The 71,040-nt window shown below is 48.7% G+C and overlaps 2 protein-coding genes across 2 annotated transcripts; one reads left to right on the plus strand and one right to left on the minus strand.

Annotated features, from left to right (window-relative positions):
• The first annotated feature begins 2,956 nt into the window (after positions 1-2,956).
• LOC135882673 (2-5A-dependent ribonuclease-like) lies at positions 2,957-22,835 on the plus strand. The gene is made up of 7 exons (XM_065409656.1): positions 2,957-4,507; positions 5,634-5,725; positions 8,099-8,310; positions 8,491-8,623; positions 11,628-11,743; positions 16,162-16,259; positions 22,555-22,835. Exons 1-7 carry the CDS (start codon positions 3,025-3,027, stop codon positions 22,605-22,607), a joined length of 2,187 nt encoding a protein of 728 aa, XP_065265728.1. The 5' UTR covers positions 2,957-3,024; the 3' UTR covers positions 22,608-22,835.
• A 3,045-nt stretch (positions 22,836-25,880) lies between these two features.
• RGSL1 (regulator of G protein signaling like 1) lies at positions 25,881-56,153 on the minus strand. Its single transcript, XM_065409922.1, has 18 exons — positions 56,141-56,153; positions 51,487-51,569; positions 48,648-48,722; positions 47,639-47,768; positions 44,766-44,870; positions 44,353-44,514; positions 41,460-42,460; positions 39,980-40,042; positions 37,181-37,412; positions 35,641-35,748; positions 35,061-35,169; positions 33,611-33,804; positions 32,357-32,474; positions 30,603-30,699; positions 29,928-30,057; positions 28,745-28,925; positions 26,736-26,874; positions 25,881-26,009 (listed from the first exon to the last, which is right to left on the minus strand). Exons 1-18 carry the CDS (start codon positions 56,151-56,153, stop codon positions 25,881-25,883), a joined length of 3,069 nt encoding a protein of 1,022 aa, XP_065265994.1.
• Between the last annotated feature and the right edge of the window lie 14,887 nt (positions 56,154-71,040).

Consider the following 71,040-nt stretch of genomic DNA (forward strand, 5'->3'; position numbering starts at 1 on the left):
GAGGGAGCAGATGTGGCTTCTAGGGAGCCTTTGAAAGATCCTGGCCCAGCCCCCGAGTGGACCGATGCCTTGCAGTTAGGGGAGGCAGACAAGGCCCCCGAGGAGCTGCCAGCGGCCGAGTACTTGGAGGAGACAAGGATCTTTGGACCACGGGGCCCTGCACCCAGACTGTGGTAGGAAGTAGCCTGGGGGACCAGACTCTAATCCCATTCTGCTGCCAGAGTGAGAGTCAGCGTGTTGTGGGCGGACCCTCGCTGACCCAGTGGCACACCCATCCACCAGTTAGCCCCTTGGGCTTGGAGCCGGTGGAGTAGGGTGGGCTCAGGACTCTTTACCTCCTGCTGCCAACCCCACCCCTGGGCCTGTGTGTTGCTTGTGGTCTGTCCCAGACAGGAGTCTGCGGGCTCCAGACTGTTTTCTTGCAGGCTGCTTTAGCCAGGAGGCCTTGGCAGAAGTCTGCTCACTGCTCTGAGCCATCCTGCCCAGAGCCCTTTGAGCAGGAGTAGTCAATTATTTTTTGTCAAGGTCCAAATTTCTTGGTCAAGGAATAGTCAGGGTCCACTCCAGACCCTCCAGGGTCCACTCCAAGGATGCTTGCTGCATCCTTGCTCCTCCCCCTCTCCCCCAGAGCCTCCTGTACGCTGCGAAACAGCTGATCATGGCAGGCGGGAGGTGCTGGGAAGGAGGGGGAGGTGTTGATCCGCGGGGCCCGCCGGTGGTCAGGAGGCGCTGGGGGTGGGGGAGGTGCTGATAGAGGGGCTGCTGGTGGGTGCTCAGCACCCACCATTTTTTCCCCATGGGTGCTCCAGCCCTGAAGTACCCACGGAATCGGCGCCTATGGCGGGGATAGCTCAGGGGTGCGAGAACAGGGTAGGTGGGCAGGCTCCAGGGACTGCTCGTGGGTGGGGGGCACGAGGCTGAGGTGGGACAGGTCGACTCCGGGGACCACTCAGAGCACAAGCATGGATCCACATGCTCCAGCCCCAGCTCAGCTTCAGCCTGCATGCAGAGGCGGCATTAGCTGTGGCTAGTGTGTGAGTGGGGGGCACAGATGAAAGGTTCTGGAGGGTCATGTGACCCCCCACCCCCACCGCAGTGTGACTATATTTCCAAAAGGAAAAAGGGAACACTGCGCATGGTGCTGGTCCGTGCCCTGTTCCCCCCCCCCCTTCTGAGGGGTTGGCCCATGCACTGTCCCCACTCCGATCTCTGCGCCAGGGGCTGGCCCGTGCCCTGTTCCCTCTCCCTCCCCTCCCCTCTTGAGAGGTGTCCCCCCCTCCCCACACACACTGGTCTGGATGGTTTGTGAAGTAGACAGCAGTGCTGGAGCTCCAGCTGCAGGAAAGAGGAAGCAGCCCCATATGGGGCGGGGGGGAGAGGAGGAGCTCAGCCAGCTGCCATGCTCCCTCCCCACGCTGCACTGACACACTGAGAGCACAGCTGCCAGAGGTGTCTGGAGAAATGTGCGGGGGGGAGGGCGTATGACCCTTCGTGCCCTGCCCACAGGTCACCTCTGCCCCCAGTGTCCACTGAAAAGTATCTGGCTGTCCAGATTTGGACTGTGGTCTGCCTACTGACTACCCCTGCCTTAGAGACTGTGTTTTCTGGCTGCCTTAGCCAGGAGGCTTAGGTAAAAGCATGCTCCCTGCTCTGCCCACCCAGCAGTGTTCCCTCTAATTTTTCCTACACGTGTGCGGAATGAATTTTGTTATGTGCACCAATATGGAGGTGATGTGTGACACATCACCTCCATATTGGTGCACATAACAAAATTCATGTGGTGGGGGTGGGGCCAAGGGGTTCGGAGTGTGGGAGGAGGCTCAGGGCTGGGACAGAGGGTTGGGGTGCAGGGGTGTGAGGGCTCCGGCTGGGGGTGCAAGCTCTGGCATGGGGCTGGGGATGAGGGGCTCAGGGCTGGGATAGGGGATTGGGATGAGGGCTCTTGGGTGGAGCTGGGCATGAGGGGCTTCAGGCTGGGGCAGAGGGTTGGGGTGCAGGGGCTGAGGGCTCCAGCTGGGGTTGTGGGCTCTGGGGTGGGGCCAGGGATGAGGGGTTTGGGGTGCAGCAGGGAGAGGGGCTGGGGATAAGTGCCCCTTCCCCAGTCACAGCAGGTCCGGGGCTGAGATGGGGCCAGGGGAAGGGCGTCCCAGCTGCTGCAAGTCCAGGCCAGGGCTGGTTCCCTGAGTACCTGCACGGTGCTAAATAGGCTACTGTGCGGCCGCGCAGTTTACAGGGAACTTAGCCACCCAGCTGGCCAGAGCTCCTTCGTAGACTGTTACTTCCTGTCTGCCCCGGACAGAAGGTGCTGGGCTAAGGACTGTTTGTGGCTCTGCCCTGCCCACCACAGGGCCAGAGCTCCTCCTCCCCCAGACTGTTCCTTGTTGTCGGCCCCAGCCAGGCAACTGCAGGCTAAAGACTGGCTGTGGCTCTGCCCTGCCCAGAGGTCCAGAGTATAAACTTGCCGTCTGCCTGTAGTGAGGCGGAGTGGCCTCCCTCCCCACTCAAGAGCAAGGGACAACGCCACACTCCCTCTGAATGTATTGATCTATCCATTTAGGGGGTTACATAATACAGCATTTTAGTGCACAGAAGATTTTCACCTCTTGGGATTTGGGCACTAATCCAGGATTAAGAAAATGAGTTTAATAGTATTCATCTTAGTCCCTTAGAAAACATGATCTCCCACTCTGTTCCCATGAATTCATTATAATTATAAGTTGGAGTACAGGGGAGGGGAGTAGAGTGGGGATGGCTCAAAAGAACACTTATTGCAACTGTAAACTCTGGGATTAAATTAACAGGAGATGCTACTTTTTCTGTTAACCAGGTGAAATAGCTGAAAAAAACTCCTGAGGGAATCTTCAGGACTGTACAGTGAAGCACTGTGTGCTGCTCTCATCAAAGGCAGATGTAGATCCACGCCCTTCTTCCCAGCTCGATTGTATGGGAAATAAATTTTGTTCTAAAAACTGCTCATGAAAGGGACAAAGAGGCGCAAAGGGCACAGCCACTGATTTAGCCTTCATGGAGGCCACAGGCAACAGCCAGCCGGCGGCACCAAACGGCTGCAGAAATGGAACAGCAGCAGCCACAGCATCTCAGTTACATGATGCTATCAAAAAAGGTTCAGTAAAGACAGTCCGGCAGCTGTTGGAGGAAGGTGCAGATGTCAATTCCAAGGTAGAAGGTGGTTGGACACCTCTGCACAATGCTGTACAGGCTGATCAGGAAGAGATCGTTAACCTTCTGCTGGAGCAGGGTGCTGATCCACGTGCCAGAAAGGACAATGGTGCCACGCCCTTTATTATAGCTGGCATAGTGGGGAATGTGAGCCTTTTGGAGCTCTTCCTTTCTAAGGGGTCAGAAATAAATGAGAAGGATAACAACGGCTTCACGGCCTTTATGGAGGCTGCTTGGTATGGGAAGGAGAAGGCCTTGAAATTCTTGTATGAGAATTTCTCGGATGAGAAAGAGATGGATGTGAATTTGGGCCGGATGGTCAGTACACAACAAAGACAAGTGTACAAAGGCGGAGAAACAGCCCTGATGGATGCTGCCAGGAATGGCCACCTCTCAGCTGTGAAAACCCTCGTGAAAGAGATGAGAGCCAGTGTGCATGCCTGTGATAACTTTGGCAGGAACGCTTTGATCCATGCATTACGGCTGCCTCTGAAGAGGAACACCATACGTAGACAAAACAAGAATATAGAACAAATAGTCTCCTTTCTGCTGGACTGTGGCGCTGATGTTACTGGAAGAGATGAAAATGGGAAGACTTCGCTCATCCTGGCAGCAGAGAGGCAAAGTCAGGATTTGGTGGAATTGTTACTGAAGACAGGCAAAGTTGACATTAACGCCATGGGCAATGATGGCAAAACAGCACTGAAGATAGCGGTGGAGTATGACCATGAGGAAATAGCCAAGCTGTTATGTGAGAACGGAGCCAGGGCTGATTGTAATGACATTTCTGCGGCCAACGAGAACTACAACAATGAAATGGTGGCGCTGCTGCTCAAATACGGTGCTACGGCTACTAATAATCAGCCTCCTAGAGAGTGGGAACCCACCAGCAAACGCTGGGGAGAGCAACTATGGCGTCTTCACAGTATAAATTCCCCTCAGATCGGAAAACTCAACATCATATTTGATGAGTATTACTGCATTGAGAGCACCTCTGAAGGTGGCATCTACCTGGGATTCCATGCAGGGAAAGAGGTGGCTGTGAAGAGATTCCTTCTTGGCAGTGATAAGGCTAAACGAGAATCCATGTGTCTCAGTCACTGCCATAGCAACAGGCATATGGTAAAACTTTTTGGGACTGAGACTCATGGCAACTGCCAGCTCTTCTGCCTCTCTCTCTGTGAGAGCAACCTTGAGGATCATCTGAGCAAATCTGCACAGGCAGTCAGTAATCATAACATCCTCAAGACACTCTTGGAAGCAGTGAGAGATCTGCACTCTTTGGAATTAGGCCATGGGGACCTGCACCCACATAACATTTTGATAGGTTTGTGTGTTTTACATTCGGTTCCATTTAATCTTGCAGCCTGGCTGGGTGAGAAATTCTAGAAAGCAGGGTTGTAAAGGTGCGGGACTCACCCCTGTGGCGCCTCCTGCTGGTGTCTTGGGAATTAGCTTGTTTCCAGCCTTGGAGCGCCCTCTGCAGGCAGGTGTCCCACTGCCGCTTGGCCCCCGTGTCCCTCCCAGGGCCTGGTGCCTCATTACCTGGGGTGCTGCCCCTGGCCATACACCCCTCAGTCTCAGGGTCTCCCCACCCAGGGGAACCCCCAACCCTCTATCCTCACCTTGCCTCAGTCATGGGCTACTGCCAGTCACTAACTAGCCCCCGTTCCCTGGGGCAGACTGCAGTATATGCCACTCATCACTGACAAGGAGGGTTTGGACCTGCTGCCTCTGCCTACCTGTGGGATGCCCTCTGCAACCCCCAGTACCTCTTGGCCTTAGACTAGGCCACAGCCTGGGGTTTTCCAGGCCGGAGCTCCCCAGCTCCCTTGGCCTTCCCCCAGCCCTGTTCCACACAGGTACCCTGTCTCTAGCTCCCTGCAGCCAGGCCCATCTCCCTCTACAGCTAGAGAGAGAGACTGCTTGGGCTCCTGGCTCAAAGCCTCCTATATAGGGCCAGCTGAGGCCTGATTGGGGCGCGGTCCAGCTGCAGCTGCTTCCCCAATCAGCCTATTAGCTGTTTTCCCTGCCACAGCCCTCTCCCAGGGCTGTTTTAAGCCCTTCAGGGCAGGAGCGGGGTAACCACCCTGCTATAAGGGTATTATATAAGATTCAAACCCAGTGACTTGCACGGTGTGTGTGTTTTCACAACAAGGATGTTATGCATGTGTACAAGGATGCTTTAGTATGTATATGTGTGCGAGACAAAGTATATTGTGTGTGTCAGAGACAGACAGACAGACAGACAGACAGAAGGGGAAAGGAAACCTGATCGCAGCAGCAACAAAGCCTGTAGTTCAGCAGCTTTACCATCATATGGACGGATCAGGGCATCCCTCTGAGTAACCCTGCTCCAGGGAACAAAGGGTTAATTCAGCCATACACTAGAAAGGTGGAACACCGCACAGGAGCCATTAATTTACTATTAACAAATCATGTTGCTTTGCTAGATGCGGATGATAAAGTTCTCCTTGCAGATTTTGATAAGAGTAGCAGTTTTGCTGAAGGTCAAAGGGAACTTATAATCAAAGAAGACTTGGAGGTACTTTTTCCTTAATACCAATATTGTGTTTACAGTTTTTCAACTTTCTACCCTTTTCTGATTCTTTTCCTAGTCTCTCTTTCTTTTAATTTCCTGGTGGGAGAGATCTTAGCCCTCTCTGCTCATACAAGAATAACATGCGGTTATGCCTTTTGAGCCAAGTGATTAGCTAACATTTGGAATCTTGTGGGTTGATTCTGTTAGGAAAAGAAATAAATTATGGAGCCAGGTATTTCTTTGATGCAATCCTGCTTATTTACAAAGAATGCACATAAAGTCCAGTTTCCCTGAACACAAAAGAAATCAAACAGCAGGCGACAGTTTCTTTGCTCACAGTCCCAAGCCTTTTGCCCAGCCAGCACTCTACCCAAAAGTGCTGTCTCTTAGCTTTTGTCAGCATCAGGCTGCAAGCGCATCTTTGGCTGTGCCTTTGTTGCCTTCTCTGTCTGCCTCTGTGCGTTTCTGCCCCCCGCCACAAGTCCATCTCCAACAAACAATATACCTCAAAACCTCTCTTCCCATGTAGCTCAGTTTCTGACCTGATCTGCATGGCTGGTGTTTTGAGTGGTGGCCTCTATTGTTTCAGCTATCTATTCCATAAAGGAGCTTGATTATTTCTTACATTTATATTGAAGGAAGGGCAGTGGTTAACCCAACCCCCAACATAACAATACAGTTGTTGGTCTCTGCAGAATCAAACATAGAAATAGACAATGCAGAAGGTCAGAGTATTGTTCAAAGCAACAAAGAGTCCTGTAGCACCTTATAGACTAACAGATGTATTGGAGCAAAAGCTTTCGTGGGTGAATACCCACTAAGTCAGACGCATGTGAGTATTGTTGATAGGAAATCAATTTGGCATCAGCCAATCAGATGGCTTGATTTTTTGGACATTCCAATGCTGCTAAAAAAAAATACAAATTGCAGGTGCATGTGATAGAAATAGTGGATTATTCCGTCACTTCTGATAAGGGACCTACTTGATACTGTAATTTCGACATGCTAATATAATGATGTGTCAGAAACAGCCAAGAAAGCAAAGGGTTGCAGCCCTGTTATGGGTCTGCAATCTATTCTTTAGACAGAGCCAACTCTCCCTGGCTAGATCTACTTCTTTTCTACCTATACTGTTTTCATTGCTATACTAGTCCATTGGAGATGCGCAGGCAAGGAGCTTTGGAGAAAGGGGGCTGCCAAGTGCCAGATCTATTGTTAGGAAGTTGCTTTGCCTGTGGGGTAGGAGATGAAACGGAACTCCATCAGTGAAACAACGTATGTGAAAATTTTACAAACCAAAGTTCTGTCCCTTTGCTTTACACACAGATGGAGACAATCTGGCCCATAGTCTTTTCTATGTATCTTGCTTTCAGTTTATTTTAAACTTGATATAAAAATACAATGGTCATGACACCTACAGCACAATGCAGCATATAGGCAATTTGACCAGGAGCTGGTCAGCTTCTTGCAGTAGATCATAAGAAGTTGACATAGCTCCTAGGAAAATGGAATTTTTAATAGAAAAGGGTATTTTCCCCACTTTCATGACTCCCTGGGGTTGCAACCTACCCATTGAGAAAAGATAAATAAAAACTGTTGAAGGACAAGTCATTTCCTTATATTACATGCACAGTAAAGGGAGGGTAACATACCTAAAATAGGCCTTAGGCCCCAATCCAATTGACTTCAGTGGCATCACTCACTGTGTGTGAAGTTAAGCAGACGCGTTAACCTTTGCAGGATTTAGGCCTATGGGAATACAGCAGAGGCAAAGCAGTTCATCCACTGGTTCAATTGTTCATCCAACTCCCAAAGAGAAAAAAACATTTCATTTAAAAAAACGGTGCAGGTTGCTAAGTATCAACAATTTATTTAACTACCACATCATTTACAAAACCCAAACCTTTAACAGCAAGGAAATGAATAGTTAAAACATCATAACATCTTACAGCCATGTAATAAACGTAAGCATGTTATTCTTTCTTAGTCTAAAGAAATATATATTTCATTACAACACAACAACCTTAACCTTGATCCACGGATTCCATTATTTTACATGCAGCATTTTTTTAAAAAGCCCAACAACCTTGATTTCAGTATCAAAACAGCTTCTTTTAAGGGATCGTGTTAAGTGGGAGATATTATCAATTCATATATCTATTTTTGGTAAAGATCCTGTACCTGCTGTTTCTTGAGAATAGCAGAACAAAGAGAATTTGGCCCATAAGATGAATATATAACTGAAACTTTGCAGATTATGGGCTCAGTTCTGCTCCTTCTGGAATCAAGGGGAGCAGGAGCAAACCCTGTATGTTCTCTCTGCTGGAGGTTTTGGCTCTGGAAGTGAAATATTCTGATGCTTGTTCTCCTGCTCAGGCACTTGGGAGGTTGGTCCTATATGTTGTAACAAGGGGTGAGGTCCCTTTTGATGGACCTGATGGAGAGGATGTGTCTGCAAGATGTCCAACAGATTTGCAGGGTCACTTGGAGATTGAAGATCTCATAAGAAGTTTGGTCTCCCCCCATGGAGGAAACTCAGTTCAGTTAGGAGACTTGATCCACCACCCCTTTTTCTGGACCTGTGAGAGGTAAGTGTCATTAACAATAGTTCTAAGATCTCAAACAATAGATACAAAAGATGCAATGCTCCTGCCAAAACCTCCCCACTCTGGGATAATAAATGTGCCATGACGACCCTGACTCACCTTCAACTCTATAGCAGGTACATATTCTTGAAGGCCATCCCTTCCTCTCTTTCAATTCCACAGCAGGTTTGAGTTTCTTGTGGATGTTGGGAATAATCCAGACATCGAAAAATACAATGCTGGGAGCCAGATTGTGAAAGCTTTGAATTGCAATAAGGCAACAACTGAGAAGCACTTCCACCAGTGGACTAGGAAGGTAAGCTTTAATCAGCTAATTATATATTAAGAATAATCCTCCAAATAGGCTTCCCACTGTGTCCTGTTTTCTCTGTATCTTTGTTGTATAGTGCAAATGTTCCAGGGCTAGGACCATTGTCAGTTAGTGTCTTATACAGCACCCAGCACGCTGCTGGCATTTAAATCATAAAATAAATAACAATAGGCAGCTTGTACTAGGAAAGGTGTCCCTGAAGACTTATAGGCCCTAAGGTTTTCTGTATGTGGGCCACAGATGTCTCAGCCCAGATTCCTTACTGTGGATCAAGATTAATTTCCTTTTCTCTCTTCTTGGTAGCATCATCATAGTCCTTTCTGCTTGATGGTTGGTTGGACTACTGCCTGTATTCAGCCTTTTCTCAGTCTGCTCATGTTCTGTGTCCACCGTGTCTTCAAAGACAGGATACCTGTTGCTGGTGGCAAGGCTGAAGGATCCATAAATGCTTTTTATTACTCAACCTGTCCATTGCAAAGTGAAATGGAGGCCCTCTTGCCAAAGCCTATTTGATTTAGTGATCAAAAGCAGCTAATGGCCAACCAAGGGATTTGGCAGAATTATGACACATAATCAAGGCATCATCCAATATACATATTTTTCCAGTGCACTGATACTAAATAACTTCATTATCAGTGGATTCCTGTACAAAATGGAATCTGAATTGGTTTGCCAAATTGCTAATATACATTTGATATTTAAAATATACTTTAGATATTTTCTTCTTAAGAAAATGCATTGTTTTTTCCTATATTGCCATTTCATATTTTAAATATCTGAAAACTTCATCAGTTTTGTACCTTTTCAAGTATATTTTTTTGCCGTTTTTTCATTCCAAATCCCCTCCCCCACATACTATCATGCAGGTTGCACACTTAAGCACTCAGAAATCAGGAAATGACAAAATTATGGTTACACATGTAATGCTAATTATTATTTATTTTTGTATTAAAGTAGTACCTAGCAGCACGTACCAAGATCAAGGCCCCATCATGTTAGGTGCTGCATGAACATATAGTAAGAGATAATCCCTGCCCTCAGGAACTCACAATCTAAATACACGAGAGAGAAGGTGGGAGAAAGAAAGTATAATTTTCATTTTACAAATGGAGAATGGAGGCACAGAGAAATTCAGAGGGAGTCTGTCACACAGGGAGTCTGCTGGAAACTTGAATCCAGAGCCAGATCTCCTGAGTCCCACTCCAGTGCTTTAACCATAAAACCATTGTTCCGCTAACTCGTCCCCCTTGTACATACCTGAAGATATGTAGTGAATGGGCTCCACAGGGCCTGATCCAATGCCCGTTGACGTCAATGGGAGCCTTTCCATAGGTGTCAGGGATCAAGCCCTCACTGCACATCTTACAAGATGCGCCTTTCAAGGTTCTAGGGGAAAAAACCTGTGTTGTGTTGTATTATTTGAGAAATAGTATATAACATAATTAGAGTCTCTGAGCCAAATTCTGAACTCTGTTACATGAATTTGGTCCTGAATACTATGCATTATGTGTAAGGGGAGTTAAGGTTGCATATACAGTCTTAACTGTGGCACTTCCTGACTTTTGATGGGATTCCTATGGCTTGAAAGGAAAAAAAAATTCCATAACTTAGAACGGATTGGATCCACCAGAATTCTCTGTATCAGGTGTGCAGTGACTGTGCACTTTAGTCAGTAAAGCAAAAGGTTCTGTGGAGCCCTACCTGTTGGAACGAATACTTTTGGTGTGCAGTAAAAGTACACTCACTGAGGCCTTTGTGCAGCGGTGGCTCTAGCTTTTTTGCCGCCCCAAGCACGGCTGGCAGGCTGCCTTCGGCGGCCTGCCTGCAGGAGGTCCGCCAGTCCCACGGCTTCGGCGTACCCGCTGCCAAATTGCCGCCAAATCCGTGGGACTGGCGAACCTCCCGCAGGCATGCCGCCGAAGGCTGCCTGACTGCTGCCCTCGCAGGGACCGGTAGGGCGCCCCCCGTGGCTTGCCGCCCCAGGCACGCACTTGGAGCGCTGGTGCCTGGAGCCGCCGCTGCCTTTGTGTAAATTGCTCTGTGTGGGTAGCCCCCTATGATACTTCAGTGAGTCTCTGTACAGATATAATGGTCTCCCTGCATGAAGGAGCTTGCAGGATTGGGGCCTCAATGGGTAACATAGCTGTGCATGCTCACAGTGCATCTAGGCTAGCCATGCACATGTGCAGTGCTGCATGCCTGCATTTAGAACTCTGCTAAGAGTGGCTAAAAAACCCCTGTACTTGTACAAAGCACTGTGCATGTGCAAACTGTGATTTCAAGACCCTGCAAACTGCCAGGGCTGCCCAGAGGGGGGAGCAAGTGGGGCAATTTGCCCCAGGCCCTGGGCCCCACAGGGGCCCCCACAAGAATGTAGTATTCTATAGTATTGCAACTTTTTTTTATGGAAGGGGCCCCCAAAATTGCTTTGCCCCAGGCCCCCTGAATCCTCTGGGTGGCCCTGCAAACTGCAGAAACAAAGCCACAAGTCACCAGAGATATTTCTCTTTACATTGGTCTATTTTCTCCCAGCTAAATTTCAACTTTCTTTGATCTAGTCCTTTTGGCTGTCAGGGGTTGCAAGGCTGGGTGGTTGTTTTGTTTATAATAGGGAAGGTTCTTAATTTTTTTTTTACATGTTCTTAACAGCTGGATTGTTTTAGCTCATACTTTGTGAAAAAACAAAAACAGCCCAATTCATCCCCAGACAGACACTGAACCTGGAAAATTTCAGCCTGAGACGTGAAAAGTTTTGGAGAGCTCTGAGTGACTGACAGTAGGGGGTTACGATGGAAACAATTATACAGCCTTAACTATCACTGTAGCTATAAAATAGGTGGGTCAGTTCTGTTGAAAATATAAGAAATAATGGGATAGTGACTATGTTTCCAGTGTGGGAGATCTCAGTAGCCAGGAGGGAAGGAGGAGAGTATTTTCTATGGTATGGGAACCTCATGGAGTGACCGATCTCTTATGGGTCATTTTTCAGATTGATCAAGATGTTCTGAAAAATATGGAAAAGAGACGCCCCTATAAAGATACTGTCACTGACCTGTTGAGGTTAATCAGAAATGTGGGGGCGCACTATGGTGCAAAACCACAATGGTAAGTGGTCATATCAGTATTGATGTCCCAGATGAAGATAGTTTCGGGGGGCTGCGAGAGGAGTTGGGTGGGAGGGGGTCCTTTTTTCACTTCCAGCATAGTAGTATACGGCTCGATAGCATTCATCACCATGCAATTTTGACAGGTCTGTATGCCCAATTAGGGCCCATTTAGGGCTTATGTCCCGCCTTCCCATCCCATTTCTGGTGGCGCCAAAGTTTGGCACCGTCGGCCATTTTGAAAAATTGTGTGTGTGTGTGTGTTGGAGTAGGGGTAGTGTTGTGTTTGTTTGTGCTTGGGTACATGGAGAGAAAAAGGTTGAAAGAAGAGAGTGAGAGAGTGTAAAGATGAAAAAAGAAAGTTTGAGTAAAGTTTAGAGAAAAAAAGGAAAGAAAGGTTTTTTGGGGAGGTTGAGTCAGGAGAGAGGCTGGTAAAGACAGGTTATTCAAGAATAGAAAAAGAGGAAAAAATAAAGCAGTAAGAGAGTCTGTGTTACTGAACACATGCAGAGCGAAACATCCTAGCCCAGCGACTGTTGATAGTGAAATGATAGCTGTTCTGGGTGACGAGCCTAGGGAGCTAGCCCCACCTTTTGGTGAACCAATCAGAGGTTGTTTTACAGCTAGGTCACAAAATGCACTTGTTAAACCAATCCTGTAGTCCCAAGATTTTAAACAAGAACCTTTTAGAAATGAACTATTGCATGGTGGGTTATTTGAAAAACTCTAACCAATAAGCATTTGGCCCTGTGTATAAAAACACGTATTTTTGCGAGTGGGCCTTTAAAACTGGGAGCCTGGACACAAAGACATGTCCATGTACAAGACACCTACTGAAGCCAAGAAACCGGAATTGCCCCTGGGTGCACCAGTACGTGTTCAGAAGAGAAGGCCTCTTTACGCTTATTTTGCTAACGAGGCAGGACCATTGCGGAACCCCGTGTTTCATCCTGAAATTGAACCGAAGAAAGAGGAAGACTTTATGGAGCCACAGCCATTTGTAAAAGAGAAAAAGGATAAAGTGCGAAAAAAATTGTTGTCGGATTTGGAGAAAGCTGACTCGAAGGCAGAGGTAAGACCCTTTTTATAACAAATTAATGAAAAATTACAAATGTTTTATAAAAATCAATGGTTAAATATTATTTCATTTACGCCCTTAAAAATGATTTTTTTGTATTTTTGGACAGATAACCAAGCCAGGTCCGTACAAGATTACTGCCCTGGTGTGTGATGAGTGGTCGACAGGTGCAGAACCAGAAACACATGAGGAGGTAAAAACAGCTTAAATTATTTGAAAGAAAAAAAATATATATATATATATGTAAGCCACTGGTTAAATATTACTATACGGTTGTGCTTAATAATAGGTTGCCGAAACGATGATCGACGATGTCAACCAAATCCGCCTGCCATTGCGCGTCCACATCAGACACAACCGTTCTATTTCTTTTAAATTTAAGCCTTGCCGGTTTATATAAAGTGTAAGCCTCTTGATCAGCAAACCAAGTGGCAACCTGCTTTCTGCTTAAAGTTTTACGATGTCTTTTAGTGGCCTGAAATAAGGGTGTTACACCCCCAAAACTCCCAACTTCTCCGGGAGAGTAATAAATTTTCTTTAGCAACCTCGCCATGTCTAACCCGTCTTGCTTTAAAACAAACGTATACACAAGAGCCCGTTTTTGCTTTTGTTTTTATTTAATACACAAGCGTCTATACACATCTTACTTTTTTTTTTAAAAAAAGACAAGCTTTTAATGCCGCAGCAAAGTAATATATGGTACAACTATACACATTTATTTAATGCATAAGCAGAGTAATATAGAAAACGGTTATACAAACTTTTTTAAAATTTATTTTACAATACATCTTAATCAATATTTTTTTTTGAGCCTTTAGGGTCAGAAGCTGGCATGTAAGAAGTTTTATAATCCATTTTACGAACCCTGCTACACACAGATCGGCCAATGTTGGCTGCCAACTCGTTTGACAGGTCTACCAGCAAGGCCACCGGGTCAGATGTCTTTGCAACCTCCCTAATCATTTTTACAACTTCGGTTATAGTTTCAGTGGTTATGTTAAGCTTTTTCAGTTTGTAGCCTTCGGCTATAATTATATTTAGAAGCTGGGCCACATTCAGTTTAGAAGAAATACGTCTAATCTGATGAAATACTTTTGAGCGACCCCAAAAGATACAATGGTGACTAAAAGGGTTGGGCTCATTTACCGCACAGGTCTGCACAGTTTTCCAAAAGTTGTTTTTTCAAACAGTGGTAAATGGCTTTTACTACAACGGCCCTAATAATATCGGCCATAACGTCATCTTCACAGCTCTTCTGGTCGCCCTCCTTACTTTTTACAGACTTTTTTTTAAAATCTTGCTTCACGCAAAAACAACAGGTGCATATCACGGTTATTCTGCTTAAAGGCCCGCCTCTCTTTATCCTCTTCATCCTCTGAAGATGTCTGTCAAAAACAAAGTAAAAATATGTTTTAAATTCTTTGTTGCAAACCTTTAAAAATAAAAAAACCCTACAGTTTATTCGTGCTACCTCAATCGTACCCTCGTCTGATTCTGAATCATCATCATCATCATCCCCGACTGATGCACCGTTGGGCCTTGTGGCACCTTCCTGTTATTAAACACAAACATATAGCCTTGTTTAACCTCCCCTTATATATGTTTATATTTATATTTCTTTTAAGATTTTCTAAGTAACTTTTACCTCATCATGTTCTTTTGGTTCTACAGTTGACAACCGCTCGCTGCACCCGCTGTTTGTGTAGTTTGTTTCTGAATCACCACTGGCGGGAGCTCCGTCGATCATCGTTTTGGCAACCTATTATTAAGCACAACCGTATAGTAATGTTTAACCAGTGGCTTACACATATATATATATATATATATATATATATATATATATATATTTTTTTTTTTTTTCTTTCAAATAATTTAAGCTGTTTTTACCTCCTCATGTGTTTCTGGTTCTGCACCTGTCGACCACTCGTCACACACCAGGGCAGTAATCTTGTACGGACCCGGCTTGGTTATCTGTCCAAAAATACAAAAAAATCATTTTTTAAGGGCGTAAATGAAATAATATTTAACCATTGATATTTATAAAACATTTGTAATTTTTCATTAATTTGTTATAAAAAGGGTCTTACCTCTGCCTTCAAGTCAGCTTTCTCCAAATCCGACAACAATTTTTTTCGCACTTTATCCTTTTTCTCTTTTACAAATGGCTGTGGCTCCATAAAGTCTTCCTCTTTCTTCGGTTCAATTTCAGGATGAAACACGGGGTTCCGCAATGGTCCTGCCTCGTTAGCAAAATAAGCGTAAAGAGGCCTTCTCTTCTGAACACGTACTGGTGCACCCAGGGGCAATTCCGGTTTCTTGGCTTCAGTAGGTGTCTTGTACATGAACATGTCTTTGTGTCCAGGCTCCCAGTTTTAAAGGCCCACTCGCAAAAATACGTGTTTTTATACACAGGGCCAAATGCTTATTGGTTAGAGTTTTTCAAATAACCCACCATGCAATAGTTCATTTCTAAAAGGTTCTTGTTTAAAATCTTGGGACTACAGGATTGGTTTAACAAGTGCATTTTGTGACCTAGCTGTAAAGCAACCTCTGATTGGTTCACCAAAAGGTGGGGCTAGCTCCCTAGGCTCGTCACCCAGAACAGCTATCATTTCACTATCAACAGTCGCTGGGGTAGGATGTTTCGCTCTGCATGTGTTCAGTAACACAGACTCTCTTACTGCTTTATTTTTTCCTCTTTTTCTATTCTTGAATAACCTGTCTTTACCAGCCTCTCTCCTGACTCAACCTCCCCAAAAAACCTTTCTTTCCTTTTTTTCTCTAAACCTTACTCAAACTTTCTTTTTTTGTCTTTACACTCTCTCACTCTCTTCTTTCAACTTTTTCTCTCCATGTACCCAAGCACAAACACACACAACCCTACCCCTGCTCAAACACACACACACACACACAATTTTTCAAAATGGCCGACGGTGCCAAACTTTGGCGCCACCGGAAATGGGATGGGAAGGCGGGGACATAAGCCCTAAATGGGCCCTAATTGGGCATACAGACCTGTCAAAATTGCATGGTGATGAATGCTATCGAGCCATATACTACTCAGCATTATAAAAAAACAAAAAACAACTTTAAGTGCATTTTTCAATCAGATTTTGAAAACTAGTGGCCAAAATCCCCACCACCACCAGTGAAGTGATTTTTTTTAATCCCCAGGCAGGGGAGAAAGGAAGAAGCCACAGATGCAAAGCAGGGAGAGCATGGACCTTAGTTTGTTTCCAGGAAATTCTCTCAAGGCTGGTGAAAAGTGGGAAAACCTACTTCTTTGATACTTCTCAATGAATTGGGATGCCCCACGTAAAATCGTCTGTTTTCTATTCTAGGTTCAAGGAAATAATCCAGAACCCATCACAGTATTTTGTTGACCGGTTTCCAGATCTGACATTTTATGTCTATGAGCATTTGCGCCGTGTGGACAGAGGTTGGTGGGATTTAATTACCTATTTGGTAAATACCTCCAGTTTGGGAATTCAAATTAATCAGTTTATTTTCACAACTGAATAACAAAAGCACGCTCTGCCAGTCTTAATCAGAATGGAGAGAAGGCCTTCATTGGCCCCAAGGCCGATGTATCTTTATGAAAGCTCTCGATTCCTTGCATCATCTCTTCTCTCTTCACAGTTCTAGACGCACTCCCCATAAACAACTTGGGAGGCTGAACTGGAGACCTCCAGAGCTAAATTCATGGGCTGCTACAGCTTGAGCTAAAGTTCTCTAGGTGGGGTTGTAACAGACTCTTATCCTCTGTGTATCAAGCCCAGAAGAGGACCTGCACCACTAGTTGGTTACACCTGCCCCACAGAGGCCGGGGGCGACATGATCAAGCAATCCCTGGCCTCCTCATAGAGTAACCCTCATGTAGCCAGGCCAAGGGGCATTGGGAACTTCTTGTTCACTCCTGTGTGAGGCCTGTTTACAACCAAGGTCTAAGCCAGCGGTTCTCAAACTTTAGCAATCCAAGGACCCCCATTTTGATTTAAAAAAATTTAGGGACCCCAAGCCCCCCCACTCAGCCCTTGCCCCACCCCTTCTCTGAGGCCCTGCCCCCTCTCAGGGCCATCCCCCCCTTTCCTCCCTCGCTCGCTCTCCTCCACCCTCGCTCACTCTCACCAGGCTGGGGCAGGGGGTTGGGGTGCAGGAGGGGGTGCAGGCTCTGGGAAGGAGTTTGGGTGCGGGCTCTGGGAGGAAGTTGGGGTGCAGAGTGCAGGAGGGGGTGCAGGGTGCGGGCTCTGGGAGGGAGTTTGGGTGCCAGCTCTGGGCTGGGGCAGGGGGTTGGGGTGCAGGAGCGAGTGAGAGGGGCGGCGCTTACCTCAGGCGGCTCCAGACAGGCACATCCCTCTGGCAGCAGCTCCTGGGGGGTGAGGGGGGCAGAGGGTCTCAGTGTGCTGCCCCTGCCTGCAGGCACCACTCCCGCAGCTCCCATTGGCCGCAGTTCCCGGCCAATGGGAGCTACACAGTCAGTGCTTGGAGCGGGGCAACGTGTGGAGACTCGTCCCGTGCCCCCCCCCCCAGGGGCTGCAGAGACATTGCCGGCTGCTTCCGGGAGCAGCTCAGAGCCAAGGTCCCCACTCCTCCCCCTCTCTCCCAGCGCCTCCTTCACGTCGGGGAACAGCTGTTCCCCGGCATGAAGGAGGTGCTGGGAGGGAGGGGGAGGAGTTTCTCAGCGGGACCCGTGGACCCACTGGAGTATCCTCAGGAACCCCCAGGGGTCCGCGGACCCCAGTTTGAGAAACACTGGTCTAAGCTACCAGGGTGTAAATGCCCCGGGCCCAGAAGTTCTCTAGCATCTCCAAAAAGGTGATCAGAGTGAGAACAGGAGATGGATTCAGAGGCTCATGTGGTGTGTTTGAGTCTGAAGGGACAGGAATTCACCGTGGAGGTTGCTCTGCTATTTTTATTTAGAGGCAGACAGAAGGGCACTAGGAACACATCTAGCGAATAAAACCTTTTATTCTCTGCACTTGCTAGCATCTGAGCAGAAAGTTTCTCTGTGCATGTGCATGTTGCTTGAAACTCAGAACTTTTTTCAGCCATTGCAGCGTCCACTAATAACATCAGAGCACTAGGCTTCCCGCTGTCTCTGTGGAGGGGGAAAACACTTTACATCACAGGCTGCAATGACCTCTGGGCAGTTAGCAAGCGAGAAGGATAGTGGGGGACGGATACAGCTCCCTTAGGCCTTGTTTAGCACTGGGGATTTCAGCCAGCGCGGTAGCTGCACTAGTGTAGGCAGGCAAAGAGGCTTTAAACTGCGGTTAGCAACGATGCAGCTTGCCCCGGCTTCAAACAGTGTCAAGCTCCCCCAGCGCAAATTGCAGCTTGCAGAGCATTTGCCTGCCCACACTAGGGGTTTGCACTGGTGCAGCTACCTGGGTGGCTGGCGACTGGTGGCTGTAACTGGGGCATATCCCCAGGGTAGACAAGGCCTTACAGAGAGACCAGATTCTCCTGCAATGTTGCTTCAAAGGCACAGAGGGGGCCCGCTTACTTTGTGTAAGTTGTTGGAACAACACCCTCTGAGAACTGGGACAAGAGCATTACACCCAGGGAATCAATACGCCCAAGCAGCAAACCTATTAATTATTATTGATTGATGTTACGGAAGTGCCTAGTAGCCCCAGTCATGGACCACAGCCCTAGGAGCTGGACAAACACAGAACAAACAGACAGCCCCAGCCCCAGCGAGCTTAGAATCTCAAGATGAGACAACAGATGGAGATGGACAGACAGGGAAGTACAAGGAAACAATGAGACAATATTGTCTAAATAGACTAGACAGCCCCAGGCTGGGGGAAGGGGTCTAACACACAAGCGGAGCGATCAGCGGGATGGCAGCAAACGTCATGTTCGTTCCACAACTATTTTGGGCCTGGGTGAGGGGTGGGTTTACTTAGGAGGGGATCAGCCAAATGGAAAGAGGGGTGAAGGGGACAGGGCAGGGGAGGAGAAGATAAGGGGGGCAGGTGTGGACTGAAGGTGAGGTGAAGATACTGTGAGGAGAGGGAGGGAGGGTTGGAGCAAACAGCCAGTCAGGGCAGGGAAAGTCAGAACCGGCTACAGTTTTGACTGCGATGTCTAGAGGTCCCTGCTTCGGCTGCTCCTGCCCCGCTGGCTGGAGTTTCTGGCTGGCTGCTCTCTGCTATTGTCCCCCAAGTGGAGGAGTGGGCAGGCACTGCCTGTCCTAGTGCCTAGGCCTATCTACCTACCTCCCGTGACCTTTCTTTCTTTTTTTGCTTCCACTTATTTCTTTATGGGGGAAGGGGCCAGTGATTAAAGAACATTATTGAAGGCAGAAGATGCCATCATTGTCCACAGCCAAGGACTATGAGAACAGGTGTTGTGCAATCCATAGATCTGCCAAAGCACCTAATGCCTGAACTGCCACAACCCCTGATATTCTAGTCCAGACCTCCCACCACGGCCCTGCTAGTGCACCTCAGTCCTGACCTGCAGCACTGCCGTGCCTTCAGAGCCAGCCTCTGGGTGCAGAGTTGCTCTCACTCAAACCGTGAAAACGGGGATGGATTAGGATGGCTTTTTAGAAGCATCTTGAAGCTGTTGCCTGAAGGAAAAAGAGCAAGAACGTCAGGCAATGCCAATCCAAGATGGGCGGGGGACAGGAGGGCACCAACCCTGTACTATACAAATGCACTGGAATTGCAACAAAGCTGAGAAGCCAACAATCCCATCCACCTCTAGCTGGGGTTACTTTCCCCACTCTTCATTGTGCCTGGGGTAGGTTGGGGGGACAGGGAGTTGGCATGCCCACACAATTTGTACTCAGCCTAGGGAGCGAGTGATTTCCCATCTCATGCTGGGCACTCGTACTGGGTCTGGACGGAAGGAGATGAGGTTTCCCAGTCATTACCTACCCGATCTGTTGGGTCACGCAGATGCCAGATGGAGGCTTTTTCCAGTTGAGGCTTCCAGACGATGCTGAGACAAAACCCGAGAGAACTTTCCATCATGAATTGAAAATCATCCTGCAGGCCCCCTCCACACAAGCAACCAGCAACATTCTAACATCTAAGCCTCTTTTTTCCTGGGCAGATAGGAAGGTGAACTCAAGAGAAAGAGCATTCATAACTTCTCCTTGGGGTAAAGAGATCAGCAGGGGGACGTGATGCTCCCAAGGTGGCCTGGCAACATCTACGCAGGTGCAGGGCTGGATTAACTTTTTGTGGGCCCAGCGCCAAACATATTTGTGGGCCCCCATTGGGAAAATAGGGCATGTGCTGGGGGGTGGTCCGCAGAGCGAGGGGCCGGTTGGGGGCAATGAGGCGCAGCGGGAATGGCCCCACTCAGCCTAGCACAAGGGCACTGTTTACAAACCCACAACTGCTAGACGCACACTGGCCCGCCCAGTCCTGTGCTGCCAGTGTGCCCCTTCCCCACTGCCCCCCTGCCCAGTGCCCTGCCCTTATGCCCAGCACCCCCTTACCCAGAGACTTCCCCCACAGATCCCTATGCCCAATGCCCCCGGACCCGCTATGCCCAGCACCCCCTGCCCAGAGACCCCTCCTGATGACCTCCCACCACAACTGCACAGCATCCTGCACACCACACCCCCTGCCCAGCTCCCCCAACCACAGATCCCCCACTGTCCAGCACCCCCTTCACAGTCCTACCATCACAGCTGTACAGCACCCCCATTCCTGAGGGAATTCTGCATCAAATTCTGTGCATAATATTTTAAAATTCTGCAATTTTTTTTTTACAATAAATAAATGTGGAAGCTCCACCATGGCAGTGGGGAGCACAGGTCACTGGCTGCCTGGAGGTGGGAGAATAACCTGCAGTCTCCCCCGCCCCCCTGGGACAGGGACTTGGCAGTGAGGCTGAACCTGACCCTGACACAGCACAAGGGCCAGGCCTGCCACAGAAACACCCTGGGGCCCTGCCCCTTTTGCGCCAGGCACACCAGATATGGGCAGGGAGGCTCAGCCTGGCAGCAGGATCCACGTGCAGAGGGACTTAGTTTGGGGGGATCCAGATGGGGGTAAGAGGGTTCTGTGGGGGGCAGTCTGGGTGCAGGCAGCTCAGTGGGGGATCTGGATGCACAGAGAGGTTCCAGGTGCAGGGGCAATGGGAGTCTGCAGGGGGGACCAAGTGAAAGTGGTTGGAGTTCAGCGGGGGGGGGGGGGGGGGAAGAGGTCTGGGTGCAGGGAAGGTGGGGTTTATTTGGGTGGGGGTCCAGGTGTAGGTGGTTGGAGCTCAGTGGGGAGAGTGTCTGGGGGGGGCTCATCGGGGGTGGTATAGATGCAGGGGAGGTGGGGCTTGTCAGGGTGAGGGCTTGATGGGCCTGTTTAACAGAGGAGCCCCAGCTGCTGCCAAGGGGATCCGTATGTTGGATCCCTGCTTTCCGTATCCCCTTCTCCTCCCCATCCCATGCCCCTTCCCCACCACTCCATCTCCTCCCCATCCCACCCCCTTCCTTCCCCACTGCCTCTTTCCCCCTGCCCCTGCTTCCCCTTCCCGCCGCCCAGTGAGTGCAGGGTGCGCCCGACCCCTGCTGCAGCCCCCAGCCAGGACGTAGCTCAGGGGAAGGGGTGGAGTGGGGGTGGGCCTGGGGCAGAACAGGGGTGGGAAGAGGTGGGGTGGGGCAGCTTTCCTGGCTGGCTCAGCCGGCCGGGGAATCAGGCTGGCCGGGGCCCCTTCTGACTCTGGGCCAAGCACCATGTTGCCATGGTAAACCCAGTACTGTGCAGGTGGGGACAGGAATAACTAGAGACAGGAGAGTCTGATTTCCCAGGCTCCTTCCTCATCACTAGGCACTCGGTTCCCAGGTCAGAGAGCCTCAGGGGCAAAGTTACTTACACTTTTGCTCTGTAGAAGAATCCACTTCCTCCCGAGGCTGAGGTAGCAGCAGCTGGATCCCCTTGAGTAGCGTGAACCTAATGATTGGATAGTCCTCTATTGAAAGAGGAGGCAAAACAATACACCACAGTAACTTCTCCAGAAATGGGATCCTCCTCTAATGCATCCAATAGATTCCCCCTTCCTCTGCTCTACCACCCAGCTGCTCCCACACAGATTCGCAGACTTCGTCAGCTCCTTTCGTCTGGATTGGCAGACAGGGTTGAGGAGGGACTGGAGAGTGAGATTGGATTCCCCTCCCCATCCCATATTAAATGACTGGAATGTGACATAGACACGTATCCTTGGGCAAGAGGGGGAAGGAAGTGGCTCAGGGTAATCCAACAAGCATCTCATTTGATGTTGTTGTAGCCTGTTCTCCTTGAACATCAGGCACAGTCAATGAAACAAGATGAGAGGACGAATGAATAACAGAGGGAACCACCTCCTGCCCTAGGTTCTGCTGCAGCAGTGGTGAACAACAGGGGTAGGAGCTACTGACTATCCCATGTATGGTACAGGTCTTGAAGGATAGGAGGTGGGGCCTTGTGTTTAGTCGGATGTTGTTCAAGGTGGTTTGTTTGGTTGTGTGAATGGAGGGGGAAAGAGGAAGGTGGTACAAAGACACACAGCTTTACACACAGCCGCATGGTTTAACATATTGCCACACCCGCCCAGCCACATCCATAGTCCAATATATACACGCAGCCAGCCAGCTGGTGTATGTACAAGAACAGTGTGTTTGCTCTACAAATTGTAGGATGAAGCACTATCTTCAGCTTCATGTGGCAGATGTCATTTGAATTTCTCCCTCCCTGAATTAGCAATCTGAAGTTCTGAATTATATTTTTTTTTTCAAGCTTTCCTAAAGAAGGTACTTCACCACATCCTCAAAGGCTACAATCCCAGCTGAGACATCGCTTTGAGCACCAGAAGCTGCCCAATCCTCTGCTGATGACAAAATAAGGCACAAGCGGAGCAACAGTGACACTATGTGGCCAGATGGAAGAAAAATTCAAGTCTCTTCCTTGGGAATTTCCCAGAAAGAGAGGAACCCAAGGGGAGTGGGGTTGGGAAGAGAGATGATATGCTGTGATACATTACTCTGCTCAGCTGCTTCTTTGCAGTGAATGTAAACCCAGAAATAAACTAAAGTTTATAAAGGTGCTTTTGTGTGATCAATATATATTTAGGATATTTTTCCTAGTAATTTTAGAGTTCTTTTTTAAAAAACTATTTAACCCATCCTGTCAGTAACCTCACTAGATAAAGCTTTTACGTTAGGGTGTGATCATGATCAGGAAGGTATCTTGACAAAAGTCAGCAGAAACAGTTCAGTTTGCAAGTCGAAACAAGATTTTTCTGACTGCCTAAAATACACTTTTATCCTGGGTTTGGAAATCCAGCTGGGTATTTTCCCCTCCTCATACAATGACACCAACAATACAGATTCTGCCATCGGAGATTGGCTGGCAAGTGTGTGGATGACATGAAGCAGAAGTGAATCTGCTTTGCTCTCCCACCACTATCTCAGCTTTGCAGTGCGGACACTGGTAACAACTACAGATGGTTCTTCTAATTTAATGGGCAGCTCTAGAAACTGACACAAACACAGCGAGTAGCTATAACACAGAGGTCAGAGTGATTTATGTGTCGTCCTCTGCCAGCTCTAGTGAGGATGTTAGTCTGTTAAAGGCCCTAGCTACAGAGTTTGGATTCTGCTAGGGGCCCCAGTCCTGCAAGGAGTTTTGTGCAGGCACAGGGGTTTGCCCAATTGGCACTCCTTGCCGGATTATGGCCAGGACGGGATGGAACAAAATGCCATTTCAATGTATTCCATTTGCTGTCCAGTCCAGAGCAACACTTGAATACTGGGATAATGATTGGTCACATCTCAAAGCATCATGGTTTTTAACACGAACTCTGGTGCCTGGGAGTGGACAGCATGGAACAGAAATAGTTAATGACTGTAATAATTTGCATGTACTGCATATAACTCTCTCCATAAAGCTTTTTACGAAGATTTGTTTACCCTCCCAAACAGCCCTGTCAGGTAGATACCCTAAGTCTTTTTATGTGCAATTGAAATTTTGACTGATGTCTGGCTGAGAATAATCATGTGATGAATCAAATTTTGTCTGCCTCCTCGGGAGGTCAATAATCCTGACTTTGGGACTACAGCCATGATGTATTGAGGAGCTGGTCTCAGAAGCCCCCTGATAAACATTCCACAAACAAATAAGGAAGAGAGGTTGGCATGGTTACACATAGTAACTTCCACTTTGAGTGAAAATAAGATTTATTGTTCCTTGGGATAAATACTGAGCTCTGTTTGGCCTGGATCAATACATCTTGATATGCATCTCAACAGACATCAGTGGGCTTGATTCAACACTCAGATCAATAGAGCCACATAAAACTGCTATAACAAAATAGAGAATCAAAGCTCCAGATCTTCATTTTATATGCAGGGAAACTGAGGCACGGCAGTTGCATGACTTGACCAAGGTCATTCAACGATGGAGTAGAGAGAATAGAACCCTAGACTCCTGACTCTCCGTTTTCTATTCTAACTATTAAAGAAAATAAAACAAACTCTCTCTTTTCATAAAAAAATGACTATTTTGATTAAAAGTGGTAAGTCAATTAGAAAATTGCCACATGAATATTCAGTGAGGAATCCAAGGTGTCAGAGGGAGTGACAACCACTTCAGTGCTAATGTCTTAGTATCATTTCATAGTTTGGTTCTTAAATGAGCTGGTACTAAGTGCCAGGCTAAGGAGTGAAAATTGTCCCTGATCCCTAGGACAATGTACTCTATCTCAGTCACTCCACTTCACATCTGAACTCTAGTGAGTATCACCCCCAAGCCCTGACTGCAGCTTCTCTGCATTGTAAGTGCTCAGTTCAGCCCTGGTGTAAAGCCACTGATGTCAGCCAAGTTACATGAGAGATGAATCACTCCTCAATCTGCTTTCATCTCCGAACGTGGCTGGGAGCAAAGTCGCAAACCAGAATGACTTTAGTTTAATTTCTGTTTTGAAGGGTTGAATATTTTTTTGGGACGTGGTATAAGGAATCTAGTGTGTTTATCATGGAGAAAGTGCAATTGATGGATATGACCCTGATTTGACTTTCTGTATTCAGTAGCAGATGTACAGTTATGGGACTTACCACCAGGGCCGGCTCCAGGCACCAGCCCACCAAGCTTGTGCTTGGGGCGGCACCTGGAGGGGGGCGGCGCGGCGCTCCGGCCGCCGGGGAGAGCGGGGCCACAGCCGGGCTCGCCGCCCTCCCCCCGGCGCTCTGGCCGCCCTCCCCCCGGCCGCCCTCCCCCTCTCGCCGCCCCACAAGGGGGGGGGGGGCGGCCGGAGGCTTTTTTGCCTGGGGCGGCAAAAAAGCCAGAGCCGGCCCTGCTTACCACGGAGGGGTTTTCATGTGCTATCTAGGAGGGAATGAAGGGAGAGGCTCTAGCTGTTTTGAGACCATCATGCTGATTGAAAATGATCTCCAACATAGGAAGATAGGAATTGCCAGATCAATATTAATCCATCAATTCTTGTCTTCTGCTTCAGTTACAGTATCTGTATCATTACCTGATGTTTCACAAAAAAAACTCCCCTAGACAATTGTGCAGCACTTTACCTGGAGGAAGATTCCTTCCTGACCTGATCCAGTTTACACCATGAAGCATGACAGCTGCCTGATCTATGCAAATGCTCACCAAATAAAGGTATTTTAATATCAAATTTTGCCTCTCATACAGAACCACTGGGGAGCCGCTACCTGAGGCATTAGAGGATGGGCAAGGCTGAGAGGAGTAACATGCAGCATACGTGACACGGCGAACACATCAGAGAAAGAGAGGATGAGGAAGAGGCAGTCTCAGCTTACCCCCACTGAAGATACTGGATGTTCTAGGCGATGCCTTAGCAGGGAGTGAAGAGAGGGTTTTTTTTATCTTCGGGTACCTGCGGAAGGATTCCATTGCCTTCCAGTTACAGTATCTGTAGGGGAAATACTAAGGTCAAGGACAGACAGCAAATCAAGTCTAACACATTTGAGGAATACAGCTAGCAATAATGTTCCTTTTGGACTTACATGTTCTTTGGAAGGAAGGAAGGCGAGAAAGCGCCTGACACCCACCTCTGCACCCCCCTCGCCCAGTCCAAAAGAGAGGGATTTTTACCTTTTCCAGAAGTGTATCAGAACCGGGAAGACGTTCAGCAAGGCCACGTGATAGAGGCTGCGATCCAGGACTCCTTTGGAAACTAAATTCCGGATTAAATCTTTCTGGCCCTCAGAAATGTTCACCTGGCCACAGAACAGAGACCACTTCACAAATGGGGCGTAAGGCACAGGTGGCATCCCTACTGAATCCCAGAGAGAAACACCCCTAGTAACTCCCCCCGCCCTCACACCTTCCAGGATTCTGCATTCCACTTATAGAGACCTGGTCAGAGTTCAGAGCTCTCCAAGCAGGGTCTCGGTTTATTTCCTGGCTAACTAGCCAAAATCCAAAGGAATCCCCTTTCTGCCCCTTCCCTCACCATGCTTTTAAAAGGGATTTAAAAAGAAATGTGGTTAAAACAGCAGTGTGCCATGGGGAGGTGCAGCGTAACGGGGAGGGAGAGTATGAGTGATCTCTAGTGAATACAGACCAAAAGGCTCTTCTCTATTGACCGTAAAGCCAGCCACTGTGTCTCAGCCCTGACCAGAGGGGCCCATGTCTACATGGTCGTTCGGTCGCCATGCCCACTCACTCACTCTCTCTGGATTACCAGTTAGCATCAGTTGTGAGAGTGGTTTTGGTGATCATGGACACTCTCCATTAGGACCTGGATTGAAGCTAATAACTTACTTCGCACAATGTCAAAGTCATCAGAATTGCAGTATGTTCAGCCGGAGCAGATTGAAACCTGGGTCCCATTATTAATTCCCTGAGCCAGACACCCCCAGTCCATAAGGCTCTCAGGTGATGATTTGCAAGCCCCAGGCCTCCCTGGTAGTGAGCGTGCAGGGTGTGTTACAGCCTCCTACCCGCAGTTTAGGAGCGACTTCGGAGTTCAGGAAGAGTTTGGTGATTGTGGCCACTTTGGTCTTAAGAAAGGTGACGTCCCTCTCGGTGTACATCCCGCAGGCTGCGAGCACTGCGGCCGAATCAGCCAGGTGACAAAACCTGCCAGGACAAATGGAAGGGGACATCTAAGAGAGAAGCTGTGGGTGTGGCTGTCTCCTCAGACTCTGATACAACATGTGGCTTTTAGCTGAGATTTTCTAAGCCACGTAGGGGATTTTGATGCCCACTTCCCACTAACATTCACCCCCTGCCCTGTGGCACATGTCTTCCTCCAAAGAGGGTGTGATAGGGTGTATATGCCACACTAGTATAGAAAGGGCTAACTGGAGCCAGAGAGCAATGAATGCATCCAGTTGCACCTGGAGGATGGGCCAGGTCCAATTAAAGATGAAGCCTAGCTGGGAAGGATCTGGGAGCTATATGCATCCGAAGAAGTGGGTTGTAGCCCACGAAAGCTTATGCTCTAATAAATTTGTTAGTCTCTAAGGTGCCACAAGTACTCCTGTTATTTTTATATGAGGTGAAGGAGCCACAGTGAGAAGGTAAGAACTCTGCAGTCCCTCTCTGGTCAATAGAGAGGCCTGTGGGCCAATGGCAGGATTTCAGGGCAGTAGAGGAAAGAGGAAGCCCAGGGATGGAGATGGGGGAATAGGCCTTGGGGATCCTCTCCTGACACGAGAACCCTGGAACAGGCCAGGAGAGACATTGGGAAGACAGAGGGGTGGAGCAGTCCCTCCGAAGGGAGCTCTGACAAAGAGGAACAGGACTTCCAGGGGGAGAAACTCGGGGAAGTATCGCTCACCACAAGAAATGGAAAGGACTCTGCAGAGCCCAGAAAGGGGCAGCGGGAAGTCCAAGGTAGGAAGCACTCAAATGAGGAGTCTGGGGGAGTGGACCTTGTCTGCTTCCACAGGGTCCCTGGATTGGAACCCAGAGAAGAGGGAGGGCCTGGGTTCCCCTCCTGGCCACTGAGAAAGGTGGCATGATACCTCCATACAAAGAGTAGGGACTCTGGGAAACCTGGAGACAAGGGGTGTAAAGATCACTGGGCCTAGAGTCAGGGCTGGAAACCTGATCTAAGGACATCAGGCTGGTGTTTGCAGGACTTTCTGCTACCCCGGAAGGGGTGGGACTGGACATGGCCTGGCCGGAGGGTTGAGTCACCGGAAGAGGCAGACCACCACTAGGCTGGAACAGCTGTCCTGCAGTGGGTGCCAGACCAGAGCCTGCTACACCACAGCGGTGAGTCACTCTATGACAGAGGAGGGTGGGGGGTGGGGGATGGCATAAAGGTTCCCGGATACTTTCATAGGGGCAACTACACCTCAGCAGAGGGATTGTCTTGTGCTTCCCACCCCTCCCATTGGCCATCATGACATCCCCGTGGCAGCTCCAGCAGGAAAATACCAAATGTCAAACCAGGAGCAGCAGCCAGTAGTGTGTAACTAGCCTGCTGTCTGCAGGCCACCAGCAGTGCACGGGTCACAGTTAGGGTAACGTAATGCAGACACAGGCAGCATGGCTTAACTTGTCCCACCCCTTAAACAACCTCCTGCCATGGAGACACACAGCTTGTGTCACCGCCATTCCTGTGCTGGCTGGGAGAGTGAAAGCGAGCATCCTTCAGTGTTCTGTTACTGCTGCTCCCTGATCAGCCAACAGGTGTCGCTGCAGAGCACTCAGCAACAGGTACGCGTTCACACCAAGACTCCCTTCTGGCTGTGCAAAGGGGGCTTTTTTGTGTAAAGGAACGGGCCTTTGAGTCTTGTCTCTTTGCCCTGGGAGCAGAGTTCAGTACCTCCCAGCACCACATCACTGCAGTGTAAGCAACAGATCAGCTGAGTGCCCAGCAGACTAGCGTGCGGTGCTGCTCTGTCTGAGCTAGCCCATCAGGCCAGGGATTTTATCCCTGCAAGACAGGAAGAATCCCAAGGTATTTGAAACAAACGGACAGGGCGGGCAGGCTTACTTCTCAATCTCCAGGTAAAAACTGAGGTCGTTGACCAGGAAGTTGATGGAAATGTGCCGCTGATTAAAGAGCCGGCGTTTCACCTGTATCACCTCCACATCCTCTCCCGTGCTGGCAGCCGGCACGGCCTGGCGGGGGCTAGCCATGGCAATGGTACTGCGCATGGAGCTACTGGGCAAGTCTGAGTGAGGACAAGGGAAGACCTGAGCAACTCATCTCCCTCAAGCTCCTGCGACCCAGATGTTGGGTAAATTAATAGAGAGACAGTGCGTGCATGAGACAGGGAGGTGACAGGGCCAGCACTAATGGGATTGATCCACACCTCATTTCAATCCCACATGTGTCTCTCTATCAATTTACCCAATCCCCCGACAATGCAATCCTGTACCCGGCCTAACCCCCACCTAAAGTGCTCTACTCTTCTGTCTACAGTTTGCTGCTGGTGTCTCTGGCCCTGTAATCCTCAACCTGTACACTTCCCCCAGTACACACAGGGCTCATCCAGAGCCCTTCTAGTTCACATTACTCTCTAATCCCCATACCCCTCCTGCCCCCCAGCGCTACCCTAAATCACAAGGAAAGAACTTACATTAGTGCTGCACCCTAAACCACCACATGGAGGAAATGCTCACAGCTGAAGCCAGGTACTAAGTCACTGCACAGACTTACTGAACATACAAGAAGCAGCTGGTGGGTGCTGTCTTCAGATGAGCTGAAAACGTAAGGCGTAGGCAGCTTCCAGGTGGGTTATGCAGTACAATTAGTGCTTTAAACAGTTAGGACCTGATTTTTCATTATAGTGCCTAATGGGTGCCTAAATTAGGCTGCCCAGCTCCTCACATGGGTGCTCAAATAGCACGAGCTGCATAAAATGCCACTTTGAGTGGCCAACTGCAGAGCTGCCTGCCCAGGTTAGCAAATGGGATTTCCCCTTCTCCAGTGGCTAACTTCTTGCTGGGTTGGAGCAAATTCTTGCTATGGAGAGAACAACCCAGCTGCTTCACTCCCTCTGAGCCAGCTGGTATCCTGGCCTCTTATATGCATGCCTCCAACAGAGAACTCTCGGGTAAGAAAATGACGGCAGGGGACAAGCTGCCAGGTTTCTGCTATTGCCTCCCCTAGAGTCTGCTCACCCCAGGCGGCAACAATGGTAGGCAGGAGAATGAGCGGGATCTGGACATACTTTCTTTTTGATTTACGAGCTCCCTCCGGAGAAAGTCCTCAAAGTCTTTGCGGGATTGCCGATTGTTCATCTCCCTCCGGAACTTGCAGATGCTCCTGATGAAAGCCTGGAGCACGAACCACACTCTCTTCTGTGGGCAAAGAGCATGGAGGGTGTCAGCTTATGTACAGCACTTGGAGAGGAAGCAAGGCAGGGAACGGAGGCAGTAAGTAACTATGGGCCTGATGGGAATGCCTTCAGACTAATTATCCTGATTATTCCCTGGGGATCTGTGCCCAGGCAGACCTGCCACTCTGAACGAATGCACCAAAATGAATCCGCACATTATGTGGAATTACTGACCCCACTGAGCCACAGTCATTGCTTTTCAATGTCACTGGGCTTCAGTCAGATCCCTGGGGGACATTGCCATTAAATGAATTTCCTGACGAAAGTCAGTGGGGCTCTGCGTGGGCACAGGGGTCTGTTTGCACAGATGAGCTTACAGCCCAGGGGCTGTAGACATTAACGCTCTTGTTCTGGACAAAGACAGTTTGTTCTGCAGCCTTGCATGATCCCTCAGCCCACTGGCATCAACACATTCACAGAGAAAAGCATCCCCTCCCCACTCTTGGGCCTGTGCTCTGGGATCTAGCTGGGGTATCAGCAGGTGGAGTGCAGGCCATCCTTACTTACCAGCTTGTCCTTTATGAAGGATCCCCTTCCCTGCCTCGTGACCAAGTGAGTGTCAAAAATATCGCTCCCAGGGTACAAATCTTGGTACATCTTAAACCTGCCGGGATGGAAGAGTATTAGAGAAAGCAGAAAGAACAGGAGTACTTGTGGCACCTTAGAGACTAACAAATTTATTTAAGCATAAGCTTTCGTGGGCTAAAACCCACTTCATCGGATGCATGCAGTGGAAAATACAGTAGGAAGATATATATATACATATACACAGAGAACATGAAAAAATGGGTGTTGCCATACCAACTCTAACGAGAGTAATCAATTAAGGTGGACTATTATCAGCAGGAGAAAAAAAAACTTTTGTAGTGATAATCAGGATGGCCCATTTCCAACAGCTGACAAGAAGGTGTGAGTAACAGTAGGGGAAAAAATTAGCCTGGGGAAATAGTTTTTACTTTGTGGAATGACCCATCCACTCCCAGTCTTTATTCAAGCCTAATTTAATGGGAGGAGACTGGCGTGAAGGCAGAGACAAGGAGGAGAGAGGTGGTGAGGGGAATGGAGGGCCTAGTCCCAGAATGCTGGATAACCCTGGATATCACTTCTATTGCTGCAGTGAAACCTGATGAGGAGGGTGAAACTGATCATCCTCTGATCCCCTCCTCACCAGCTTCTGCTGCTGCAGGGGGCCGTGCTATTCATGGGTAACCCCAGCAATGCAAGGACCAGATCAACCTGCCCCTTATAATATATCACAGACACACTAGTGTATGAAAAGTTATGAGCCACACCCTGCTGTCCTTATGCAGGTAAAACCCTCGTCAGCTCCAATGGGGGCTGTGCCAGAATATGGACTCAGCACTCTGGCCACCGCTTAGGTGTATCCTATTATGGAGTATGTGTGTGTATAACCTCCAGCAAGTTTAGCAACAATGCCATCGGCCTCTCAGGAAGTGTGATGGGGCGTCCACCCCTCACAAGGCTGGAATAGGCTAAAGGGGGCCAATTAATCTTACAGGCTGCACCTGGAGGAGAGCCAGGGATGGATAACGCCTAGTGGAAGATGAAGCCCAGCTGAGCATGGGCAGGCTGGGCTTGAGTAAAACCAGGAAGCTGAGAGCAAGAGGGGGCTGCAGGGAGGGGCTCTGCAGTCACTCCCTACAGAGAAAGGGAGTTGGCAAGGGACAAGGAGTTCGAGGGGGAGCGTAAACCCTGGGATCCCGTCCTGGACTACAGACTCCGGCAAGAAGCTGAGAGGGGGGAATAGCCTCTGGGAGCGGAGGAAGCTTAGGCTGGTAAACCCAGAGGTGGGCCAGGAGATAGAGAAGTGAATTAGGAAGGAGCCCAAGGAAACAACAACAGGGTCAGAGATTGAGTAGACTGTGGTTTCTAGGCATAGGGTCCCTGGGCTGGAACTCAGAGTAGTGGGCAGGCCTGGGTTCCCCTACCAGCCATTGGGGAAGTGGCACTGGACCTGGACTTGGCCTTGGCCTGAAAGACTGACTGACATGGCATATGGACAGCTTGTACAGTGGGACTTTAAGACTCCAGAAGGGGAGGACCAAATAGTGACCTGGCTGTAAGGCCGAGTCACAAAGAGGAAGCACCCCAAGTCCCAGAGAGATAGAGAGGCCATGGTGCAGGCAACTGAGGGAAAGGGACACCAGACCAGGTGAGAGAGAATCCCCAGACCCAGCCACAAGGAGGCACCCCAGTGGTGAGTGTACCCCGTTAAAGTGAAATAAGCCAGGACTACTCACCATTTCTCTTCCATTGCTTTCAGGACAAAGCTCTGTGCTGTGAATAGCATGGAGCTGGTGACCAGGCCAGCTTTGGGTATATCTCTGATGATGGAAGCTTGGCATTGCAGCAGTTCCTCTAGAAAAGACACACAGTCACCTCCTCTCTTCTGCACCAGACATTCTAACATTGTAAGGACCTCCTGAGCCATCCATGAATCTCCATCCCTCGTGTTCACCAGGTCCAGGACCTTCATCACAATCACTACCCCCTCGACCACGTTTGCCCAATACATTTTTCCTCCTTCCTTGGCATTTTCCCCTTTTATAACATCACTTTTTAACCCAAGAAGAAGTCTGCAGGCCACGTAAATACCAAGGCACCTCACACACTTTGGAAGTGACACTACTGAGCTCAAAACATCTAAAGAAGACAGTAGGGAAGAATATTTCCCTCCACTGCTAGAATCACAGGGTGAAATTCTATGCAGGAGGTCAAATTAGCTGATCATAGTGGTCTCTTCTAGAAATCTGTGTGGCAGTAAGAGCAGGAACCTCAGGAAACAGTGAGATGAAAATTAGAGTTCTTGAAGAGCAGATGCCCCACGGGTTTGGGCAGTGAGAGCTGGCAAGGCCCTGTGCACTCTGCTGCAAGCTGGATCTAAATCTTGCTGCAAGGTCCCTAGATTTGGCAGCACTATGGCACAGCAGACTGGAAATGCCAAATGAAAGGCCAGACCCTCTGCCTCCACTAAAGCCCCGTTGTGGTGCTGGAGTGATACAACGGCATCTTAAGCCAGCTCTAGGCAGGGCAGCTGAGGATGCTCCCAGTGGTCCAGAATCCTCGCCAATTTGTGTACAGTTGTATCGGGGAGAGTAGCAGTTCCTCCAGAGCCCTGCTGTGTGCCCACGTACTCCCCATGCTGGAGTAAGTGGACAATGCGCCGGCTTCCCCTTCCCTACCAATGCACCAAACAGTTGAGGTGGTACAGGGGGTTGTCCTACTTTGCTGTGGGTGTGGCCCAGCAACAAATTACTATTTCCCTCCCACTCTGGAGCAATTGGGAAGTGGGGAGTGAGTTGTACCCCACAGGGGTATCTGCGGCACAATGCATGCCCGGGCCACTCCTGGGGTGGTGAGCTTAGGCACTGCCCTTTGCACAGAGAAATCATTCTAGGCTGGGGCATCCCTTTCCCTTGTAACCTTAGTGGGTGGCCTGGATCATGTTTGCCTTCCTGGGTAGCTCAGCTCTGTGGAGTAGGGAGTCTGCATACCAGCAGGCACTTTGTTGTGGAAGAAATTCTTGAGGATACTGTTGATCAAAGCTCTCTGAGCTTTGGGGTTGGACTCGGTGTTGAGCTTCTCCACTGCCTGCCAGAAGAGCAGTGGGGCTTCGGCGTTATGTTGTTTGAGGAATTGCCTGAAAAACTCCAGGTGGACGGGGTTGTGCAGCACTTCCATGAGATACCTGGTGGGGAGGAGGCACTGGGTGAGAAGGCAGCACCATGGCAGGGCACTGTGCCCTGATCAAGAGCTGGAGCCCTGCGCCCGCATCTCCATTGGCATGGGGAGTTTTTGTCAGACTCCCAGTGATGGTGAGAGGGTAGAAAGCTTGGGGACCTCCGCGCATGGGACCTGATGAAGGCACTGGCAGAGTACGTCTTCTCCGTAACAAGGGAAAACAAATGTGTGCCTCCTCCCCAGCTACTGATTCATTGAGAACCATGGGACCAGATGAACCCACTCATGGCTCAACAGCATTGGTGGAATTTACCAGACCTGGCTGCCACCAAAGGGAGCAACTGAGCCAAACACTGACCTGGGTTACACCAGTGTAAATCCTGAAGCCAGTGGAGTCATTCTGGATTTACGCTGCTGTACCAGACAGCAGAAACTGACCCAATGGCTCTGCACCTACCATGCTTAACAGAAGATCCCAACCAGAGAACTAAGGTGGGAGCAAGGTTAATTTCACTAGAGTTCAGCTGTGCACTTGAAGGCATCTGCCCTGGCTGCCTTGGAACCCACAAGTGATCAGCAGCACCCAGGCCATATACTGCTTTGTGCTGAAGGAGAATCAGCTCAGCAGGGAATCAAACTAGACAGGCACAAGAAATAAATGAATGAGGAGAGGAGGAAGCCTTATTAATGATGCTCAACAGCTCCACCTGCTGGGTAACTAGGAGTGATTCAGCCCTCCAGGATGAAGCGGATGTTTCCTGTACAAGTAGATGAGATGTGAGATTGCATATGAGGGTACGTGTGGGGGGGAGGAAGATCAGGGCCGGCTCCAGGCACCAGCTTGTCAAGCAGGTGCTTGGGGCAGCCACTCCGGAGAGGGGCAGCATGTCCAGCTATTCGGCGGCAATTCGGCGGACGGTCCCTCACTCCGGCTCGGAGCGAAGGACCTTCCGCCGAATTGCCGCCGCAGATCGCGATCGCGGCTTCTTTTTTTTTTTTTTTTGGCTGCTTGGGGCAGCCAAAACCCTGGAGCCGGCCCTGAGGAAGATACAGAGTTTCTTCCCCTCCTCCCCCATTCCAGTGCCCAAATCCCAGCTATATCAATGTCTCTGTCTGAGAAAGCCCTACTCTCTGAGGCAGGCAGGACCGGTTCCACAGGAAGATGAATCAGATGGCAGGGGTTTGGGGGGCTTAGAAAACATGACTCCGGAGAGAGTGAAGGTGGTAAAAAGGAGGAAAGCTCCATGACACATGGTGCAGTACCTGGGTCTTAGAGAGGGCTTCCTTAACATGAGGGTCTCCCTCTTCATGAGGGACAGACTTGTCTTGCTCAGGCGAACACACTTCCTCTCTTCGTATTCAAGATCGAACGCTGTTACAAAGAGAAGAGAATTGGGCCCGAGGTTACTGGGAGCCATGTCACAGCAAGCACAGACCGACTCAGACTCCAGGTGGAGGAACTCAGAGGGCTCTGGGCAATCTCCAAACCCACCATGATGACATTCATGTCGTGAGGCCAGCCCAGAAGAGCCTGTGCTGTGGGAGCTCGTCACCTGAATATGGCCACGTCCCTTTGGAGTTGGCTGTTGGGGAGCGTTCCTTCTCCCTGAACTCTGGGAAAGGGTGCTGGAGTGCAGGCCTTTCTGGGGGGCCAGGACTCTCCTCTCCACCTTCCTTCTGAAGATGATCACCTGAACCATAGGAGGGAAGTAGGTGGGCCTCTCCTCAGCCTAATCCTCTCAGGGTGCCTTCTGTGCTCAGTCCTTCAAGGTTGTGTCTGCTATTCTCTGCCCATGAGTTTGTTTTAAGTCTGCCCTAGTTCTAGCCCCTCATAAGCACTCACCAAGGGAGGGAAACATGCTGCAGAAGAGCTCATAGTCCTCACTTAACACCTCTACAGCCATTGAAGGATTCCTGAGGGTCAGCTCCTCAAATGTCATGTTCCTGTAGTCTGATGGGGCAGAGAGAAGAGGGGTTAGACTAATCACTTGTTCAGCCTGTGGTTACCAGTCAGCCTTGGGAAGGTGCTTGAAGAAATAATTCATGGTGTTATATCCACAGGAGTGCCAGTCTTCCCTCCCACCCACCCTGATTCCTTCTCCATCCTGATCCCTTGACTCTCCCACCACTGTGATGAGCAATGACCAGGACAGGTGGTCCACAGAAACTCAGGCTTCACCAAAACTGCTTAATAATAGTAATACTTGGCACTTTCCAAACATTACTGAAGTCTCCCAGCCTCCCTGCGAGATGTATATTGCTGTTCCCATTGCACAGATGGGGTTGATGAAGCACAGAGAGATTAAATGGCTTTCTTCAGGTCACACAGTGAGCTAAATTAATCCAAGGGTCTACAACAGCTTTTGCCAGCATAGAACCTTGTGCATGGCTCTAGGCAGCAGAAGTCCACTGGGTGAGAGCATGTGACACTGCCACAACCTCCCCTCTACTGAGGGACCAAGGCAGTCCAAGATGTGGGATTCAGCCAACTGGGCCTGGGTTTCCGTGCATTCCTGCTGCAGCCTCCACCCGGTGCAATGTCCCAGAATGGGTGCAAAGAGGCACAGTTTGCTCCTCCTGTGCCAGCGTGAGGGGATCTGACCCAGTGAGTCATTGACAAAGCTGGAATTACAACTCAGGTATCCCTGACCTCAAAGCCCTGCCCCCATTCCACACTCTCCTGGGCATATCAGATGGGCTTCCACTCCATATGTACCTTCAAACACCCTACGCAATGGGAGATGTGTACCGTGTGTTTTGTCAATCCATATCACTTGGTCAAATCAAAATCACCTTTTACCAGATCACCATAGTGGGTGACATCCCAGCCAAATTTCCATTGTCTGCCATCTCCCTCTGAGCTCTTCAAATAAAGGGTCACAAAACATGGCATGAGTGTATTTTTCGCCACTCTTTGTAGAGAAAGGCTGAACAAAAGGACTGTGCAAAAAAGGTTGAACAGTTTTGCTCAAACATTTAAGGTTTGGTTGTTTTTTAAATTTGCTGTGAGGCTGAGATCAAGCATGGAAAATTTCAGCCCTAAGTATCAAAGTTCAAGGTGGCTATAAGCAACAGAACTTGTCCAAAAATGCAGAAAAAAATGTTGCTGAAATTTTTAAGACATTTTTTGCAACTTTTTAACTCTAGAAGCTGGTTGGAAGAACAGCTGCCATTTTTGCAAAATAATATTGTCAACTATTTACATTTTTTTCCAACCAATAAGCAGCTGAAGAAGGTCTGTTAGAGGGAAAACACTTTTTCCAGGTTACCTCTAGGGGTCGCTGTAACCCTGCCTACACTATAGTTCAGTCTTCCTCTAGCTTGACATGAGTGCCTCCCTCTCAAGTGACTGTGTCTGAGCCCCCAGAAGAGACTCCTTTTACCTGTCTTGTGCACAACAGGCTCCAGTTCAACCTGAATCGATCCCCCTTTTGTGAGATCCTGAGTGGCTATGAATCTCCAGTGCTCCTCTGAGAGTGTCTCGAAGTCCCTCACTCCATATAAGGCTTGGCTCAGAGTCAGGGATTCGTTTATCCTCTTGGCCAGCAGAAGGTGTTCATCTTTTCCATAAGTCTCCTCTTTTCCCACAGGCTTCTGGATCTTGCTCCTCTGAGACTACGGCCAAAAGAGTTGAGAATTATTGCCTGGAGCCCAGATGACATTTTCGAAATTGGTACACTAGAACAGACCGGCAGCCTCTCCGCTGGCTCAAGCACCAGCTGCGTTGCACAGCTAGCCATGCTGTAAGGTGGTCACAGCCATACTGTGTTTAAACGCGAGTGGTTTGTTTTAGTATAGGCAAGGCTTGGACAGTTGCTGGTGCTGGATGCTTATATTGCAGTAGCACCCAGAGGCCCCATTGTACTAGGTACTGCACAAAGCAACAGTCCTTGATCCGAAATGCTTACGATCTAAATATGCAAAAGAAACAAAGAGTGGGAGAAAGGGGGTGCTACAATCCCCATGTCTTACATGGGAAACTGAGGCACAGAGAAACCACATGATTTGCCCCAGGTCACACATGGAGTCTGTGGTAGAGCCAGGAATTGAACCCAAGTCTATTGAGTCCGGTGCCTTAACCACAAGACCACCCTTCCTCTCCATTATGTAGAGGAAACCCTCAAAATGCACCTAATTGTATAATAATGTGGAGGACAAGGTAGAGGATGTTTCTTCCTGACACCAATTGATGATCAGGATGTGCCCTGAAGCATGAGAATTGTTCGCCCTTGAAGTGTAGTCTAATTTAGAGTATCCGATAGGTAAAATAAAAAATGCTCATATCATTCAGACACTGGCATTTTATTTAACTCACGGAACAAACAGTGCTATTGGGAGAGAAACAGCCCATTCCTGTGACTGGCTGAAACTGCTGATGCACTGCATGACACCATGAGCCCAATTCTGCCCTCCCTTTCGCCTGTGTGACCTCACTGGCTTCAGCAGAGTCTCTCCCCTCCCCCATGCAGCCAAACTATATCCTTCAGGCCCTGCTGCTGGCTGCAGGTTTGGGCCCTTAACCCTTAAGTGAGCAATTTGGATGTGTCACAAGGCAACATGATTAGAATGTCCTTTACCTGAAAATTTTAAGATGTGCCTACAAGCTGCCTGACCTATCCTTGGTGCAACTCCACCAACTTCCATAGCGTGACACCAAGGATGAATTTAGCCCAGTTGCTTCATACCCTGCAGACATCAGGGTTTTAGCACCTGCTGACGTACTAATTGCATTCATGTGCCAATTCTGTGACCTGAAAGGTAATTTCCCTGTCAGGGGATGCTTAACTACCTGGCTAATTAATTAATTTACAACCATTAGAATTAATTAATAAGGGCCAGATTTTTAAAGGCATTCAAGCATTGCTGCACTCAGTGTTGCAAGGTCTAACAGATTTAGGATCCTAAATGTCATTTTTAAAAGGGATTTAGGCACATTGGAGCCTAAATCCCATTGACTTTGATTCTTACATGCTCTGTAAAGCCCACGGGGTGCCTAGCTGCATCTTTAGGCACCTAAATACCTTTGTAAAACTGGCCCAAGATCAATATTTTCAGAAGTGGCCATTAGTTTGGGGCCCCCAGCTTCAGAAAACGAAGGTCTGATTTGCAGACAGACACGCTAAGCGCCCAAGAAAAGGGTGGCTGCAAGTGCTCAGCACCTTTTAAAGCCAAGACCCAGGTGTCTCAGGTTGGAACCCAAAACCGAGACACTCAAAAGGAGAGGTCAGTTTGCAAATGTTGGCCTGAGTTAGCAGTGTGGTCCATGTGGGCTCTGCAGGAATCCAAATAAACCTGGATATTTTAGCACATCTGTTTGAAAGTATGTTTTTCAAAGGCATTCTTGCCTCAAGGTGCCATTTATGGGACTGGTATTCCATGAGATCTGGTCTCCTTGTGGAATTTCAAGCACCGGTTAAGAGCAATGCCATGGGAAGAAGAGAACTCATGTAATTTGGTTCCTTCAGGTAGTGAAAAAACATAAACACAAGTAAAACACAGTTAAAAACGCTAGCTGCCCCTCCCATTAATGAAGGCCTTTATTGGTTGCCAGGTCACCTGTCTGTGTGTGTAGACTTTTTTCTCTTTGTGTAATAATGGCAGTACCTGCTATGAGCAAGGGAAAAGAGGTGGGTCCTTAAAGAATGTATCAGTTACTCATTGTATTTCCTACCCCTGGTTTGTGTATGCGATCGGTACCTTGTTGTGTTTCCTGCCCAGAAAAGTTATTTTTTGTTGCTACTCTTGGGTGGTTTTTGGTCAGGCAATTCTCCGGACAGCTCTTTCAAGACACCACCAATAGGCTGCTAAATTCCAGGGGTTAGTGGCTAAGGAATTCAGGAACACTGCTCCAAAGAGCTGGAGAGAGAGTCTTTTACACACACCTACATGCACACACAGCAATATTCACACAAACCCTTCCCCAGGTGTGCACGGCCATTGTATGCTCAGAACACGTGGGGGTGCAGTGCACAAAGGGACACAAACATCCTCAGACACACCGGCCAGGACCCATCCTTCCAGACCCTCACCCGCATCACAGCTAGGGTGACCAGATGTCCCAATTTTATAGGGACAGTCCCAATTTGGGGGGCTTTTTCTTATATAGGCTCCTATTACCTCCCACCCCCATCCCGATCTTTCACACTTGCCATCTGGTCACCCTAATCACAGCCTCCTCTTACCACAAAACGAAGAAACGTTTCATCATCATCAGCAAGAAAGTCGTTGTAGAAGAAGCTGAGTATCTGATAAGGCAACAAGAACATGCTTTGTAAGCAAGCGCTCGCCACTTCTGCTAGCAGAGCTCTCAGCTTTCAGTTTGCCAGGGAGTGCTTTGAAAAACCAGTGTAGTGCTGGGAATAGTGCTGGATTAATACCCTCCATGGATGCAGGAATCCATTGCAGAGCCATAAAGGACAGCCCAGGTGGCCCCAGAGCAGGTTTGCCCCACACTGCCCTGTCCATATGCCTCAACGCTGACCTGGAAGGGCCATGGCTAGGGGGAAAAGGGAATTCACTCTTGGTCCTTGGCTAAAGGGCCAGCTAAAGGGTGTTTTCAGTGATGTAGACTGGGTAAAGCCCATTAAGTCATTTTGCATAGGCTACCCAATAGCGATGGTTATAATGGTGTTCAGTTACAGACTACATCACACTGAGAACACCAGGCTCGATGTGAAAGGATCCCTAGCATAGTTTCCCATGCCATCCAGCCCCCTGGCTCACACATCTTTATTGGCTGGGCACACTGACTAGTGAGCTCCCCACACACCTCTACCTGGTTCACAAAGCAAGAGCTAAGGTCTTGGAATCAGACCATGTGGAAGGTCATTTTTAACTCGAGGCAGCACTACCTCTACCAAACAGAGAGTAACATCTGCTGCATCCTTGGGGAATTCTGATTCCTGACCAGACAGTATGCAGCATGGCATGCTCTTGCACCTCCACTTTCCTTTCTCTGCCTCGCCTCGGAACTGAAGCACCATCCTCATTAAGTAGCCCCTAAGCTGCTTTTACAAAATCCACATTTGTGCTTGCAAATGGGTAGCTGCTCATCTAAGTACCCATTTTGCATGCCCCAGTTTCTGTTTGCAGGTGTAAATCAGGCACGAGAGCTGTGTATGCAAGTTTTGTGAGCAAAACATAGGTGGTAACCATTGAAAGTTTAGCCTTTCGTGTCTGGGAATAATCCCTCCTGGAGTGTCTGGTTCAGAGGTTGACCTCCTACAATGGGACCTTAGAAATCAGAAGCTCCAGGCACTGTATTTGTACGTGTCCCGTGCAGGGCTGGCTCCAGGGTTTTGGCCGCCCCAAGCAGCCAAACAACAAAAAACAACAAAAAACAAAAAAGCTGCGATCGCGATCTGCAGCAGCAATTCGGCGGGAGGTCCTTCGCTCCGAGCGGGAGTGAGGGACCGTCCGCCAAATTGCCGCTGAACAGCTGGACGTGCCGCCCCTCTCCGGAGTGGCCGCCCCAAGCACCTGCTTGGTAAGCTGGTGCCTGGAGCCGGCCCTGGTCCCGTGCACATTGTAAAGGGATCATCAGGCACCAAAGTACTCAGTTTTGCAATGTTACATATGACTTCCATTCATGCACAGCAGCACCCAACACAGAGAATGTCAATCACAGATCCCAGCATTAGCATCATGGGCAGCATTTCCTACCTTGCAAATCTCTTCCTGTGCTTTTAATATCCAAGGAATGACCTCTCCAGAAGGCAGAAGATCTTGCAGGTTCCTGAGAGTGTTCGGCTTCAGGGGAAGGTGCTGGTGGTTGCTTTCTGTTAAATAGATCTCACATATCCTTTCACCCATCAAATGGCGCAGGAGGAAGCTGCCTCCTTTGCTGGAGCTCAGCACCATGCACAGAAAATCCTCCAGATCATGCCACAGATCCAAAAGATGAGTCTCCACAGTATAGTTCTTGCTCCTCAAGAACTTCCTGAAGGGGCGGCCAGCGCAGCTGTCGGCATTAAGTGCCCAAGGAAGGAAATCCAAAGAAGAAGAGGATTTGACGATCTTTTTCAGGGCTAGCAGTGAAGGCAGCTGGGCAATGGGTGTAGAAGTACGTAGATCAGAGAGGCTTCTCCTTTTGCCAATCTCCTCCAGTTGAAGAGGCAACTGGGCGTGAGGGCTGGGTGTTTTGAAAGAAGTGGCCTTTTCCATATCTTTAACACCCCTTTCTGGATGTTGTGCCCACACAGAAGTCTTTCCCAGGGCATCCTCTTTAGGAGGTGGTTGCTTCGTGTCTGTCAGACTAGTTGCACTCCAGTCTGAGCTTGGCTGCCCCTCAGGCTGCAGCCCATGTCTCCTGTGTTTCTCTGTTTCTTTAGGTTGTCTTCCACAAGTTACGAGATCCCAGATCTGCTCCTTGGCTTTTTTACTGGAGTATGGCTCTGACGTAGCCCGGCTGTTCCTGATACTCATTGTGGGTGCTGGAGACACTGCCTTCTCCTTCGAGCCCACCTGTAATAAACGCTCTTGGTATTCCCACAGCAGAGGCTGGCAGGCCTCCTCCTTCTCCATGTTCAGCTTGCAATGAATGAAGAAGTTAGGGAGCCAATAACTTTGGATCTTAAACAGGGCTACTTTCTGCATCTCGCTCAGGAGCTCCCTCCTGGTGCTGATGTGCTGAGGGTGCCAGCCTGAGATCTTCAACAGAGACTCTGAAAAGGGCATGGAGAATTGTAAAGAGTAAGGGTTTAATCCAGAGCCCACTGCAGTCAATGACAGTCTTTCCGCTGACTTACTAGGCTTTGGATCAGACCCTGCAAGAGTAGGTTCTTGAGAAGTGAAGAGTAAATATGGCAGGGGAGAGAGGAGTCCTACAGACTGCACACTGCTCCCCATTCCATTATTTCTCATTGCAAGCGGCATGTACACAAAGCTATTGCAAGGATGAGTCTAATTTTAATGACTTTTTTAAAACTTGGATTTTTGATTGTGGTTTATCTGTTCCATGACAAAGCAACACATGCGCTGTGGCCATTTTTGTTCACATGCACAATCCCGGCATACAGCATGGCAGTCAGCAAGCAAAATAGCTCACTGCTTCCAGCCACAAGACAATGGTTTAACGCAAGGGGAAATAATAGCAATAATAATACCTTGCATTGTAGAGTGTTTTGTAATCCACAGAACACAAAGCACTTTATACAGGAAGGTAGAAGTGCATTTACTGCCCCGTTTTCCAGATAGGGTAATGCAGGCACAGGGACTAGCAGGTAAGTGACTTGGTCTAGGTCATGCAGTGATTCAGTGGCGGAGTCAGCAGCAGAATGCAAGCTGACTGCTTTTTAGCCCTTTGCTTGGTTCATCAGACTCCGGCTGCTCCACATACACCTTCATCCAGTAAGGGCCCAGTGGCAGGGTCATAACCCCACCAGGGCTTTCTGTGAGTTAACTTCTTAGATTAGCTTGACTACTGTACCGGTTTGATGATGGGCCGCACAAGCCCTCACCCCCGCTGAGGTGGGATAACTCTCTCAAAAGGATGCCAGGAGCAGTCAGTCTCCAGTTTTTCTCACTCCTGTGTTTGCCCTCTCTGCTCCACCACTTTACTTCAGCTCTGCTCTGGAACAACTCCCCTCCCTTGGGTAAGAGAACGGATTTCGTTTCCATCTCCCGTCAGTTCTAGTCTCCACCACTGCTCCTCAAGCCTGAGCAGGTGGAGAGATGGCCCTCTCTGGGGTGAAAGAGGGATTTGGTCCATGGGGGGTGCATGAGCCCCCTGTTTGGGGAGGCTAGTGCCTGGCCCTCCCCCTTCTGTCCCACCCGAGTCCCCCACCATGGCCAGAGGAGCCCACACCCCAGCCTTCCTGAGTCCTGGCCCACCAGCCAGCCCAGGCCGCCGGCCAACCTGCCCCAGCCGCCTCAAGCCCAAGGCTGCAGGCTAGGGTGACCAGACAGCAAATGTGAAAAATCGGGACACGGGGTGGGGGGTAGTAGGAGCCTATATAAGAAAAAGACCCCAAAATCAGGACTGTCCCTATAAAATCAGGACATCTGGTCACCCTACTGCAGGCCGGCCAGCCCCAGCTGCCCTGGCCGGCCCAAGTCCTGGGCTGCTGGTCCACCTGTCCCAGCCACTCTGAGTCCCAACCCACCAGCCCGCCCATCCTAGCCCCAGTGCCTGCTGGCTTTGGGGGAGAGGCTGAGCGAGGGTGGGAAAAGGAGCAGCGTGGGCAAGGTCATGGGGGAAGAGCGGGATGGGGGAGGGGCCTCAGGGTGGAGCATGGGTGGGGCCACACCTGGCTGTTTGGGGATGCTTAGCCTCCCCTGGCCTATGATACCAGCCGCCCATGATCTGGTCACATTGTTCATTGAGTGCTGGTCTCTCTGGAACTATGAGATCTCTAACCAAGTGATACTGATGTCCATTCTGCAAGGTGGAACTGTATGAACTGCCTCCATGTTCATCAACCCCCTAGTGGTAAATACAACCCCATGTTTCTATCCCCAGCTCCTCAAGCCAGGCTTGGGGTGCTGGACAGAACCAGATGCACTGAAGTCTTGCTGCTCCTGGAAGTTCGGATTCCCAGCCTCAGATTCTCCTTACCAATGCTCATGCTGCAGAGGGTGACTACTGTGGAGCCCTCCTGCAAATGAGTGGCCCTCAGCACTTGGAGCAGAGACAGGTAGAGATCTCGCTGGGCAACATCTGACTCATCAATCTCCAAGATCCTTTCTGCAGCAAGCCAGAACTTTGTCAGCTCTTCCCCTGTGGGTCAGACACACAGCACAATGGTTAAGGGCGGGGAAAGAATGAGAAAGTGGGGAGAGCGAGCAGGAGAGACATTCCCTGAAAGCATTGCTGATGAGACAAACAGGTGCTATTCTAAAGTAGAAGAGTTCTATACGTGGTTTAAAGTTACATATCCCAATGTCCAGATGCAGGGATTGCCACTCTGCACAAACGTATGGATACATAGGGAAGTAGGGGTCAGTATGAAGGAAGCTCTCTGTGGTCACCTGCCATTCCTTGGATAAAAGAACGAAAGCGCCACATTCCCCTGCTACCGCTAATGCACTTTTCGAGCAGCCATTGATCTGCACTCTTCCATTTCAGCATCTCTGCTGCAAGAGAAAGTGAAAGACATCACATCAGAATGCACTCGAGCATGTGCATGTGCAAACACATCCCTATGGAAATTCCAGTAGACCCCTCTAGAATCCTTCAATTGATCTCTGTTAGTTTCTGCTGGAGGACCAGCAGTGCCAGGAGACAGCAGGTCAGTGGACCTTGGCTGTTCCAAAACCTAGTTGCCAGCTGGAACAAATAAGAGCCAGTTGCAAATGCTCAGCTGGAATTCCCACTAGTGATACCCAACACATGAACATATGGACATGTAAAACCACACACATGCCCTCCAGACCCTGACATCCACTTCCCTGGGTTAGCCCCTCCCCCTTCCCATTTCCTTTTTTCCCCCCCTCAACTGGGGCTTCCCCTCAAATCTTCCTGGTGTCTAACATTAAACCTAGGTTGCAAGAAGAAGCCTGAGATGCAGAGGAAAGATCAAACTGGTGTGAACTTTGCTCCTGTTGACTTTATAATACAAGGTGAACATGGCTCAGCTATCTTCGCAGCTCTTCTGAGAATGACATTATGACTCTGAGCTTTTGTTGAACTGCGTGGACCAAATTAATCCAGGGTGTAACCCAAGTTTATCCAGGATGTCTGGACCTTGCACTGCTATAGCCACCCAGGGGTTAATAGGCAGAGCAGCTACTTCCCCACCTGCAGGGAATTATGTGACTAGCAACAGTTGGGATAAAAGACTGGAGCTCAGACAGAGAGTGATTGCTGCCTGGGAACCTGGGGAGGACTGCACCAGCTGCAGACTGGAGGAAGCTGTGCAAGGAGTCAGAGCCGCCAAGGACAAAATGCTGGAACAAGGTCCTCTTTGAGAGGGGCCTGGAGGTCAATGAAGGTAGGAAGTGGCCCAGGGAAGGACGTCTTACCTGCTTAGTACAGAGTCCCTGGGTTGGAACCCAGAGGAGAGGGAGGCCCTGGGTTCCCCTCCCTGCCTCCAAGGAAGGGGATGTGAAAGCCCGCCTGATGCAAGGGAACAAGAACTAGTGATCCCAATATGTGGCTGAAGATGTGGCATAAGGTCATTGTACTGTTTGTTTGTTAGGCTCTCTATTACCCCAGAAGGGGTGGGATGACAAACCATGTGGTTGGAGGGCTGAGTTATAAGAATGGGCAAACCACTACAGGCTCAGAGTGGCCACCAACAAGGGCCACCAGAGTCCAAGAGGCTGCTACACTATGCCCAGTCACTGGCTGGTGGGTGACCTTTCTACACTCAATGACTGCATTAAATATTGGCTTCCCTGGAGTTACACCAGATGAATCTGGCCCTATGTGTTTGTGCCCCATGATACACCAAGAGCATCCTGTCTGCCTTTCTTCCATTTGTCTTCACTTTCAACAGCTTTGCATTTCCCTGGTAAACGGGCTGTTGTCCTCATGTTTTGGGGTAAACACTATGGCCCAGATTCAGACCTGCTGCAACTATGACACAGACACAAGCAAATAGCCCTGATTTAGGCTTATTGGTGGGTTATCTCCTGACCCACCAAACCTACTATACATCACTGGAACCGTGGGACTCCCAATGGGATATACCATTGGTTTCTATCTAGGATCGTTCACAGGATATCATTTTTAAATGGTTGCTGCTCCTTCAGATGAGGAAAAAACCAGGTCATCTCAGGACATTTATAAGACAGGATTATTTCAGCATCTCAGGCATTATGGGACAGTCCACCTCTAGGTGCAATTCCCATCAAGATTTTAGGGAGAAATTGACTGGCTGGTGACTTTAATGGGAGTGTGCAAGTTAAACTTGGGTACAAGTGGTAAATGGTTTTAAATGCCAAAAAAAGGTGTAAGTGGTGAAGTAGGGCAACTTGCAGCAATATAACACTCAGTCGTGGGCGTGCAAAAGGAATGTAACTTATGGAGAGGGAGAAAGGTGGACAGGAGCAGAAAAACCAACTACAGCAAGTCCCTTCACTTTGGTCTGTGCTCTTCTGATATTTGCTTTTTCTACTCCAAGTTTCAGGGTATAATTTGCTGCACCCCTTCTGCATGCTCATAGTGTCAGAGTCCCCTTCGTGTAACCACAGTTACAGCACAGTGTGACCTTGCATGCATTGTAGGTGTGGGGCCACGCTGGTGCAGGTGGAGTACCTGCACATAAAAAATCAGGATTGCACCACTGCTCGTGCCCATAGTAGCTGAGTGACTCCTAGAGGAACTACCAGCAAATTCTCTCTCTCTCTCCAATATCTGCCTATAGAGGGGAGCTTGAAAAGTTAAAGGAATACGATCTTTTTATGTGTGAACTGAGCACATTTGACCTGGAATCACTGAGGCAGAATAGAGTCCTCAGGTGCTAAGGCCAGAAGGGACCAGTCTGACTTCCTGCATAACACAGGCCATAGAATTTCACCCAGTGATTCCTGCATCCCACCCACCATGTCTGGTTGAGCCAGAGACTCTTTTAGAAAGCCATCCAGTCTTGATTAAAGATCCCAAGACTGAGAAGTCACTGGGTTCCATTGTAAGTTGCTACAATAAACAATGCCCCTTTTGAGCCCTTTCCCACAGTTTACAAGTATTTTCCCCCTACACAAATGAAACCATTTACAAAAAATGCAACCATTTTATAAGCACGATGACCTAGTCCAGAATGCGTCTCCCACTCTTCAAACCTCAGTCAGCATGCACCAGAGGTGAGCGCCTTAACTGAACAGAGCCAGGGTACAGCACTGCTGATGTGCTAATCCTGCCCTACATTAGAATGTTTGTGCTTAAGGTCACCTTTGCTTACCTGCCTCCTCGGATCTAATGAAACTGAGAAGCTCCTGACAGAGAATGTAATGAAAACACAAGTTGGTTTTACAGAAGTGCGGCAGCCGGTACTTTTCCATCCAGGTCAATAAGCCTTTGTACTTTGGCACCTGTATCCCCCCCCCGCCAAAGATTGATTAGACTGTGAGGAATGATCTATCTTGATTAAAGATCCCAAGCTCCATTGACTGCATTAAATGAGAACCCATTAGGGCGAGGGGCCTGTAAGACTCCCAGGGCTCAAAGCCTCCTAGGACTTGTTTTTCATGACCTTTTCAGGGTAATGAACATTTGGGGGGACTTAAATCCCATTGATCCCAAAGGGGTTACACCTAGAGGGACAAGGATTTGCTTCCTGTCAGTGAAGCCAATGGAAGGAAGAGGTGGTGATGATGCAGCTGGAGCACTGGGGAAGCAGGCTCCCCAGTAAGAACAGCAGAGATCAATAGTGTCAAAGCACAGGTGAATCCCGCTTGTAGCAGTGGAGAGGAGAGACCCTGCAGGAGGTGGCTTAGGGTGAAGGCTCCTGGTTTTGCAAAGACAGCCCTATCCTGTTTAAGGATGGAATGTTCTGCTCCACACTGTTCTATCCAATTCAACAAAACTTCTGCACATGGGGCCTGATCCTCACCCCCCCCCCCCCCCGAAGTCAATGGGAGTCTTTCCATTGACTTCAATGGAATTTGGATCAAGCCCCATAGAACTTCCCCAGGATCAGGGCCTTGATCACTTGTGCTCCTGATTGTACCCAGGGTTCATAAAGAACATGATTCCCCTCGTTAAAATAAATCAATTAACGGAATAAACATAAGGAGGGGACAAGAGGGAAGGAGAGTCACCCTTGGGAATCTTAAACCCTACTTGTTCTGTCAACCCCTGTTGTTGTCCCTCCCTCCCTCCCTTCCTTCCTTCCTCCCCACCCACCCCTCTCCCTTTCAGTGGAGAAGGTGTCAGCCCTCCACTGCATGCTAAGAATGTTACTGCCTCACCAGGTAGCACGGTAACTCTGGCCACAGGAACCACTGGCAAATGTTGGCCATGTAAATGGGTGTCTGACCAAAGACCTGTGTAGTAAGAACAGGAGAGAAGTGAGAGAGATTGGGGTGTGGGGGAAGGGCTGATTAGTGGAGACAATAATTCCTCCTGGAAAACCCATCTTTCCCATAGATAATCATCACCACTTATTCTTCCAAGTCATGCAGAGTTCTTCCAACCTTTCTTGGTAAGCAGAGACACTCCTCAGATACAATTATTAATAATAAATGAACCAACTGTTTAAAACTGAAGTGACGCTACCCCTCCCTATAGTCACGGTTCTCAGTCTGTGGTCTGTGATGTATTTGTATTACAGTGGGGCCTAGGTACCCTAGTGTAATAGTGTTGTATGTACAGTGAGTAAAGGGAAGCCTTTCCCCACAGGGCTTACAGTCTAAACAGACAAACAGTGGGAGAAAGGAATGATTGGTCCGGAGTCCTGAGCGGGGGCATGGCCTCAACCGGAAGAGGCGGGGCCTTTAAATCTTGATTTAAAGGCCCTGCTCTGGCTGCGGCTGCGAGCCCCGGGGCCTTTAAATCACCCCCAGAGCTACCAGCTGCAGAGGCGGCTGGGAGCCCCGGGACTAAGGGGCGATTTAAAGGGCCCGGGGCTCTGGCCGCCGCTACCGCGGCAGAGCTCCGGGCCCTTTAAATCGCCGACAGAGCCCTGCCACCGCTACCCCAGGGCTCTGGCAGCCGGGCTCAGGCGCTGCTTTAAAGGGCTGGGGCTCCCCACAGTGGCAGGAGCCCTGGCCTCTTTAAATCGCCGCCTGAGCCCGGCTGGCGGAGGCCCGGGGCTCGCCAGGTGATTTAAAGGGCCCGGGACTCCAGCCGCTGCAGGGAGCCCCAGGCCCTTTAAAGCACCAGCCTGGGGAAGCCGGTCTGGTCCGGCACGGCATACTGGCTCTTGCTGGTATGCCGTACTGGACCATACCGGCTTACTTTCACCTCTGGATCGCTCCCACTTTACAGATTAAGTGACTTACCAGTACTTAAGGTCACCCAGGGAGTGTGTGGCAGAGCTGGGACTTGAACCCAGCCTTTCTGAGGCTTAACTCACAAGCTCATTCCTTCTCTTCCATGAGCTCTGTCCTACTAGGCCCAAAAGTAGCCATTTTAGGAACAAGCTCTGGAGAAGTTGGGAAGGCAGAAGGGATTCTTAATTCCCACAAGCAGTCAAAACCTCTGTTTTACATCTCAAAAGACATCACCTCCAGCAGTTCAGCACCAGTCCAAGCCTGAACATCTACACTGCTATTTTTTAGCCCCATGGGACTCAGCCAGTTGACCCGGGCTCTGAAACTCAGTACCAGGGGGTCTTTTATTGCAGTGTAGACATACTCAGGGAAACCAATGGTGCTGAAAGTAGTGAGATTGAGTCTATATTTTTCACTCCTCTCTGATCAGTATTGAATCATTGTCCCAACAGGCTGTGATGCTGGCAGGCCAGCTCTTGCCAAGGCTGCAGGTTTTAACTAAGAACCGACAGACTCCTAGCTGGAGACCAGACCAATTCATTTATGTGTTTGTGTTGTTGTTCAAAATAGGTATTAGTCTTATAAGTATGTATGTAGTGTTTAGACTCTACAGGATGTTTGTAAGTTGCTGCATGCATTAATCTCATTTGTAATGTCTGTATTCTATGCTATAAGGAAATAGGTAAGCTTTGCTTTATGGCTTTGAAAATGTTTGCTCTAAACTTGTGAACTCATATGAAAAGAGTGTTTCTCCCTCACCCTCCACCGCTTGTCCAGAAGGACTATCAAAATCAGATGGGCCATCAAGGAATATCACAATACAAAGGATTGGTGAATGGCCCTATTGCACCTGGGAAATGCTACGTGCAAGGCCCGTCCTAGGGACTTGGAGGCTGAATGAAGGAAATAAAAAACAAAGACACAGGAAAACTTGTCATTTCTTTGCTATTTGAACTCTCACTGGGCCAGAGACTCCAAACTGAGGCAGAGATCCCTAGGGGTGACTCCCTGGGTCCACCCTGGAAGACGTCTTGAATTGACAAACTACCATATCTCTGTCAACTTTAGGATTTAGATTGCAACTCATTAGTGCGTATATGTTTGCTTGCTTTAACCCTTAAATAACTTTCTTGTTTTGTTTTTCCTTGTTAATCAACCTTGAAGTTAGTTTATTACAAGATTGGCTACAGGCATTGTCTTTGGCGTGAGATCTAAGACACAGATTGATCTGGGGTAAGTGACTGGTCTCTTGGGACTGGGAGCAACCTGAATATTTTGTGATTTTTGTGACCATTTATCATTAAGTCCAGCTTGTCTGAGTGGCAAGATAGACTGGAGAGTCTAAGGGGACTGTCTGTGACTCCATGGTAAGACTAGTATAGTGATCCAGGAGTTCACATTTGTTACCGGCTTGGTGAAATCTACTTGTAGAACACACCACCGGTTTTGGGGCATCTGCCCTGTTTTTGACAGTCTGCCCTGAGGTCGGCAGTCCCTGTTGTGAGCCACTCCATACAGCGCGACACAGGCACTATGTGCAAAAATAAGGTGTTATTCCCTCTGTGCTGCCCAAAGTCCTGCTTGGATAACTACATTCAGCCCATCTAACCCCTCCCCCCCCCAGACTTAGCTTGCAACAGCTGACAAAATTACATCCAAAGATGCATGCCCATGGAGCAGGTGTAGGGATAGCTACCAGAGAAGTGCTGGCCTGAAATTCACAGGGTTCCCTAAGACCTGCAAACTCACCGGGGGGGTGTGTGCGGGGGGTAGAATCCAGAAAGAGAGTGAGCTAAACTGTAAGATGGAAACTTACGGGGAGATTCAGGAATGTGTTGAAAAAATCTACAAAGACTTCATCTTCCAGCAGAACCACCAGCTCCGTGGAGGCTATCGTTGCTAGGGTGGGAGAAGAAAAACAATTACCCAGCTTTTGTTACAGAGAGGGAGCGAAACTGAACCAAAAAATGAATTTGAAAATGCCAGGGTAGCCCACTGGGAGTGCTATAGGGCCCCCTCTGTGCTAATTACAAGAGATATGGACGTGTTACAGCCATAATTTGCAAGCTGACACTCAAGCTGCAGCTCACACCTTTAGCTCTGGAAGTTCCTAGTTCAATCCCTGGTTCAATACTAGGAAAGACAATTGTTTAAAACAGTTCTTAAATAATTCCTTCTAAAACCAGTTTAAGGAACACAAAAGGAGGAGAACGTTTAATAGATTGGGTTCCTGTAACACTGAAAACTCTGAGAACACTTCCACAGAGAGGCTTGGGAAGGGTAAACAAGTTCTCTCTCAGTACACTGTGGAACAATTCCTACAGCAGCTCAAGTTAGTGAGGTGCTTAGAATCCTGGGATATGCCCCAAAATTATCATCGTGCCTGACCTGGGTTACTGCAATGCCAATGTGGACACAGCTGTGACTCAAAGCACCCCCATGTTCACACACTACTGCAAAGATGTTTGTACAAAATATGCCTTTTAAGGTGGTATTTGAAAACTAATAGCAGGTCTATAGAGATGTATAAAATCATGAATGGTATGGAGAAAGTGAATAAGGAAGTGTTCTTTACCCCATCACATAATACCAGAACCAGAGGTCACGCAATGAAATGAATACACAATAAGCTTAAACAAACAAGGAAGTACTTCTTCACACAATGCACATTTAACCTGCGAAACTTGTTGCCCGGGGATGATGTGAAGGCTAAAAGTATAAAAATTCATGGAGGGTAGGTCTATCAGTGGTTATTGGCCAAGATGGTCAGGAATGTAAACCCATGTTCTTGGTGTCCCTAAACCTCTGACTGCCAGAAGCTGGGACTGGATGAGAGGGGATGATCACTCAATGAATTGCCCTGGTCGGTTCATTCCCTCTGAAGCATCTGGCATCAGCTACTGTTGGAAGACAAGATACTAAGCTAGATGGGCCTTTGGTCTGACCCAGTATGGCCAGTCTTATGTTCTAGCACAATGGTCATTAATATCATTGTAAAATGCATGTATTAATCTAATATGTGAAGTTATGAGTTCCCTCTGTATAATGTTACTAGAAGATGTGTAAGAAGACAGCCTAGATAAGCAAGTCCGTCCTAGACAAAGAAATGAGGGTTTACCTCATTTAGTCATTAACAAAGCTATAAAGCAAACCAGCTTGGGTTGTCTTGAGCCTGAACCTGAGACACACAGAATTTACATGGCTCCTACACACCAGAGAGACCAAATTCCCAGGAGGCCTTTCTAACCTTGAGAACAAAAACAATTCTTTGGGAATATAAGGAACAGAGAGAGACTCCATCTTAGCTTTCACCTAAGACAAGAGAAACCAGTACCTCATACTTCTGTGGAAGGGTCCCGACTGAGAGACAGTCAGCCATGCTGGACCAAGGGCAATAGGTGAGCAAAACCATCTTAAACAAAGACTGTGCCTTGCGAGGTTGATTTTTAGACTTCTAGATGCACATTTTCACTTTTGTTTGCTTGTAACCATCTCTACCTTTATTTCTTTTGCTTGGCTTCACTTAACCTATGTCCTGTTTGTGACGGGGTTTACCAACCCCGCACTGGGCCAATGGAGTGGGACCAATCACTGTGGGCCCAGGAGGCCACGCCTCCTCACCTCTGCTACACATGCTCCAGGTGGAAGGGACAGATAAAAGGAGACAGCCCAGCTCAGTCTGGGCTGGCTGAGGAGGAGGAAGGACGTGTGTTGCAAGCGCCTGCAAGACACCTGAGACTCCACGAGGCAAAAACCGTGGACCCAGACTACGCTGTGAACAACCAGACAACCACAGAGATTTATGGGGACACCGAGCCACTGCCAGCCAGGGAGAAGCCTGGGCTGCACCTTGCGGTAGGAAGTGACCCAGGGAATGTAGTAGAAGCCGATGCTTAAACCCTTAACAGGGAATTTCCCAGCTTCATAGGGCCCTTGGTTGGAACCCAGTGGAGCAGGATGGGCTTGGGTTCTCCTACTCCTCCTCACTTCCCACTAGATGTGGCTACTGCTTGTTTGTTCTGCCCCACCCAGGGGCTACAAACTGACTGTTTGTTCTGCCCTGCCCAGAGCGTTAGAACCCCCAATTGCTATTGCCTGCCCCAACAGGAGGCTCAGGGGCCATACACTGTTTGCCCTGCCCTGCCCCGCCCTGCCCAGGGGCTGCAGGTTGATTGTTCTGCCCTGCCCAGGGGCTGCAGGTTGATTGTTTGCTTGACCCCACCAGGGATCCTGAGTCCGCCTTGTTGCAATCATCTGATCCCACAGGGAGTCCTGACGACTGTGTGATGGGGTGTACCAACCCGGCACTGGGCCAACAGGGGTGGCCCCACTTGACACGCAGGGTCCCCCCATCACGTTGCTAATAAAGTTGTTTATTTTAATCTAAATCAGCCCAGTGCTGTGTTGAATTTAAGTAACTATTAACTGCAATTAACATGGTAAACTGCTGGGTATTGTCTCTCTGAAGGAGCAAATGAACTTTATTATTTCTCTGAATTGTCCAGGAGAGGGCTTGACCTTTCAGGGCAGATGGTTTTGTACAAATTCAGGACTGGAAGTGCATTGGGGTCATTTTGCCAGGAGTAACCAAACCTGGGTGGGGCTGTTGTGTTGTAGGCAGGCTGTTGCGGTCAGAAGCACTGACCCAGGGCTGCACCGCACACAGACACTTAGGATATTACATTCTTGTCTGGTGGCTGTTGGTGTCCAGGCTGTGAACCACAGCAGCAGAGCGTTTAAGCTATCCAGGGTTACAGGGCAGGCAGTGACATAACCCCTTACTGGTCTGGATTGCACCCCAAAACATGACATGGCTACATGAGTATGAGTCCAGTGTGGCTCCATAGCATCGACACTTGTGGGTGGGCGTGGCTAACCGGGGTGCCCATTCCTGGGTGCCCAGACCTGAGTAAACTCTGCAGTGAAGACATATCCTGAAGGAGGTTTTACGTAGCCAGAGTTTGTCCCAGTGTGGGATCCCAGGTTCTGAAAGGTCAAAGGGCAACTCTCTAAACAATTAAAGTGTCTAGCTCATGCACGAATAGCATTAGTACTCTGAAATCAATGAGTCGGTGCAGTACAAAATAAAGAAGAGACACTGTGGCTGACTGCAGGAGAGGACCAATCCCAAAATAGATTTTAAGACTAAAACATCATGTGCCAGAGCTCCGGCTGGTGTGGATAGGAATCGCTCCTTTGACCCCCCTGAAGCTACCCCAGCTTACACCAGCTGAAGAACTGGCTCTGTATATTGGTACCCTTTAACTGCCTTTCTGCAGAGCATGCTAATAAATTCCCAGAAACCAACACAGGTCAATGGACAAGAGAGACAAAGTGACTCAGGTTATAGTGACAGTGAGTAACTTCAGAAGCTCCATCCATCCAAGGATCGAAAGGTAGTATATGAACATTATTAATGAACAGAGTCTCCCAATATCCCTGTGAGGTATTATTATCCCTGTTTCACAGATATGGAAGTTAGGGATAGAGGCAAGATGGGCACCTAGAAAATGTGCACTCCAAATTAATGGATACTTCTGAAAGCTTACACTTAAGTGACCAAGATCACACAAGAAATCTGTGACAGAGGCAGGAACGGAACTTAGATTTCCTGAGTCCCTGGCCTGTGCTCCCCCCAAACCAAACGTGGGCAAACTATGGGCTACATCCAGCCCGTGGGACCATCCTGCCCGGCCCCTGAGCTCCAAGCCGGAGAGCCTAATCCCCAGCCCCTCCCCCGCTGTCCCCCCTCCCACGCCGCCCCATGGGCCGCACTCTGGCCCGCCGCTCCTGCTGGGCAGCGTGGGGAGCGCAGCTGGCTCTGGCCAGGTATCACAGCTGTGAGCTCCTGGTAAGGGGACAGGGAGCGGGGGGATTGGGTAAGGGAGCAGAGGGTTGTGGGGGGCAGTCAGGGAGGAGGGGGCGGTTGGATGGGGCGGAGGTTCTGGGGGGGCGGTCAGGGGATGGGGAACAGGGAGGGTTGGGAGTGGGAGTCCCGGGGGGCCTGTCAGGGGGCGGGGATGTGAATAAGGGTTGGGAGGGCAGTCAGGGGACAGGGAGCAGGGGGTGTTGGATAAGGGGGTGGGATCCTGGGGGGCAGGAGGTCCCAGGAGGGGGTGGTCGGGGACGAGGAGCAGAGGGAGGTTGGATAGGGGGTGGGAGTCCTGGGGGTCAGGGCATGGAGGTGTGGATAGGGGTCAGGGAAGTAAGGAGACAAGGAGCAGGGGGGGTTGGATGTGTTGGGGGTTCTGAGGGGGGCAGTCAGGGGGTAGGAAGTGGGAGGGGGTGGATAGGGGGCATGGGCCAGGCTGTTTGGGGAGGCACAGCCTTCCCTACTTGGCCCTCCATACAATTGTGCAACCCTGATGTGGCCCTCGGGCCAAAAAGTTTGCCCACCCCGCCTTAAACCCTCTTTCCCTCGTTAATTGCTTGCTAAGGCCTCCAGCAAGGGTGTACTGCAGGTAACTCACCAGTCTTGTTCATGTTTTCCCCTGTCCTTGAGATCTTTGCTGTCACTGCCAAGCCAGACCATTCTAAAGGGAGTTGTTCCTTTATGATGCGTTAAGTATTGCTGCTGTGCAGAGTTCCACACTCCACATGGTACCAGCTGGTGAAAGTGCAATGCTACTCTGAAAATGGCACTGCAGAAGTCCATGTGTATCATCTGCTCATTGATTCCCAGATCAAATCTGCCAATCATTTCTTTTCTAACTGCAAACCTTACAAATATACCTTGGGAAGCTCAGAGTCAAGCTGGGGACTTTCCGTCTCAAGCATCATCCCCTGTAAGAAAGATTCTGTAGGCCCAACGTACGCCCTTAGTGACCTCTGTAACCCTTTTATCTTCAGATTAGGCCATCACCTGTCCTCTGGCTTCTTAAATGGTGTAAAGAGCTTCCAGTCCTGTCCGGGAGCAAAATCAGCTTCAAACAAAACACATTTGCTGTGGAAGCCACAGAGGAAATACTGGATCCTACAATACAGCCAGTCACGTCTCTTGATTATGGTCACAATCCTGCAATGAGCTCTGTCCCCACTTCAGGAGCCCACAGTGCAGGAGCCCTGTTGAAGTCAGAATCAGCACAGAATCACCTTCTACCCATATGCACCACGGAAAAGAAGAGCTTGTAGGTAGTGTGACGGGTTTGATCACAGAAACCCCTAGGGACTGTCACCTGATGTGCTGAGACTACCTCTGAGCCCGTTTTCCCTGCCAGATTGGCCTCCAGAACCTTGCCTTGTTGAGCCAGACAAGCCCGTCTGCTCCAGCACAGACCCAGGGTCTGAACCACATGCCCCAAAGCTGCAGACTTAACTGAAAACAGCTTAAGAAGTGCTCCTGTCTCCAGCACCCAGACACCCTGCTCCCAATGGGATCCAAACCCCAAATGAATCTGATTTACTCTGTATAAAGCTTATACAGGGTAAACTCATAAATTGTCTGCCCTCTATAACACTGATAGAGAGATATGCACAGCTGTTTGCTCCCCCAGGCATTAATTACTTCCTCTGTTAATAAGCAAAAGTGATTTTATTAAGCATAAAAAGTAGGATTTAAGTGATTCCAAGTAATAACAGACAGAACAAAGTAAGTTACCAAGCAAAATAAAACAAAACATGCAATTCTAACCCTAATACATTAAGAAACTGATTACAGATAAAATCTCACCCTCACCTCCAATAAGCTTCTTTCACAGACTGGACTCCTGCCTAGTGTGGGCCCAATCCTTTCCCCTGGTACAGTTCTTGTTAGCTCCAGTTCAGGTGGTAATTAGGGGATTTTTCATGACTGGAACCTCCTTTGTTTTGTTCCACCCCTGTATATCGCTTTGGCACAAGGTGGGAAACTTTTGTCTCTCTGGGTCCCCAACCCTCCTTCTAAATGGAAAAGCACCAGGTTTAAGATGGATTCCAGTACCAGGTGACATGGTCACATGTCCTGTGAGACCCCAAGCCTTCATTCTTCCTGGCCTGACTCACAGGAAGGCTTGCAAGTAAACAGAGCCATTTACAACCAATTGTCCTAGTTGATGGGAGCCATCAAGATTCCAAATCACAATTAATGGCCCACATTTTGCATAATTACAATCAGGGCCGGCTCTAGGCACCAGCTAAACAAGCTGGTGCTTGGGGCGGCACATTTTTAGGGGCGGCATGGCCGGCGCCAGAATGCCGCCCCTAAAAATGTGCCCTGGCCGCCCTAGCTCACCTCCGCTGCTGCTGCCGCTCGCGCACCGCTACTCGCCCTCCCTCCCAGGCTTGAGAGCCTGGGAGGGAGGGGGAGAAGCGGCGCCCGCACCGCGGCCACTCGGAGTCTCCCCCTCCCTCCCAGGCTCTCAAACCTGGGAGGGAGGGGGAGATCCCGAGCGGCCGCGGCGCGCGTGCCGCTGCTCCCCCTCCCTCCCAGACTTGAGAGCCTGGGAGGGAGGGGGAGAAGCGGTGCCTGCTCCGTGGCCACTCGGAGTCTCCCCCTCCCTCCCAGGCTCTCAAACCTGGGAGGGAGGGGGAGATCCCGAGCGGCCGCGGCGCACGAAACAGCTGTTTCGCGCGCCGCTGCTCTCCCTCCCAGGCTTGAGAGCCTGGGGGGAGGAGGCAGGGCTGGGGATTTAGGGAAGGGGCGGAGTTGAGGCGGGGCCGGGGGTAATTAAAAAACGGGGGGGGGGGGGCGGCCAAAATTGTTTTTGCCTTGGGCGGCAAAAATCCTAGAGCCGGCCCTGATTACAATAGGACCTCAGAGTTATATTTCATATTTCTAGTTTCAGATACAAGAATGATACATTTATACAAATAGGATGACCACACTCAGTAGATTATAAGCTTTGTAATGATACCTTACAAGAGACCTTTTGCATGAAGCATATTCCAGTTACATTATATTCACACTCATTAGCATATTTTCATAACATCATATGGAGCGCAACATCACAGGCAGCAGCATCAGTTCACCACCCTGGCTTCTGAATCTCAGCTACTGCTCTATTCTTTAGGTAGCTCGGCTTGCCAGCTTACACTTCAGGCTTCGCCCACTCTAGGACTGCAAGCTGGACTCCAGCTCAGGCTCCAAGACCCCTTGCTGCCCATGCAATGCAGGGAGTTTGCACTGTAATCCAATTAGCTCCCCTTTGTGGGGAAAGCTGGAAAGGCAGCTGAAGGCAGGTCCCAGAATGGCAGGGAGACAAAAAATGATATGTGAAGTGCCAGGCAGCTGCAGAATGGTGAATTCCACTGCAGAAATGCAGATTCCTGTGGCATCTTGGAGAAATGCCTTATGCCATGGCCATCTAATTGTGGAATCCACAGGGGCCTGTCTGAGATGAGTGGAGCAGATCACACCTCTCAGAACTATTGTTTCAGGCTGCCTGCAAACTCAGAAAGGTGCTGCTACATCACTTTACATTAAGGGCATGTCTACATGTACAGCGCTACAGTGGCGCAGCTCTACCGATGCAGCTGGAGCATGTCTGGTGAAGATGCTCTATACGGACAGGAGAGAGTTCTCCCATCGGCATAATAAAACCATCTCCGCGAATGGCAGACACTATGTTGCCTGGAGAAGCTAGCTCAGCGCACACGGGCACTTATGACGGTGTAATTTATGTCTCTTGGGGGGAGTGGTTTAGACACACCCATGAGCGACATAAGTTATGCTGACATAGGCTGTAGTATAGACATAGCCTAAGCTAATGTGTTCAACGTTATCCCCACAACCCTAAAAGGTGAGAACTGAGATTGTGGAGCACAATTCTGCAGCCAGGGGTGAATTCCATGGCACTTCAAGGTTTCAAATTGTTTTAATAGGAAGATATTGTAAAAGACATGTGGTCTGATTCACTGGTGTCCACGGCCATGTTTAATGATGCACACTAGTGCAAAACAAATGCAAAGTCAGTGTAAAGCTAAATGGTAGCATTCAGCTCCACTTTGCACTGGTGTAAATGATTATATGAGTGTTAGAGCAATGGTGAATCTGACCATCCAGTACTCAATGTGGCAGATGGACATTCAACAACTATTATTTTTAATTATTCCATATCTATTCATATTTTAACCTCTATTTATATTATATATATTGTCTTCTTTAATTGTAGGATAAATAATCTTTCTATCTAAAAACTAGCAAAAATAAATAAATAAATCCTCCCTTTATATTTTATTCATAAGGGTGAAGAAATCAAGTCCCAGAAACATCGAAGAGTTAATTATCTCTCCAGATGACTATTTGAATGCTAATAAGCCTTTAAGGGAACTCTGTTGATGGGAAGGTGTTACATCTCTGGAGCTATTAAACAAAAGGAAACAACTGATAAAATTATGCCCAAAGGGGAAGGGAGAATGTAGACTCTTGTGTGTGTGTTTTACAACTTCTGGATTGGATTTAAAACTAGAGAAAAATGGAAATTATTTCAATGGTGACTTAGAATATAGATTAATTAAAGGAGAACAGATAGTCCATCAACATCTGAACAGGAGGAACTCAGTCATTCTTGGCACCTATATAGCACTTTATATTTGGAAAGCTGTGTACAAACACGACCTAATTGATTTCAAAGACTGTGTTGGACATGGACATAGAAAGAGTTATACCTACTCTGAAACCTGTAACTGAGTTATCCAGGGGAGACAGCTTCTAGTAAAATATCAACAAGAAGAGTAGATTGGGGAAAAGGAAAGATCTTTTTGTATTGATAAATCTTCCAAGGAGAATTGCCCTATATTTATCCTAAGCACTGTCCAAGTAGAAGTACATTGGGCCACATTCATCCTTAACTTAACTTTATTATGGAAGTCTATGGAACTACAGTGAGGATGAATCTGGCCCATTGCTGCTATGGTATTTCTGCCCTTTGCTGGAAACAAGAACTACCAGAAATGCTCCAGTTTTGCAGGCCCACTTCTGGTAGTTTGGCAAAAGCTCAGATAAGCTACCAGACACATGGTTTCTTATCAACATGAACCTCAAAACCTTCTGAGATTCCCCCCTCCCCTTTAATATGGCATGTGTGTAAAACAACAGGCGCTCTCTCTCCCACATACTAGATCTATACATTTTATTTCTAATTTACAGCATCTTCTCTGAGCTTTGAAGCACAGCAAGGATGTGAGTAAACAAATCTTACTATTCTTTGAAACAGGGTGCATACCTGCTGAGAATCTATGACATCATGTTAAAATGCAGGCCTGGATTACCCTGACAATGTTAGTTTCTAATAAAAATGAGGAGTCCGGTGGCACCTTAAAGACTAACAGATTTATTTGGGCATGATCTTTCATGGGTAAAAAACCCACTTCTTCAGATGCATGGAGTGAAAATGATAGATACAGGCATAAATATATACACTGGCACATGAAGAGAAGGGACTCTTCCTGCGTGGACTCCTACTGACGGTCAAAATGACAGACTGGACTTCTACATAGAGTGTTTCTGCAGACGTGCACAGGCTGAAATTGTGAACAAACAGCATCACTTGCCCCATAACCTCAGCCGTACAGAACGCAATGCCATCCACAGCCTCAGAAACAACTCTGACGTTATAATCAAAGGGGCTGACAAAGGAGGTGCTGTAGCAATCAAGAACAGGTCAAATTATGAACAGGAGGCTTCCAGGCAACTTTCCAGCACCACATTCTACAGGCCACTATCATCCGATTCCACTGAGGAGTAGCAAAAGAAACTACACCATCTTCTCAAGAAACTCCCTGCTATAGCACAGGAACAAATCTACACAGACACACCCCTAGAGCCCCAAACAGGGGTATTCTATCTGCTACCCAAGATCCATAAACCTGAAAATCCTGGATGCCCCATCATCTCAGGCATTGGCACTCTTACAGCAGGATTATCTGGCTATTTGGACTCTCTCCTCAGACCCTACGCTACCAGCACTCCTAGCTATCTTCGAAACACCACTGACTTCCTGAGGAAACTACAATGAATTGGTGATCTTCCAGAAAACACCATCCTGGCCACCATGGATGTAGAAGCTCTTTACACCAGTATTCCACATGAGGATGGACTACAAGCCGTCAGGAACAGTATCCCTGGTGAGGCCACAGCACACCTGGTGGCTGAGCTTTGTGACTTTGTCCTCACCCACAACCATTTCAGATTTGGGGACAACTTATACCTTCAAGTCAGCGGCACTGCTATGGGTACCCGCATGGCCCCACAGTATGCCAACATTTTTATGGCTGACTTAGAACAACGCTTCCTCAGCTCTCATCCCCTAGTGTCCCTCCTCTACTTGCACTACATTGATGACATCTTCATCATATGGACCCACGGGAAGGAGGCCCTTGAAGAATTCCACCTGGATTTCAACAATTTCCATCCCACCATCAACCTCAGCCTGGACCAGTCCACACAAGAGATCCACTTCTTGGACACTACAGTGCAAATAAGTGATGGTCACATAAACACCACCCTATACCGGAAACCTACTGACCGCTATTCTTACCTACATGCCTCCAGCTTCCATCCAGGACACATCACACAATCCATTGTCTACAGCCAAGCCCTAAGATACAACCGCATATGCTCCAATCCCTCACACAGAGACAAACACCTACACGATCTTTATCAAGCATTCTTAAAACTACAATACCCACCTGGGGAAGTGAGGAAACAGATTGACAGAGCAAGATGGGTACCCAGAAGTCACCCTACAACAAGACAGGCCCAACAAGGAAAATAACAGAACACCACTGGCCATCACATACAGCCCCCAGCTAAAACCTCTCTAGCACATCATCAGTGATCTACAACCTATCCGGGAAAATGATCCCTCACTCTCACAGACCTTGGGAGGCAGACCAGTCCTCGCTTACAGACAGCCCCCAACCAGAAGCAAATACTCATGAGCAACTACACACCACACCACAGAAACACTAATCCAGTAACCAATCCCTGTAACAAACCCTATTGCCTACTCTGTCCCCATATCTACTCTAGCGACACCATCAGAGGACACAACCACAACAGCCACACCATCAGGGGCTCATTCACCTGCACATCTACTAATGTGATATATGCCATCATGTGCCAGCAATGCCCCTCTGCCATGTACATTGGCCAAACCGGACAGTCTCTATGTAAAAGAATAAATGGACACAAATCAGACATCAGGAATGCTAACATACAAAAGCCAGTAGGAGAACACTTCAATCTCCCTGTACATTCTATAACAGATTTAAAAGTAGCCATCCTTCAACAAAAAAACTTCAAAAACGGACAGCAAAGAGAAACTGAAGAGCTACAATTCATTTGCAAATTTAACACCATTAATATGGGCTTGTATAGGGAGTGGTAGTGGCTGGATCACTACAAAAGCAATTTCCCTCTCTTGGTATTGATACCTCCTCATGAATTATTGGGAGTGGACCACATCCACCCTGACTGAAGTGGCCCTGTCAACACTGGTTCTCCACATAAAAGGTAACTCCCTTCTCTTCATGTGCCGGTTTATATATTTATGCCTGCATCTGTAATTTTCACTCCACGCGTCTGAAGAAGTGGGTTTTTTACCCAAGAAAGCTTATGCCCAAATAAATGTTAGTCTTTAAGGTGCCACCAGACTCCTCATTGTTTTTGTGGATACAGACTAACACGGCTACCCCTCTGATACTTAGTTTCTAATGGCTAAGAGCAATTTGTGTTCCATGACAGCAGGTGGCACCATCAGATTAGAAATACTAAACTCACCACTTTTTGCAACTGTGTTTTGATTCTTGGTATCACATTACACTGGATACATCAGCAGAAAGACAGGAATCATTAATACAAGGTCACTCCTTTCAAGTCTGGCTTGCTATTCCCCTCCTCCTTGAGGTAGATGTAGCAATACCCTCCAGGTTTGCACACACAGAATCAATGCCTCTAGAAGAGACAATGCCTAGTGGATTGAGCATGGGGCTGGGAGTCAGGAACTCTGGAGTCTTAATCCTGATTCCAGTGACACTGACTTGTTCTGTGGCCTTCAGCAAGTGATTTCATCTCTCTGGATCTTCTCAGGCCATGTCTACTGTACAAACTTTGGTTGATGCAAGTTACATCGGCATCATGTCGCCGCAGTTAGTATAGCATTTGTGCATGTGAATACTTGGCTTCTTGAGCTGGTGCTGCAGTGTGGGAGTGTTTGTGTTGGTGCACAGTGCGGTGCACCATGTGTACGTATCCTAGTGTGTGTAGTTTTGGTGATACATGATTGGGCTGAAATGAATCATGCAGGGTGACTAGGAGCAAGGGGTTAACTTCCCTGTGTGCATCTGTCTCCATCCCATAATGTCATGTATAGCCCATTATTTTGTGCCTTTAAAAAAAAATCCAACAAACCTACCTGGCCCATCTCACGGTCCATCTCTTACAGAAGCATGGAGCCTGCACAGCTCTGCATTATTGTCAGGAGTGTTGCAAGCACAGGACGCACAATCCTCTGGTGTTTGCAGAGCTGTAAGAAAAACTGAATCAGTGGGGAACGTGACTATTTCTTGGAGGACAGATTGCTGTGGGACACAGCGAGAATCAATTCAAGGTTATTGGTGACATTCACGGAGCAGCTGCAGATGTGGGAGTGCTGCTTCTGGGCCCGAGAAACACTCATTGACAGGTCGGATGGCAGCATAATGCAGGCTTGAGATGATGAGCAGTGGCTGCAGAACTTTCGGATACATAAGGCCACATTTTTGGATCTGTGTGCTGAGCTCACCCCAATCCTCCAGCACAAGGACGTCAAAATGAGAGCTGCACTGACAGTGGAGAAGTGAGTGGCAATGGCACTGCAGAAACTTGCAATGCCGGATTGCTACCGGTCAGTGGGAAGTCATTTTGGAGGTGTACAGAGGCATTAATCATCTCCTGCTACGCAGGCCTGTGACTCTCAGCAATGTGCAGGACACAGGGGATGGCTTTGCAGCAAGGGGATTCCCAAGCTGCAGCAATAGATGGCATGCATATCCCTATTGTGGCACCAGACACCCTTGCCAAAGAGCACATCAACCGAAAGGGCTATTTTTCTATGGTTCTGCAAGCATTGGTGGGTCACGGGGACACTTCATGAACATCAGTGTTGGCTGGTCAGGGAAGGTTCATGATGTGTGCCTCTTTAAGAACCCACAGGACTGTTCAGAAAGCCGCAAGCAAGGAGATTCTTTCCTGACTGGCAGATTACCGTTGACATGCCAGTAGTGATCCTGGATGACCCAGCCTGCCCCCTGGCTCATGAAACTGTACACTGGCCACCTCGACAGCACCAAGGAAAGATTCTACCACTGGCTGAGCAGGTGCAACATGACCACTGAATGTGCTTTTGGTAGACTGAAGGGACACTGGCGTTGTTTGCTCACAAGATTGGATGTCATTGAAAAAAACATCGCAATGGTTATAGCTGCCTGCTGTGTCCCGCATAACACATTCTGGGCCAGATTCTCTGGTCCATTAGGTCCACTTTGTGCATGTGACATAGTGGACTTGAACTGGCTAATGGAGAATTCCCTGTGCAAGGGAGCTATCCACTGGCATAGAATTGGTAAAGCCAGTGGAGTCAGAAAGGGCATTTATAGGGCGGGTTGGGGGCAGGAAGGAGCATGGCAGACTAGAGCTATGCTACAGCCGATCATCCACTGGTGTAAGATCCCAGAGGGACCATACGCCACTGATATGAATGAGAGCTGCCTTTGCCGATTTATGCCAATCCCACATGACATGGGATCTCGGATCTGCAACCAGCTCCCTGCACTGTGCCCATCTCATGACAGCTGAACAGAGTTGGGTGGGGTGAAGAGTTGGGCCCGCAGTTTTACTTATACTCTACACAAGCCATTCCTTGTGGTGGTGCATTGATATTTGGTGTGATGGGGTTCAGTAACAAGAAGTAGCTCCAACCAGTGTTCTTGTGCCAGGCTACCACCAAGGCTACTGACCAGCTAGAATCCAGGGTTTGTGAAGGCCATTCTGTACTGGTGGGATGTTGAAGGAAGGGCAATGGGACCTGCTCCTGCTCCCGCTCCCATTTAAGTCAATGAGAGCTTTGCCATCGATTTCAGTGGAAATAAAATTGGACACATTTACTGTTATATACTCGAGTTCTCCTGTGAAACTTATTTAGAAACCAGACTCCCATCTTGGCTAATGGTGTCACTTCTCTTTTCCAAAGCAGCATGGTGGTGGCGACCTACAGGAGGTTCAGAAATCCCCATTTCAATTAACAAGCCCATTCCCAGCCAATACATTTGATGAGAGTAGCAGGTGCTGTCATCAGAATGCCACTTTCTTTCTTCGGCATCACCCAGCTAGAAAGCCTCCCTTCAGTGCCAACACTGCATGGGCCTCCCCTCAGTGCCAACATTCATGTCAGTCCAGGTGAGGGACATGTAGGCTGAGAGATCAGTTTTGGAACCTCTGCCTTGGTCTCATGGTTTTCAAAGCCTTCTTATAGGGCCTGATCAAGTGTCCATTGAATCAGAAGGAGTCTTTCCGTTGACTTCAACAATGGGCACTGGATCCAGACCCTTGCATTGGTGAGCTACGCCTGTCTTGTGCACTATAATGTCATTGTCACAGTTGCCAACATTCACATGATGTACCATGATTGGGGTTCTTGGTTTGTTATAGCAAATGTTGCAAAAGCACAGATGACTCATGACATGTTTTGAGTCAGTCACAGACATGTGACTCACCTGGGTTTCTGCATTCTTCTCACCACCCATGCAAGGGAGCAGGAACAGAGTTTTCCTCATGTCCCTAGAAGGTCTTTTTACTTCCTCGGCAGGGACACCCAAGGGAGGTGGGGTGATTCATATCACTCTGCAGTCAGGAGGCTCAGGAAGGGATTGGCAGGTCCCTTCAGCCAGAGCCAGATCAAACAATGCTTCGGAACTGCAGCTACTGGCCCCCTGTCCCAGGTGTGGTGGGACCACCAGTACTGACATGAGACGTGGTGCTAATGGTCTGGTGCCATGTGGGGTGGGGAATACCAGCAGCTTAGGGTGAATGATCTCCAGGGTGATAAGAATCGGAATCCTCCATGGGAATCAGGATGTTCTTCTTCAATCACGGTCCAGGCTGGGGTATATCACAAGTTCCCCCCCCCCCCACTATTCCTCTGTCTCCCCAAACACTACACATCATCTGGCCACATTACCTGCCCTTCCAATCTGATCTGTCACAGGAGTCTGGGGCAGGTATGGAGCAGCAAAACACTGCTAATTCTAATTAATTAGCAGAGAGGACAGAGGTGCTACACATTGTGCCTCATGAAATGCTGGAGACAGAGCTATACATTACAGTTTGGAAACACAGTGAAAAGTGTTTCTGATTACAGATCCACCCAGGAGCTCTCAGTTAATCTCAGTCCCAGGAGGGGCCAGGTAGCCTCTGTGTGACACTGCATTTTTGCCATGACTGTCACATGCATGACTCTCAGATCATGACTCAGTTAGGAAGAAATCCATCATCCTTTCTGTTGGTAATTGACCAAATTGAGGGTTAGAGGTGCATTGGCAAAACTAGCTGCATGTGCACAGTGTAGCAGGGCAGGAAAAGGTAGGCTGATTGAAGAGGCAGCCACAGCTGTGGCCACATCCAGTCAGGTCACAGCTGGCCCTGATATAAGGGCTAATGGAGGAGTTTGGTTAGTCTCACCCCAGCCCTGGAGTGAGAAGGACCTAGCTCCCTGGCAGAGACTGGGTACCTGAAGCAGAGCAGCACTCAGCAGCTCTGGCCTAGCGAGTCCCCAGGCTGAGATCTTGCTGCAGGCCAAAGGAGATACTGGGGCTGCAGGGAGACAGCAGGGCCAAGAAAGGCAGCAGGGCTAAATCCCCTTGCCAGTGATGAGTGGCTATTACAGACTGCAGTTTGCCCCAGAGAATGGGGGCTAGATGATGACTGGCAGTAGCCACTGAGGCAAGGTGGGCATAGAGGGTTGGGGGTTCCCTTGGGAGGGGAGATGCAGAGTGTGGGGACTGCTGGGGGTTTGAACCCAGGGTAAGGGGTACTGGGGTCTAGGAGGGACATGGGGCCTGTGGCAGGTGAGACACTGGCCAGCAGGAGGCACTCAGTGCTGGAATTGAGCTAATTCCTGGATGACCCGCAGGAGATGCTGTGGTGGTGAGTCAGATCTGCTACACACAGAACCTGGCTGAGCTATGCCTGGCTCCTTCTAAGACTATTGGCCACACATGTTGTGGAGCTGTACAACTTACCCATGCTTTTGTTACAGGAAGGGATGGGGAGATTATTTCTCATTGGAATCCATTCCCTACAATCAGCACCTATTCCAGGATCCCTGACTGAAACCCAATAGTGACTTGGTATAGATCCAAAACACATCCTACCACTTCTGCATGCAGCTGGTTCCAGACAGCAGTGGCTTGCTGTGGACCTCTAGGGATAGTGGGAGCCACACACTAGAGCAGGAGTTTACATGTAGGAAATGGTGCTTTATTTTCACTTTCCACACCCACACTTCTCTTCTTTTCTCTTTTCTCTCTCTCTCTCTCTTCCCCCCCCTCCCCCCCCCCAACACTCCCTACCGCTCCAGCCCACCTGTCTCTGGACCAGTGAGAGAGTCCCTCATTGTTGGCCACGAGTGTGCACTGGTGCTGTGGGTTACATTGCACCCCCACTCTTATCCAGAGTTTGGGGGTGGGACTCTAGCTCACTGCTGATGTTTTGCCTCTTTAAAAGGTCTGTATTCAGGCCAGCAGGAGCCTTAGAAAGCTGGGTCTCCCAGAGGCAGGAGCACTTCAGGGGTAAAGGAGGCTTATGGTGTAATTCCCTTTTTTGCAAAGTGTAGAGAAGGGAGTTTCAAACTCTGAGGCCTGGGAAAAGGTGCCAACTTGGAAGAAAAGACTTTGTGCTGAGGCTTTGCTGGCCTACAGAACTGAGGCAAGATCGGGTAGCTGTGATTCCTCCTGTTTGCCCCATTGAATTGTGGGGCACCTAATTGAGTGGGTAGAAGACCAATCTCACAGGCTGATGCACCAGCAAAGGGAGTTGTAACTGGGCTGTCAAGATGAAGAGGTAAGAGTGAGGGGATGTGCAGGAAACATAAGTTTTTCTTGGCCCCATCTGGCCCCACATTCCTCTCTCTGCTTTCAGAGATTACCAGTTCCCCACTATCCTAAATGTATCATTGACACACACAGGTAGCAGCTAAGCCAACGGTTCTCAAACTGTGGGTCACAACCCCATTTTAATGGCGTTGTCCGGGCCAGCATTAAACTCGCTGGGGCCCAGGGCTGAAGCCAAAGCCTGAGGGCTTCCGCCTAGCATGGCAGGGCTCAGGTTCTGCCCCCACCCGGGGCAGTGAAGCAGCAGGGCTTGGGCTCGGGCTCCAGCCTGGGCTGAGTCATCTAAGATTTGTTGTTAGAAGTGGGTGGTAGTGCAATTAAGTTTGAGAACTGCTGATTAAGCCTTTCAGTGCCAGATGGGGGATTTAAAAAAAAACAACCCCCCAAAAACCTGCCTTGCAGTGCAACCCAGAGATAACTGCTAGCCTTTGTTGCTTTTCAAAACCAGCAATCATCTACCCTTGACCTGGCAGCTTCTTCAAAGCAAGCCCGGCACCTCTTTCAATATTTATTCATTATAAAGTAAATTGGGTGCATAGGAATCAAAAACCTGCTTCTGGGAATGTCATCAGCCTGATACAGAAATCAAAGGGATAAAAATCTGCTGCAAGATATGCAAGGTCAGTGCCTGCTGCACCTGTTTAAGTCACTGAGAGCAACTGGTGACCTTCCACCTCCCTGGATTAGTTAATCAAATGCACAGGGCAGCCACCCCTGTGACTGCAGTGTCTCTGATGGCATGGAATTTACATCATGACTAGCTGAATAATCTAAAGGCTGGTCAATAGAAAAATGGGTGCTGCTTCCTCCCATTATTTTATTAGTTTAATTTTCCAAAATCCATCTGCTACCATTATATTGGGCTTGATTTTTCAGGTCCCCTGTCCCTGTGGCCTTAGCTCTGCCCTTCTAGGGATGCCTGCTTTCCATCACCCCATTTAACCCCTCTTCTGCATGCAATGCTGTACTAAACTACCCTCTCCCAATTCCAAACTACACCACCAAACATCCACGGTGGTGAAGGGATAATGTGGTAAAGGGGTGTGTGCAGAAGAGTGAAAGGGGGCAGAGTTAAGGTTGCAGTCACTGTATGGTCTAAAATGTGTGGTAGTTGTGGAACTGGTAAGGAGTGTGTGCCTGTAGGTAGATGGTATGCTTATGTGGGTTTGTTATATCTATAGCAGCCCTAAATGCTTCCTGGCTAAGTGGTTTGGGGTTTTTTTGGGGTGTGTGTGTGTGTGTATTAAGAATTGCATCTGCAGTTACATTGGTGAGGATTGCAAATTTATAAGAACTATCAATCCTCATGCTTCAGGATGTAACTTAATGTAATCAGTTGGGTCAGGAAGAAAGTTCTCACTTCTCTCCACTATGGTATTGAACAGGCAGGTGCATTATGGATGTGTTCTGCCTTCTTCTGAAGCATCTGGGATTGGTCACCAGCTGAGACATGACACTGAGCTAGGTGGGCCATTTTCCCCCCTAGTGTGGTATCTCCATTTAAAAAATATATTTTTATTAAAAGTGACTTTAGTGCTGGTGAAAGATACAATACCAGAGATTGTCCTTATTTCTTTGTATTAGTGAGGCTCCAGCCAGGATTGGGGCCCCGTTGTGCTAGGTGCTGTACAAACAGAATAAATGGACAAGCCCTGCCCTACAGAGTTTACAGTCTAAATAGTCCTGGAGCCTGAAGTTCTCTACTTAACCAGTGAATAGTTACAGCATGAGCAGTAGCTGTGTAAGCTGCCCTCCCAATGAGCCTTAACTATGGCTACTAGTAAAGAAAAGAATTTTCTTTTCATGCTGTTTTGGTCCTTGGCTTCTCTGCTAAGACTAGCAAGCAGGCTGCTGAGTAGTGCCGAAGGAAGGGATGACTTCTGAGAGATGGCCATTTGTGTATTTAAAAAACTGGAGGGAGTCCACCAGTTCATAGGGCACCAAACCAGCATTAGAAGGTAACAAAGGCCCCAGTACTTCATGCAGAGACTTAATCCTGCCCAGGGTCCTGCTATAGTCAATGGGACTTGGCCCAGGTGCTGATGGATTCAGCTTTAGGATCTGGGCCTACCTTTGTACACTTCCACTCTGGGCTAGATTTGAATTCTTGCGATTTCATTGTGAATCTTGAGATTGGGGGGGGGGCTTCATAAAGCCCCCAATTTCTGGAGTTATGTTATTACTTACAAAACTCAGTTTTCATTGCAAAAACAGTAAGTTTCTAACTTGACTGCAGAGAAAAGCTTGGAAACGTGAATAATGAAGTCTCCAACACTGGAAGACACAAACAAAGCACCCAGCATTT

The sequence above is a fragment of the Emys orbicularis genome, chromosome 8, assembly GCF_028017835.1.
Source record: "Emys orbicularis isolate rEmyOrb1 chromosome 8, rEmyOrb1.hap1, whole genome shotgun sequence".
Taxonomy (NCBI): Eukaryota; Metazoa; Chordata; order Testudines; family Emydidae; genus Emys; species Emys orbicularis.

What these genes read in the sequence shown, in the direction of transcription:
- LOC135882673 (XM_065409656.1), top strand. Translation starts at nt 3,025, where the DNA reads ATGGAGGCCACAGGCAACAGCCAGCCGGCGGCACCAAACGGCTGCAGA. An exon ending in CCCACATAACATTTTGATAG is followed by an intron (nt 4,508 to 5,633) that starts GTTTGTGTGTTT and finishes TTGCTTTGCTAG; the next exon opens with ATGCGGATGATAAAGTTCTC. An exon ending in TCCACCAGTGGACTAGGAAG is followed by an intron (nt 8,624 to 11,627) that starts GTAAGCTTTAAT and finishes GTCATTTTTCAG; the next exon opens with ATTGATCAAGATGTTCTGAA.
- RGSL1 (XM_065409922.1), bottom strand. An exon ending in CACAGGAAGAGATTTGCAAG is followed by an intron (nt 40,043 to 41,459) that starts GTAGGAAATGCT and finishes TTGCCTTATCAG; the next exon opens with ATACTCAGCTTCTTCTACAA. An exon ending in GCCTGTTGTGCACAAGACAG is followed by an intron (nt 35,749 to 37,180) that starts GTAAAAGGAGTC and finishes CTGCCCCATCAG; the next exon opens with ACTACAGGAACATGACATTT.